Source organism: Candoia aspera, chromosome 3 (genome assembly GCF_035149785.1).
Source record: "Candoia aspera isolate rCanAsp1 chromosome 3, rCanAsp1.hap2, whole genome shotgun sequence".
NCBI lineage: Eukaryota > Metazoa > Chordata > Lepidosauria > Squamata > Boidae > Candoia > Candoia aspera.
Window position 1 is genome coordinate 24,225,371 of NC_086155.1, and position 60,948 is coordinate 24,286,318.

A 60,948-nucleotide genomic window follows, 5' to 3' on the forward strand; every position below is an offset into this window, starting at 1 on the left:
TGGATTTAGCAATGCAGTTTCAAGAAAGGGGTTTCAAAAAAAAAAAAAAAGCAGCTCAAGATTTTCACCAGTGAGAGGAAACAGGCTTTCAGCCATTAGAGGGCCTTGAAGATTGCTTCTAGCAGCAATGTTTTTATAAAGTGCAATTTTTATATATTTACTCTAAAAAAGGGTCCCACTTGATTTCACTGGGACTAGCTCCCCAATAAATAGGACAGGATTGTTGCCAAGGCATTGAGGAAAAAATGTTTTAAACCTTTGGGAATCATATTCTGTATGCCAATCATTTGTATCCATTGTTTTATTTTAGGGGAAATGAAAGGATCAGCATGCTTGCGTAGTATTAAAAATGAGGGTTACAGTTTTTATCTTTTGAACTTTCTCAGCAGTAAGGCTTGGTTTGCACATTGTGCTGAACCAGAAACTTTGGCTTAAAAGCAGAAATGGCTGGGATAGGCTCTTCAATACCTCTCCTGTTTAGTCTAGATCAGTGTTTCTCAGCCTTGGCAATTTTAAGATGTGCAGACTTCAACTCCCAGAATTCCTCAGCCAGCCATGTTAAAGTAGCCAAGGTTGAGAAACACTGGTCTAGATTCAAAACACTGATGATACCTGACTCTATGCCCTAACTAGAATGTTCCCTTCAAGGAGGACCAGAACCCCTGCAAAACAATGCTTCTCACTCTTGATCCTTGGGAGACAGTTAAGTATGATATTGTCATATAGCTCCACACAGGAAAAGAACTACCGTATTTACACACAGATAAGCTGAGAATTTTAGGTGCCAAAATGCACCCCAAAAATCTGGTTCAGCTTATCCGTGGATGGGCTTATTCATGAGTATATACAGTAATACTTTTTTAAAGTACCCATGTTACTCATGGATAAGCCTATCTGTGGATAAGCAGACCCTTAAAATGTTTAACCAAAATACCATGAAAAATGTGGTTCAGCTTATCTGGGGTGGCACATTTTTCATGTTATTTTGGTTAAAAATTTGAGGGTTGGTTTATCCGTGGATGGACTTATACATGGTATAAGAATTGCCTACAGTGATGAGAACTTATGACCTATCAGATGGGCACCCAGTATGATCAATGGTGAAGAACACTTTAGTTTTAGGTTCAGCATTATTTGGGTGGCCACAAGTTTCCCCTCCCTGAGCTTGGGTATATGGTAGACCTATCCCTCCAGTTCTATCCCTCTAAATATGGTGATAATACAGTAATTGGACTTACTGATGTCATGTCCAACACCTGGGGTTTAAAGTTTTGCTCATTTCTCAGTGTAACATACCACATAATTTGTCAACAGTTTCCCAATGTACTATACCACTCCAGTGCACACAGCAGACAGACACAGCTTCAACTGCATCATCACTGCTGTCATCTTGACGTTGTTGACCACATCCTGTGGACCCCCCTGAGCATAATGAATAATAAATTCTTGATTTTTAAAATAAATAATCAGGTGCCAGCAGGAGGACTATACATTCATTTTGAACATGTTCATTCAAAAGTAAGTACTGTTTTATTCAATGAGATTTCATCTTCCTTTAAATGTTTTCAGAAGCTCTAGGAGAAATGACAAAATTGCCATGGAAGACAAACTAGAACGATTTGCAAGCTATAGAGAATAGACACACCTCCAGTATTTTATTTTATTAATTTTTATTTATTTATTTATTTATATTAATCTTTATTTATTTTATTAATCTTTCCTAGACAATTACTTCCTATGTTGTCTCAATTGTATTTTGTGCCAGATGTGCTGAAAGAGTGCACAGTAGTTCTGTTCCTTCCAACAGATTTTCTTGCTGTCAAAAAAAGAAAAAATCTGGGTGTAGCAGAGGGAAAACACAGATTGATTACAGATGTACCTGCTCAGTTCTGGACCCTTCATAAAGTTCTGTGAATGAAGCAGGTTAAAGTAAAAGGTTCCTCCTGCTGCTGCTGAATATTTAACCCCAAAGAGAAAAGATTTCACCACAAGATGGCAATCACTCATCTGTATTTAAACTTGCAGTTCTTTAACCCCATTTGTTCCAGGTTCTCCTTCCATATTCAGATAAATGTGTTCAATATAAAAAAGTATGATACAGACAGACATAGGGTGGGTTCATGCTATGCTATAATATGACTTGTTTGTGGCTTAATGTGTTGTGTGAATTTAACTGGTGATCATATTTTTTGCATGAACTATGGTTGGCTGGATCTTTACATTACGTATGGATCGAACAGAAATATATCAGAAGTGTGTTCACGGAACAAGCTAATATTATAACAAGCTAATATTATAACAGCTCATCCATGGTTTACTGAATAAAAAGTGATTAACTGAGTCACTGCTGCTTGCTAAACTGCAAACTATGGTTTACAAACCATACTGCATTTGAAGAGTAATAAGTGAATTAGACAAAATGTAGACTTTATTAGCTCTGTGAGTAATGGTGCTAATTATGTGAGGAACATAACTAACTCATTCCCCAAAAAACATATTTCTACACTGAATTAGTTTTCAGATTTCTCCTTCGCAAGGATGTCCTTGTTCCATTAATTATATGGGAAGTAATTGTCAGATGAATAATACAATTCAAGTATACAGTTAGGTAGAAGTAAACATTTTTCTACAGCAATCCTAATTCATTACAGTATTACTCAGAAGTCCAAGTCAGTTCAGTTTGATCTACTCTCAAAGAAATGAGCATAGGATTGTAGTTCGACACATCTAAACGTAACCAACCATGAATATCTATCTGAACCCAAAGCTTACCATGTACTTTGTTCTTTCAAATAGCAATTGTAGCAAATCCCAGTTAATATCTTATTGTGATTTCAAAATATATATTACTGATGTTCTGCTTTTGTATATTTTCAGAAATCAGGGATCCATGCTGTCTCCCATGTCTGTGATCCCTTTAAATTTATTCCAATTTTTCCTAAATATGATATAAGGATGGGAGTGTGTCTGTCTGAGTGATCTCTGCATGACATTATCTCTTGTATATCCTCTGATATATTGTCCTAAAAAGATAGAGGACTTCTCTACTGTTAATGGACAAATCTGCTTTTAATTTTCAGATGCCTGTTTTATAACAACCCTGTCCTAACAACCAGGAAACACACTGAGACAATGAACTGGTCTCTAATATTTATTGCTAGTACTTAACAGGAATCCTAACAAACTGAAGAAGCGTGGGAAAAACCCAGACATATAACCCCCAAGGGTTAAGGCGGTCCTGATCTGTGTCTCTTTGAATGGCTGAACAATTCATCAGTGCTACGCATGCGCTTGACAGTCTGGATGGGAGCCCCCTGCTTGCCATCCTTACTCATGACAAACCCCATCTATTTGCATATCCTGAAAATTACATGAGTATATATAAAAGTGTCCCCCTTTTGGGGAGGAAAATGGGCGGTGATAGAAATTTGAAAAATAAATAGGGCATGCTACGGATCCCGTTGGCAAGGGAGTTCCACTTGGCGGGGTCCAGGAGGCGAGCCTTCTCTGCAGTGGCGCCTGCCCTTTGGAACATTCTGCCTCCAGAGGTGAGGCAGGCCCCTTCATTCCCAACCTTCCAGAAGGGTTTGAAGACCTGGTTCTGTCGCCTCACCTGGCGTGGGAAGGGCAACAGTTCTTCCTGGAGGTGGCTGGGGGTGTAGAGTCCTCCCTACCGAATGTAATCTCTCCAACTTGGATTTTATATTTATATCTATTATTTTACTATTTTAGTTGTTTACTTTGTAATTTTATATGTTGATGCTTTTAAAAGGATACTTTTATTGTAAACCGCTCAGAGTCCCCCTTTTTGGGGGGAGATGGGCAGTGATAGAAATTTGAAAAATAAATAAATAAATAAATAAATAAAGGATTGGTGTAGGACAGCCACAGAATAATGCCTATTAGTGGTATCTTGAACAGAACATTCACAGTGAAATACTATATGAGCCAACCATAATGTCAAACAACAAGGTACAGGTGCATGAAGCAACCCATTCCATAAATCTACTCCTTATTTCTGAACAAGCACAAGACCACATTTGGTGGTGATGGATCTAAAATGACTGGTGAGGTGTGTCTTAGTGTATAATTATCTGGATTAACTTCACACTGTCTTCTGATTCTGCCTATTTTTTTCAAAGAGAAAGGCCAAAACAGACAAGGGATACTATCGCAGCTTTCTTCAAGTCTGAACTTGGATTCCCATAATCCCAGACCATCAAGACACATTGGAGAAGGGTAGTTTATCATTTGTTAGATTTATACTTCACCTTTCTTCCCGGAACTTAAGGTGGCTATGTACCATCACCTCCACCAATTTTTTTCACTACAACATCCCTGTGAGAAAATTGGGCTGAGACTCAGTGATTGGCCTGAAGTCTGCCACTGAGTTCTATGGCTAATATTGGGCTTAGACCTAGGTCTTCACAGTCTTAGTCCAATACCTTAACTACATACAACATCGGGCCCCATTTAAACCAAAAGTGTACACTATTGTAGCAAGGATCACATTTGGCTTTTGAATTATCTGCTGAGGGGAACACTCCAAAACGAAAGTGGAGACAGGATTTTAAAAATGGGCAGAAATCACATGAATCAAATACAGCTACTAGGAAGAGAAGATTTACAGTCTGGGAAGTAAACAATAAAACCCAGAAAGCAATAGCACATCATTCTGTACTATTGCCAAGAAAACAATACGGTTGTGTCTATGTAATCACCAAGAGTTGAGCTCAACTCATGGGTATTAATTCCCAAAGTATGTAATATTTTTATGCTTCCAACCAGGACTGACCTATCCATTGGGCACAACAGGCATAGTGCCTAGGGCCTATGAATGTTTTATTTTTAAATCAGAAAGAATAAAAATGAAATAAAAGTTATTTATTTCCATGCCTTTTAATAAATTTATTTTCATGCATTTAACAAAAAAACTGGCAAGAAAGGTACAAACTTTGAACATAAAACCAATGATCTTGTTTGTAACCTATAGGCTATACTAAATATACTATATACTAATACTAATATATACTAAATATATATATACTAATACTACTATATACTAAAATTTAGTAAATTTGATGATATGTGACAGACAGCATAATTCATTACCAATTAGTGATTATTACAAAATAATACATATTTTATTTCCTATTCCCTATTTCTCTGTATAAATACAAAAAATATTGAAAATCATATGAAATATAATTTTAATACTATTATTTTTATGGAGGGACTCACAAAGGCAAAAGTGCCTGGGGTCCACAAAAGTCACAATGTGGCCCTGCTTCCAACTCCTTAAAAACTAGAGTGAACAGGAGTTTGGCCCAGGAGTTCAACTAAGGACAGGAAGATGCATAAGAGAAAGAAGGAAAAAGGAAGAGGGTAGAAATTGCCGGCTGACTGCTGCTGGTTGCTTCCTGAGAGTTGCTGATTGCCCATTGTGTGTGATTGCTGACCTAGTTGAATCAGCTTCAGGAGACAGAAGCTCGTTTCCCAGAAAATGGGCAAACGAGGAGAACGAACAGGTCTTTGGGGGGAAACTTTACTTGTTTATTGTTCATCAGAGGAACATTGTGATAGAGGGAATTGCTGTCTTGACTTGCAAGGAACATGCCATGTTTGTTTTCCTTCTTGAGGGGACCAGACTGCATATGTTTCAAGTGTAAGCTGACTGACTTTTTGGAAGAGAAGGTGAAGGAACTAGAGGCAAAACTGTCCACTTCCCAGCTGATCAGGGAAGGTGGGAACGTCTTGAATCAGACACAAGAAGATTGTGGTAGACAGCACTACCAAAAGGCCTCCCAGAAGATAGAAGAAAGCCAAGCAGAAAGGATTGAGATGGAGAAATGTGACACCAAGACCCAAGCCTGTCACAAACAGTTCTTATACTTTGAAGCTTCAGTATAGATTCCAGGGCTCAACTGTTGGTGATGTTTCCGCATCTCTGGTTGAAGAGCAGCTGCCACAAGCCTCAGGGACTAAGGAAGAATATTCTACAGGCTCTGTGAAGGGAAAGATTCCTGCATCTGGCCTGAAGAGCAAGAAGCAACAGGTTGTGATGATTGGAAACTCCCACTGAGAGGGACTGAAAGACCAGTCTGTTGGCTCGACTGCCTATACTGTATATAGTAGTCTGCTGCCTTTCTAGAGTACACATTCAGGATGTGATGGAAAGATCCCAAGACTCTTTAAGGGTGCTGACAAATATCACTTTCCCCTGATCCATGTAGGAACAAATCACACAGCCAGACAGAGACTTGAGACATTTCAGCTATGAAGCACAGGACAGGAGGGAGAAGGGGCTGGAGACCCAGTTACGGTTTTATTTCCTCCTTCCTGTCAAAGGACATTACCCAGGAAGAGAGAGAAGAAAATTGGAAATGAACAACTGACTACTGTATGTGGATGATACCAACAAGAATGATTTGAATTCTTTGATAATGGGATTCATTTTTACAATGAAGGACTCCTGGCAAGAGATGGGCTGCATCTCACAAGAACTAGCAAGAATGTAAAAATGTGTTTGGAAGGCACCTTGCAAATCTGACCTGTTGAGCTTTAAACTAAATCCTGTGGGGGAGGAAGAAGACAACCCAAATGATAATTGAACACCAAATATTGGGAACAGGACTGGGAGGGATGTGGAAGAGGCACGCAAAAATTACCATGTAATTGCCAGAAGGACCAGGTCAAATTGCATGACCAAAGATTCCAGTGTCTTTATATAAGGGCAAAGAGTATGGGTAACAACAGGAAGAACTAGAAGTCTTAGTATGTGAAGGCCAATATGATTTAGTAGATATTACTGAAACCTGGTGGGATGAAATTCAAGGGTGGAATGTGAATGTTGAAAGTATAACGCATTCAAAAGGAATAAATCTGACAAAAGGAGAGGAGAGTGACATTATGAAGGAAAGATGTGAAAGAAAGACATATTATTGTGGGGTGTCCTATAGATCACCATGTCAGATAAATGATCTGGGGTAATGGCCTCTTGGACCAGATTACAGAACTTTCAGGGAAGAGAGACATAGTGTTAATAGAAGGTTTCAGCTATCCAGACATCTCTTGGAAAACAAACTCAGTCAAAACTGGAAACTTTATTTATTTATTTATTTATTTATTTTCTATCCTGCCTTTATTATTTTTATAAAAAACTCAAAGCGGTGATGACCTCATGTGGAACTGCATCTGTGAACCTAAACTAAGATCCGAGTCATTATATGTCATACATCTTCAGCTTCAAAATATCTTCAATTTGCTATGAGTTACAGCAGAACACAGAAGACTAGACCTGAGTTTTAATGAAGAATTCATTGACTGGTTGACTTATTATGCTAAACCATTATGTTAAATCCCTTTACTATAATGGAAAAAAGAGTAAAGCGTCCCTCAAGTCAAGCTCAGCTCCTGATCGCTCCATGGACACATCCCTGTGATTTTCTTAGCCACGATGTTGAAGTGTTTTGCCATTGCCACCTTCCAGAATTTTTTCTCCTCAACTTCCCTTTCTAACCTACACTCCTGAGATATTCTGATGGTCTCACTCCCAAGTACTAACCAGACCCACCTACTCAGCTTTTCAAGATCAGCCAAGGTTTACTAGGTATTGCTACATCTGTGAAACAATGAAGAAAATCTCAACCTGCCCGGAAACTGGAGGGGAAATAAGTGCCACTCTCATTCAGGTATGTGACACAGTTTCAGCCCACCTACTTAAAATTATACTTTGGTCCCCTGTGGTCTTTCACTCACTGCAAGAAACTTGCAAAATCTGTCTCCCTCAATTTCAATCTCTAAAGAGGTTACATTCCAGAAGTAAAACATTAATTCCTGAAACTGCCTGAAGTCAGCTATAGGAATATAATTCCTATACTCCCACAGCCAGAATGATAGTTGTAGTCACGTATATCTGTAGAACTTCAAATTGAGAAATACTGGACTAAATGTGATAAAAAATCCTAGTTTTTTTAAAAAAAGAAATGGCTGTGTTCAGCTGGCTGCTAATACAGCCTGCTTACAACAGGAAGGGAAATCTTTTCCAGAATCCACAAAGGGGGAAGAATCTTCACAATATATAATGGGGAATCTTCAGATAACTCTTACTTCCTGTCTATATGTATAAGTGTTCCAACGTGCATGTACGAAATAGAGAATGTTCACAAATTGTAAACAAATAGAATATAAATATATCTGTCTTGCACATGCATGTGCACACACAAACACATGATAGAACTACATTTTGACTTTTACTCCAAAAGTACTGTATTGGAAGGAAGAATGGAAGGGAGGGAGGAAGGGAGGGACAGAGGCCCACTTTTTTAGTGTCATTTCAATGCTTTAAGGCCCAATTGTTTCCTTGGAGATTGATCTTTTGATTTTCCTCCTTTTTTTAGCCTTTGTTTTGCCATCAAATACTTCAGTTGGATTGGCTTTGATGACCACATGATTTTTTTATTTTGAGCATATTTGACAGCATTAAATCAAATGTAACACGATGACCTTATTGATAAAATGACATGGATTGGCCCATCCAATACAATCCAAAGACAATCTGAGAGAAAGACAGTGATAATAGGGTGAAGAAGAAAGCAAACTAAGCAGTAGTACAAAGGCAGGGAAAAAAATCCATAAAAATGAGATGGGCTGTTTTGAAAGTTATAAAAAAGAAGATAACACAGTTTGGTTCAGCTCTAAATGTAGAATAATTTGCAGCATGCATTTGGTGTTATCTCCCTGCTTGTCTTAACAACAGATATTGACATGTTATGGGGAGGATGGCATTTGAACAGCTGGGAAGATGCCTGTATGAAGCAACGATTCCCTAGGTGGTTGTTATTGATACTGTCCATGGTCTTGCTCAAATGCCTCTTCCAAATGTGCTGGATTACAACACCCATAATTCATAGCCAGCATTATGGTAATTATGGGGGTTGTGATCCAAAACATCTGGAAGGTATCAAGTTTCAGAAAGCTTATGTAGATAGAGAATTTAGGGCAAAAAAGTGGCAGGAATTTTCCTTATATATCATTATATTCTGATGATATATTATGTCTTATCGATACTTAGAAATACTGTATACCAAATTATCTGTCTGTCTGTCTGTCTGTCTGTCTGTCTGTCTGTCTGTCTGTCTATCTATCTATCTATCTATCTATCTATCTATCTATCTGTTTTATATCCTACCTTTATTATTTTTTATAAATAACTCAAGGTGGCAAACATAGGAAATACTCCTTCTTCCTCCTATTTTCCCCACAACAACCCTGTGAAATGAGGTTGGGCTGAGAAAGAGTGACTGGCCCAAGGTCACTCAGCCAGCTCTCAAATTATAGTACAACAATAAGGTCAACCATCTGGCCATTAAATTAAAGCAAGTCGTATATGTCTCTACTCCTTTTATGATGATGGAGTTTTTTACTTTCCTGATTTTCAATTTTATCACTGGGCATATATTTTGGCTTCTATTTCCTTGTGGAATTCAAACAATCAAGTTCAAAAATCACTATGGGAACAATTAGAAATACTGGTATTGTGGTGGGGCCTCGGTTTTCTTTTTAATCATAATCAGGACGTTAAGCGAATCACCCACGGTCGTTAAGTGCGACAACACATGTCCACCACTTGCGACTTCCTGCCAGCTTCCCCACTGACTTTGCTTGTTGGAAGCCAGCTTTGAAGGTCGCAAACAGTGATCACATGACTGCAGGACACTGAGACCATAGAAAATGCTCGCAGTTGCCAAGCACACAAATGGCAATCATACGACCATGGGGACACTGCAACAGCTGCAAGTTTGAGGTCCAGTCGTAAAGCTACTTTTTTCAGCCTCACTGTAGCTTCGAACAGTCACTGAATGAGGCAGTCAGTAAGCGAGGACCACCTGTAATATATGTTAATATGTTTTTGGGAAGATTAGTAAGTTTGAAGTATATACCAACATTTTGGAAATGATTGATATATGCATTCCTTTGGATTTATTGAGTATGAGGTGTAGCAAAAAAGATGTAAAGGTAGTGCCACTCTGAACTTATAAACTCAGATTATTGATAGGTGTTTGCTATCTGTTTATGAATTGGCTGTCTATTGGTATAATGGAAAGACTAATCAATATTACTCTCTGTTATTTATTTGATTTTTATCTCACTTTTATTTTTGATCAGTTCAAGGTGGCAAACATACCTAATGCTCCCACCTCCTATTTTCCCCACAACAACAACCCTGAAAGGTGGGTTGGTCTGGGAGAGAATGACTGGCTCAAAGTCACCCACCTGGCTTTCATGCCTAAGGCAGGACTAGAATTTGGTGTCTTCTGGTTTGCAGTCCGGCAGCATTGCCACTACACCGACCTAGCTGTCATGCCAGTTCTAAGTTTCAACGCTGTCTTAAAAAACTGAGCTGTTTTCGATATGCCTAATAATATTTTTTCATTTTTTTCTTTATTTTTTTTTATCCTTGCACATGAAGGCATATTTTTAAAAAAAAAATATTGAGGATATAAATTAATAAAGAGCGCCTTCTTGGCTACCACCTAGGGGCTGTCTGGAATTTTGCAGCTCAGCACTAATAGCCCTAATGAATTAAGCACCCAAGAGAGAAAGCAGCACTATTTAAACACAGGAATTAAGATGCCGGTGCAGACTGTTGTAATCTCTGCCATAACCCAGTATTCCTGTTTGGTCAGACACCCCACAGGCAAAACACTACAGGAGTGGGGAATTGGCCTAAATTTAAAGAAGTGGCTGTTGCTGCTACTTTCACTTTGCATTTCTCTTCCTTCTGTGCATGCCAGGCATAGAAGAGATACAGGTAGTCCTCACTTCACAACACTAATTAGGACCAGAAACTTTCTCTGAGCAGCGGAATCATTAAGCGCAATCTCATGTGACTGTGCCACTTAGCAACGGCAGCTCCAACAGTCCTGGTTGCCATTGTTAAGTGAGGGCCTTACGTGACTGTCACTTGCAACTTCCTGGCAGCTTCCCCATTGATTATGCTTGTAAGAAGGTTGCAAATCGTGATCATGTGACCATGGGACACTGCAACCATCGTAAATATGGGCCAGCCGAGAGCTTGAATCGTGACCACGTGATCCCAGAGGCCCTGCAACAGAGCTTCAAGGACTGGTTGTTAAGTCCCACTTGTTCAGCACCACCGTAACTTTGACAGTCACTGAACGAATGGTCATTAAGCAAGGACTACCTGTACTGCAACTGTTCCATAGCAGCTAATACCCTGTCCCACCCCCAGCTTTAGGGAATCCCCATTCAAAGGAGGAGGGATCCTTGAAAGGGATTTTTCAGCCAGTCCCTTGTTTCAGGAGGTGTGATAGAGAGCTATTTTAAACTCAAGAGAGAAGCTGGAGATAGGAGCTGGGCAAACTGTGCTCTTTCATCTCTTGGGTGTTCAGCTGGCTCTTTGAAAAGGGTTCTCAAATTTTTCAGGAGAACCAACAAAGAGGTTTTTTAAAGAGGTGATTCAGCAAAGGGAAAACAAAACAGAAGCTCCAAGTCATTTCCCCCCAAGAATGTAAATTCCCACGCAGGAAAACAAAACCCTGACCAAACTGGGCGGGTCTATTTTTTTTTTCTTAGAAGTGTGATTAATTTCAGAATGCCAAAGTTCATCACATGCTTACTTGGGATCCAAAAAAGCAGGAGATATTTGTCATCATATTTGTCATTTGTTTCCATCATGTCCTGGCAAGGTCAAGTTGGTTTTGAATGCAGTATCTGAATATGAACAAAGGGCAGAAAATAGTTTTACGCTCAGAAGATGCCTGGCTGTAATCTTGCATGCACTCCATCCCAGAATGAGAGCTTTGCTTCTGAATAGATATATCTAGAAGTGTGTTAATGTTGTAGTTAAATTGATCTTTTCCCTAGAAACTTTCAGATAGCAATTAAAACGGTATGTTTCTAATTCAGAATATTATTTTCAACCATATGCAGATATATGAAGATGCAAATGAAAGATGAATTATTTGTATTAAAGCATATACTGTACATAGATTGTTTCTTTAATCATATTGTAGCCTTCCTTTGTAATTCTACAAATTACAGAATATAGCTAATTATCTAAATTCTCCTTAAATACAAATCCTAAATCCTCTGGCTGTATCCACCGATAATTAATGTGATAATTAATTTATTTTTATTAGATGGGGCGCAAGATTCCCAGTTTTCAGGCTTAATATATCCACACTGGTCATGAAGCCCATGATGTACTTGCTTGCAAAAATACAAAGCTTACTCATAGACGTGCATTCTTGAAAATCTTCTGCCCTGACTGAAAAAATCGTTTTTGTTGGTGGCTTCCCCTGAAGTGTTGGGGAGGGGGGTTGATTAGAGATATGAACTTTTCCCATCCAAGGACTACAGAGAGATGTGATGCTTGAGAAAGCTTGGGGAAGCCTAAGCAAAATGCCTGAAGCCCAGGTGGGGAACCTCCATGGGCAACACTGGGCCAGTGTTTTCCCATCCCAGATTAAATAAACTAGGTCAAGAACAGAGGTATCCAAAGTGATCTTTGGATCCCTCAATAATATACTAAATTTCTTATCAGCTCCAGACAACATGGACAGAGAGAAGGAATTCTTGGGTATATAATTGAAGCACATCTGGGGAGGTAAAGTTGAGAAGATCTGGAAAGAATTAATACCCATATTTGCTACCACATCTGGGTAGCAAAAGCTGAGATGAGACCACCACTAGATGGCAACAAAGAGATACAAAAACCTGTACTCTTTGCTACCATCTATGAATTGTACAGGTCGCATGTGACATTCCTACTTAACATAGTCAATCTGTAGGGGCTATTTATTTATTTATTTGTCATATTTCTCTACTGCCCATCTCGCATGCAATGACTCTGGGTGGCTATCAGAGGAAAAGCTATTTTGCCTGGGCCTCAGGCTCAAAGGGACATTCAACTTTAGACACCTCTTAAAGTTATAAAATGTGTGTATTGTATCTCCCTCATTTTTATCCCTTATTATATTTCCATGTGCCATTATTATTATGGCTTAGAACCTAATGCTAGATTAGCATACACTTTCATTTTGACATACAGTTTTGCCTTAACCCAGCCATTTATGGCTTATTTGATGGACCATGGATACACAAACAGTGGTTAAGCAAAGCATGACTTGCTGAGAGGTGTCTGGCTATTCGGTACACTTTGTAAGAGTACTAACTTTCTGGTGTAAAACTCATAGCTAAATATGTACATCATTCTACCTGGCCACAATTCATCATGGCAATAATTAAGAACGAGAGATTTCTAATAGAAGAGGCTGAATCTTGTCTGTTTTAACTTTCCTCATTCTCCTTCAGTATCAGTCTACATTTGTTTAAATTAAACCTTGCATGCCACTTTATTTTAATAAATATTTTTCGACACGTTTTCCTCACTTGTGCTTTGTGAGGAAACCTTCTGAAAGCCATGCCCCCTAACATTTACTTTTGTTTTAAATATGTGAAGTGCATTGCAAAAAAAAAAAAGAATTGCACAACTGAAAGAAAAATTGTATACACATGTAATTTCAGCAGGTGCAAGTTAGGTTGGTTTATATTAAAAAGCAAACTAAATGTCTTCCTAAACACAGGGAGGAAAGAGACACCTTTGCTCTGTTTAATAGGCTGCCACTTGGGCATGGCAGCACATGCCACTGTTTGCACCATCATCTAAAGCAGATCTTCAGGATGGAGCAGTAAAGGGCTGTCATTCCACAGGACTCAGTGACCGCCCTGCCAGTGAGTCAGACAAGGTAAAGAAGACCAAAGCTGGGTGTGCACAAATGTACCATTAACTAAACAGGATGTGCTTGGAAGTTACCCTGAAATGAAATAGCAGGAATGCAGGAAGCACATTGGCACACAGACATTTATTTACAAAGATCCACCCACACGCATGAAGCAATTTATGTTCTTTTGGCCTAAACTCTGAAGGAATGTAGGAGTGATGATAATTTGGAAGACTCTTACAATTTAGGAATACATATAAATGTATTCCTAAATAACTTTCAAAATACATATAAATGTTTCTTACACTGTTTATAGGAAATGTTACTGGTTATAATCAGTGCTCTATTTTGTGAAACTACAGGTAGTCCTCGGTTAATGACTGCCCTGTTTAGTGACCATTCAAAGTTACGATGGTGCTGAAAAAGTAGCGTTATGACCGGTCCTTGAACTTACAACTGTCACAGCATCCCCGTGGTCACATGACTGCCATTCAGGCACTTGGCAACATATGTCTATATATGACGGTCACAGTGTCCCGTGGTCATGTGATCACAATTTGCGCACTTCACAGCTGGCTTCCAATGAGCAAAGTCAATGACTCTGCTTGTCAGAAGCCAGCTATTAAGTGTGGAAATGGAAATTACATGACCATAGGTCCCTGTGACAGTTGTAAACCCCGCCAGTTGCGAAGTGCCCAAATCTTGATCATATGACCACGGGGACATTACAATGGCCATAAATGTGAGGATTGGTCACAAAGCTTTTTTCCCTGTCATAACTTCAAATGGTCACTAAACAAGGCAGTCAGTAAGCGAGGACTACCTGAATATGAAAGAAGCTAGGTTTGTTGCTTGGTTAGTATCCCACAGTAAGCTGTATAGCGAGTTAGTGTTACAGCTGAATGAGTATCTCAATCCAAATTTTGCCCTGCACAATCCCACATCATACACAAAAATACTTCTGTTGATTCTCTTTGCCAGAAAGATACACAACTGAGGCTTTACTATATGTAAGTGTCTGTGATAAATTATATTTAGTGCTCTTACCAGAGCAAGTCATTTGAGAAAGATATCCAAGTCAACAGAATAAAAATAATGGTCCACAAAGAAGGCAGCTGAGAAAGTTTAGTCTTCCGGGGTTATCAATTCGGGGCTGCAAGAACGCGGATGACCACTGGGTGGAGGTGAAGAGCTATAGAAAAGTCTCTTTGCTGCCACCTTGTGGTCGTCCGCATTTGGCACCTCAGATCCGGATTGGGTATTTATAAAGTACTGTACCTATATGCCCCACTGGTAACATCACCCTTTAACTGGATGTGCGCAACACAAAACGAAAATATGGTTTGCCTGGTTATGGCTAATGTCTTGTACAAACCCGGCTGTTGAACTCGGTAAGTAAATCGCTATTTATCTAAGCGGCGCAAACCTAACAGCTCACAAGGCTTTGCTTTGAAGATCTTGGGGTCGTGCGTGGCCCGCGGCGTTCAATCGGGATTATTTTGCCCGGCGGAGCTCCAAAGTCCTGCCTGGATAGCGCGGCCCTTCTCCACGGAGACCTGTACGATGCTTCCCATGCTGCTTCTATGATTTCTGCCCCTTCCTGCCACGCCTGGGGGGCATGCCTTACGAGGACCCCTCCGTTTAATATTCATGCTCCGTTAATTGCAGGGAAAGAAGGAGTGAAAAAGAGGTGGCGAGAAGATCCGCGGAATAATCGATGGGGAAAGCCGGATGAGCAGATACAGTAAAAATCAGCCCGAGAAAAGAAAGAGAAACAAAAAAACAATGTATCAGAAGGGAACATAAAAAAGCCTCCCTTCCGCGTCAGTCGAATGAAGCAACTCATCCCCAAGCCTGTACCGACACCCGAGCGCATGCGTACGGGTCTGATTAGGTCACCCTCTCTTCGGCTTCGACTCCCTCGCCACTTCGTCATTCCGTGTTGCAAGCCGGTGCTGAGTTTCCTGTTTGTCGCGCCCGCCCGTGCCGGGTTTTTCTCTCCCCCTCCCGGCACGGCGAGGCTATTGAGTGAGCCCACCCCTCGGCTTACGTCGGTGCCGTGGCGTCGGTTCGGCAGCCCCCCTCCCCTCCCGGCCGCCTCCACGCAGGAACGAGCCACAGTCCGGGCCTGGGCAGCTGGGTGGTAGGTCGCGTCTCCGGTCCTGCCACCGGGACCTGCTTGCGAAGCTCTCGCTGGAGGAGGTGAGTGCTGGGGATTTGAGAGCGGAGCGGGCTGGAAGCGTCCCAGTTCCGGGCTCTCGTACCTGGGCTTGCTCCAGGTGGGTCCCGCGGCGTGACTCCCACCCAGGAACCCCTCCCCTGAACAACCTGTCATTCCTTCCATGCCCCCTCCTTGCTTTCCAGCTCCGTCTCTCCACCCTCGCGCCCCTTGTTCCCCAGCACCCTTTCCCGCTCCGCGTCAACATATGGTCTCCTCGGAAGCGCCCCTTCTCTGCTCTGACTACGGTTTTCCCCAAAGCACCCCCCCCCGCTTGAACCTTGTTCCCACTCCAACGAGTTGCGCTCTTCCTCTTGACCCCGTCCTCTTCTCTCCCCCCCCCCCCGGTTTCCCATCCTTTCTCCCCACCCCTCTATTCTAGGCTGAATCCCCCCTCGCATCCATCTCCCTTTGTCTTCCAGCCACACTGTCCTCCCCAGCACCACACCGCCTCTTTCTCAGCCACATAGAGATCTTAATTCCTCTCCGGCTTTCCTCTTCCTCCCTCCCGCAGTTCAGCTGGCTTGCTCTTCCCTCTCTGCTACTCTTGTGTGTCCCTCGACTCTCTTTCTCTGGCACTTTATGACTGCCCCCTCTCTCTAGCTGCGATCATCCCCCCCCCCCCCCGCCCTCAGCTGCTTATATACCCAGGCAAGTACATCCCGTAACCCTTGACTTTTAATAACTCCCCTTTCCTTCTTTCCCCTTATTTTCGCCCCCTACTCCATAACTTCTATTCCACTAAAAAGGCATCTCCTTTTCATCTCAATTCTCTAGAAATGGTTTTGACATGGACAGCCTGTCCCCTGTCCTGTGTCACAGGAATTGGCAGGCTGGCTGGGGCGGCTGGAAGTTGTACTGTAGTTCAGTGTCTCTGAAAAGCCACAGGTTCCCCCAACCGCTTTACTAAAAGAATCGGCAAGAAATATTGGCCTTTGCCCACTGCCTGTGGTTAACTTTTTATACTTGAATGGCCCTTAGGAAAGTTCTTCAGTCCTAATATTGGTATTCTTCTTTTCACTTCTGACCCGTTCACCTACATTTTTTATTTTACCCTTGCTCTCATCTTTATTTACAGTCTGATTATTGCTAGAGAGGTTTTGTTGTTTTTGCTGCCTGGGTGTATGCTAAATGGCAGTGTTTCTCAACCTTGGCCACTCTAAGATGTGTGGACTACAACTCCCAGAATTCACCAGCCAGCATGGGGACAAATAGTAAGGACGGATCATACAGGGTTGTTGTAAAAATTTCAGCTGATCAGTACATGGAAAGCAACTGGAACAGTCAAAAGCATTGAAGGTGCCATCCTCCTGATTTTCAAGTTGCTGTCTGGTCTTCTTGCCTCCATCTTTTATCTCCTACTTCTAGCAGCCTTTCTACAGTATTTTGTAGGATTGTGTAAATATTCAGTTTACAGATCTGATTTGAACTATATTTGAATGAATTGTTGAATTAAATTGACTTTCCTAATTGAACTAGAGAGTCAGTTCAAATGGTTAAATTTCATTTGATGCCTCTGAATTCATTTGGATATTTCTACATGTGCAGAAATGGCTGTCAATTTGGAAATCCAGATTGAATCAGTTTGATTTAAAAGTTCCATTCAAGTGCTTAAACTGACTTGATGATTCAAATCAGAATTTAACTGATCATAGTTTTGCCTAGCAAACTGCTGGAAAGCTTTGCAAGCAATTTAGTTTGTCTCTCACAGTGAAAGATAAAGATTTCTATAGAGGGAGCTGTATTAAAATGTTGCAGTGAAACCAATAAAGAATCCTTAATGGCTAAATAAATGTAAGTGGTCTCTTATGGAGTGGAATCCACTTAATCAAATGCATGAACTGACAGCTGACAGGTAAGTGTGGTGTAGAAATGAGTGAGTGAAAAAAATGGTTAAGCATGAAATGAAGTCGTTGTGAAATGCAAAACATAAAGTATATAACAGTTTTTATTTATTTTATTTATTTATCTAATTTATCCCCACCCATCTCCTCCCGTCGGAGGCCTCTGGGCGGTTTACAACAAATGATTAAAACCATCAGAATAATAAAATACGATAAAAATACTATAAATAGAAATAAAAATAAAGAACAAAAATCCAAGCGATGAAATTTTAATTTATACTCTATAGATAATACATGTAGATAGTGTAGGATAAATATTGTTCATCTGCTGAAATGGACTCCAGTCTGTGAACTGCATGCCATAATAAATCTGTTTATCTTGTCACAAGATTCTCTTGGTTTATACTAAGCTTGTGAGCACCTCTTGAGGTTGTGCATTTGGAAATCCCATTGAGAAGAAACTGTAGGCAGGAAAACCTTTGGGCTATTTTCATCTCCATCTGTATTGGCAGGGCTACATCGATTTTTTGGGAAGTATTTTGTTTGCACAAAGTATGTTTTTGAGGCTAAAATACTAGAAGCCTGAACAGGCTGCTTGGAGTTGATGTTCATATTTCATGAGCAACCGGAAGTGAGAATTGTTTGACTGTTTGAAAAATGTTGACACTTTTCCATATTGTGTCCTCACAACCTGACAGAAGAACAGGTGGAATGGTTAAACCTTGCCACAGTAACAATCGTATAGGATACATTAAGAAGTACAGCACAGTCTCAGATCAAAAGCAGCCCTGAAAACCTATATAGCAGGATTTCTCAACCAGGATTCTATGGAACTCTAGGGTTCCATGAGAGGTCAGTAGGGGTTCCCTGGGAGATCACAATTTATTGAAAAATTATTTCAAATTTGGGCAACTTCACATTTAAGAGGTAAGTGTCATTCTTTATTTTTAGTTTAAGAACACTGTTAATGCATATATACAGGCCTACACATGAAATGAGTATGATAATTTTGTAACTTCTGGCCTATATTTGAGCCTGAATGTGGAGGGGTTCCCCGAGGCCTGAAAAATATTTCAAGGGTTCTTCCAGGATCAAAAGATTGAGAAAGGCTGCTATAAAGAAGAGAGAAAAAGGTCAGCAGGAAAGGAGATCTACAGATTTGGGGGTCAGCAGTGAGAAGGATTGCCCTGTGCGCTTTTCAAGAAAGACCCCTGTAGCAGATCTGCAGGAACAGATAGGATTGCCTGAGAAAAGGCTGACCTTCAGATAACTTGGACTCAAGTTGTTTGGGACTTTGATAGTAACACCAACTCATTACCAAATATGTGTCATGGGATGTTACCAAATATGTGTCACAGGTGCTTAAAGTTGCCTCATTCCATGGGGTGGTGCTTGGCCATCATGTTGCTTGTGTGTCAGTTCATAGTGAACCATGTAAGTTGTGCCACTTACAACTCCATGTCTCTGATCAACAGCTAAGAATACCGTCTAATCTGCAAAGTGCGTGTCATTCCACTGAGTTCTAGCATGGTGACTGTGTTGGGTATTTTCATGTAAACACTGATATTTTATCTCAGTTTAAGTACTTTGTTTAACCCAGATGTGTAAAAATAACAGGATTTGTTTTCTTTCAGTTAGTACCTACTGTTAGATTGGAGTAATCCATGCCTCAACACCTTTTGTTTCTGCTGTTTAAACATTCAACCAGTAGAGGCTTTTCTAAAGCTGTGATCAGAACTAACTAAGGATTTTACTAATGTGGCTGTTTCTCCCCTGAGTACCCCATGATGTTTTTGAAATATAAATAAGGGTGGGTTTTTTTTTTTCAGAGTAACCTTGCATATTGGAAAGTTAGGGTTCACATTCCAGTCATTATGACTTACTTTCTGTGACCTCTGGCCACACACATGGCGCATACTGTTACATGTAGATTTCTCTGATGTTTTAAAATTATGTATTGAGACCATACTTGGAATACCATGTATAGCAGGTGTGTCCAACCTGTGGCCCGTGGGCTGCATGCAGCCCTGAACAGCTTGTAATGCAGCCCCAAGGATGAAGCATATGAAGAGTAAAATTAGAATTAAAATTTCTGACGAGCACCTTGAGAACTCACTGAGAATTGCAACCACTTTAATCAAACCAGACACTGATGCATTAGTTTCACAAAAATGAGGTCAAATATCCTACTAGTTTTATGTTGCTCTCTTTTTTAAAATTTTATAATAAAAATATTAAAAAATAAAGTATTACTTATATACATTAACTATATTATATATTTTATGTGTGGCACAAGACAATTCCTCTTCACTCAGTGTGGCCCAGGGAAGCCAAACGGGTGGACACCCATGATGTATAGTTTTGTTCATTAAAAAAATGTTGAGCTGGAAAATGTAGAAAGACGAGCAATCAGAATGATTAATGGGTTAGCTCACCTACAAGGGAGAATATACAACAATTGTGTCTTTTTAACTTAGAGTGAGGGTAGGTAAAGCCATTTTATTGATTCAGTTACACTGTGAAATGTGCTGCCATCAGATGTGATGGCTACCAATTTAGTTTGTTTTAAAAGAGGACTGGCTCCTAGTTTTGATGGCTGTGTGTTATTTCCTGAATCTTAGATAGCATACCTGAAATACCAGGTATGTTTTCCCCTACAACAGTTAAAGCAGCTGGGAATAATTTTGAGTTGGGAAAATGGTTGATGGGGATAAAATAAAATTCTGATCTTCCCTTTTAGTCCTCCTAGTTGTCACGTTATCACTTTAAAATAAAATGTCAGAGAAAAGCTACACACAACAGTATAGGTTTATTTACTAATTTATTACATTTAGATCCTACATGAGTTTTTTTCTACTTTTATTCCCATAACAATAGATATGAGAAATGGATTGGCACAGTCATCCAGCAATCTTGCAGGAGGAATTGTGAACGATTACTAGAATTTTCATTCTAATCTTAAATCTGGGCTTAATATGTTACATATAGAAATGCTGTAATCAAGCTTTGTAAAGGCTTGCATTTATAATGTAAGTAGATAAGATTGTGCTGGACTCCAGGACCACTCTTTTCCATGTAGTTAGCTGCAGAGGGCTTTGGGAACTGGAAATGTTTGAGTGGGATGCCAAAGCCAGATGGAAAGAGCGTGTGTTGGGATCTTGCGTCACTTTTACTTGGAAGGTTAACATTTCTGGGAAATGACTGGTCTGGGATTATCATGTTCTTTAAACACTCCAGGTTTTAGGAAAGGAAAAGATTTTTATTAAAGAATTGAATGCCTTAGGTTCTTCCTGATCTCTTCCCCTTTTGCGCTAAATGTCTTCTTTCTCCCACCCCCAAATGTCTAAACACAGATGTTGGGAATAAATATGGGGTAACCCTTTATTTTTGCAGACTTGATTTTTTTTCCATCTGCAATTTTAATTTCCAATTGATTTACTCAGTGTTTTTTCCATGTCATCATTTGTGTTTTGTTAGCCCCTAACTTAGGATCATAGTGTCCTAAGAAAGTTGGATGGCTAATTCTTCATGGGTATAGAAGAGCCAAAGGTTTCCTCATGAATTGGAACTTCTTACAGTGAATTAATTTCATATATATATATATATATATATATATATATATACACACACACACACACACACACACACACACAGATGAACAAATAGCAATAAAATAGAGCAGTGAGGCAGTGAGAAGTGAATGAAATTGTATTTTACACAGCTTTTATTCCATTAGAAAATTTTTATTTCATCCCTGTTGTTTAATTTGACTGTTAATTTGGCTGATGTTTTGTTATTGTAACCTAGATACTGTAGTATTTTAAAATAATATTTTTCTTTTATAAACAAGTGGGTAATCCTTCTGTGGCCAGTATCTTACCCTGAAGAAAATAAACACAGGATTGAGCCTTGATGCACAAATACATTGTAGGAAGAATATTTGTCATATCTGCATGTTCTTATCATTCACATTGATACTTCCCCAAAGCTATATTCACCTTTACTGATAGAATTTAGAGACATTTCTTTATCAGGTCAGCAGTCAGATGATGTATGTATGAATGTATAGAAGCCAATTTACTGGTTAGGTTTATTGGTTCTTCACCTAACAGTAGTGTTCCAAAACTCAGGTCTTTTTACTGAGTATGCAATTAACAACCTAGTGATATATGTGCGATGTATAGGAACATAGGAAACTGCCTTTAAGTCATCAGACAGTTTGTCTAGCCCTGTATTGTTGATTAACTGGCAAATAAGAAATAGTAGTAGCCTTGCTAACCATCAGAAAAATAAAACAAGTCCTTATTGAGCCAATATCTTTATTAGGTGAACTAGAAATGCTAAGGAACAGCTGCAAACATTCAAGTTTCCATGAATACCTTAGCAAAGAAGTTGATTAAATCCCCAATGTCCCAAGATGTCAATTTGATCTTATGAGATACAGAAGTATTAGCAGGTTGCACTCTCCCAAAACTCTCTGGAGGAAAAAAAAAGAAGCACATGGTTGTTGGTCCTCCACCTAAATTCCAGCTATAAAATTGAAACTCCTTTGTCAGATGGCATAAATCCTTTAGTAGATGAAAAACTGGCAGTGGATCCAGGGTCTCAGAGTTTTTTTCTATTATCTTCATCCAAGTCCTTTTAACTGAAGATGTGAGAAGTCAGTCCTGAGATGCTCTGTGTGCAACCTGGTATAAGGTATGATTCACTGCATGTGCTCAGCTATGGAACTTTGTGTATCTGGAAGTGGCAAGCCATCCAATGATGAGGCAGTGTTAATAATGAGTTGCCCTGAGTAAAAGAATAGCAGGAACTAAATAGGAGATATTGTCATGGGATTGATGGTCTCTTATGGTTTGCCAGAATAGGAAGATCCTGAACTTTGGTAATACCTCCTGGCTCAGACTGCTTCTTCACTCCCCCATACAATGGACACAGTAACGCAGGAAGTTGGCTGTTGATACCTGACTTAATTTTTCAGCTATTCTGTGGCAGGAACTTATTCGCAACATTTCTGTTCAAGGGTAATGTAGTGCAGTGGTTATGCTTCACATAAAGTAGTTCCATTCCTGGCATCTCCCTTTAAGAGAGTCAGATAATAGGGAGACAAAGGACTAAGGCTTAAAGCCTTGTGGATTATTTGAATTCCAATTGATACAAATTAATGCAATTATAATGGAAGCGAAAGAGCAGGCAGGAGGAACAGAGAGAATTAGGTGGTTTGCAGTGGTTTGGATGAGAGGTTTATTTGAGAAGGAACAATAATGTCTCTTAAGCCAAGGGTATTTACATCTTAGCTGCTGAAACAGTGTGTGGAATTAGTAATTGGGTTCACTTGGAGACCAGCACGAGAAGTAATAGTATTTCAAGGTTGTTGGTGTATAGTCAGAAACCATTGATATTATAATAATTCTCTTTGTTTAATAATTCGGAGTATGACTATTGGTTTGTCAAGCACCTGACAGGTGACATATATCACAAGTGGGGCGCATTTGGCTTTGTAAATCTTATGTGGGTTAAAAACCCCACATGTTATATTTTCTTCTATTGGGCAGTACAGAATCCCAGAACCATCTGCATGGTCTAGGGCAGGTTTTTTCAACCATATTCCATAGAACCCTGGGGTTCCACAAGAACGTGATAGGGTTCTGTGAGAGACTTAAGGGAAAAGCAAAAAAAAAAACATTACTTGGAAACAGCCAATGTTCTGTGCTGCTAGAGCTTTGCCTCTTGATGAGATTCTGAGGATTTTTTTAAAAAAACAAATAGGTTCCAAGCCTGAAAAAGTCTGAAAATTCCTGCTCTAGGCTTTTTCTTTAATTGAGGAGATATCCTGGTTCAAAAGTTTTATGCTTTACAAATTCCTTTAAAATCATCTATGCTGAAATTGCTTACGAAATGCAAAGACCATCATTTAAGAGAGCATGAGGTCTGATTCAAGCATGCAGTAGCATTGTGTATGGGGAGGGTAGTATTTAAAACATGTTGAATGGAGCAGATGCATATTTCTGTAAAAGTTCATCTTCTGCACCTCTGGTTATATTTTTCCTGCAACTTCGAATTGGACTTCTGCCTCTTGCTTTTGGTACCATCAAACTTTGGTCTTACCATCAAAAAATTGCTGCACCATGACCCCTTAAACACTAACATAGTTTATTGGTGGATTGTGGCTCCTTTATGAGATTCATCTTTCCAAAAATATAAGCTAACGTACAGTTTTGTAGCATCTTTGCAACATGGTTGACAAGGTAGCCAAGGCATTCTTGGGGGATTGTAGCTTATTATGGCACAAGTGTTTTGAACAAAGATGATCTTCAGGTAGGACTGAAAAGGATCAGGCCTGGAAATCTGAAGGGTCGCTAAGTTACTGGAGAAAAGACAATGCTGGTTTTAGAGGACAGGCATGTAAAAATCAAGTTATTTATCATACTTGACCTCTCATTTGTGTTACTATTTTGTGCTGATTTGAAGAGTTTGAATAGTTTATTAAGCAGCGCCCTCTTTTTACTTTTTTCTTCCTTCCTGAAGCCACACTAGCATATTAATATTCACCTACTGTCTCAGTGTTTGGGGCATTTATTTATAGCAGCAGAACAGGCACTATTAATCTTAAGTTTGGAGAGACTGATTTATTTTTCCTCTTCGATTATTGAATTAACTATATTTTTATAATAAAGAAACACATCGTTTTGATGTGATATTTATCCTTCTACATGCTAGTTTCAGCTACAACTTTAAACCATACTCTTTCAGTATAACAGTGGTGCTCTGCTCATGAATTGTTCCTGGGCACTGTTTTGATTTGTTTTGTTTTAAAAGAACAGTAACTTGTAGCTTATCACCTAAGTTCAAGGAGGTGTGCGCTGAGTATTTGGACTGAAGAATTCTTAAGAAAAGCAAATCACCACAGGAAAACATAGAGACTACATGGAGTGGTTTATTTCCTTCTGAATCAGTGATGACTCAGATGTTCTAGTTCGGTGCACTGCAGTCTTGGTGTGCTAATGTTGAACCATCTGGTTCTTAAGTTCAGAGCTAAGATATTAACCATTTACAGATTTGTTCGCACTTTTATGATAATAGACTTGTCAGTAGTACAGTTGTTTAATTCCTTCCCACTTTGATTTTTTTCCATTTTCTGAGCCGGTTTTTGTAGTTTCAGGATCTTCGTCTTGCAGGCATTCTAGTGTTTCAGAAAGTATGAATATTTGCAGGATTTCAAATTGGTATTTGAACAATTTACCAATGTTAGATTTTTACATACATGTTTAAAAGATATTTTGATGGGGAGCTTCCACTGTTTGTGGGTAAAACCATATGCTCAGGATGAACATGGTGAAACCTATGGCCATTAAATATTAGTTATCAATACAGATTTATTAATGGTATGCTGAATATATCATGCTGGAAAATTCCATGTATTTTGGCCAAAAAGAAGGCTTGAATGCTTCAGGGACATTGCCATAGCAAGAACCATTTTGGACTTGGACTACCTCTGGGGCACCTCAGATCACATTTATTTCTGACAACCACCACATTGTCTCATGAAGGGGAAGTTTGGCATGGTCTGGAGGGGGAATGGAGTGCTCCAGAGTTTTCCAGAATATTCTGTTCTGGAATTGGTGAGTTTGTCCATCCTGTATGTATGTATGTATATATTTTATTTTATTTATCTTACTGCCTCAGTCCACTAGGATTCTAGGTGATGCACAATATCCAGATTAATTTTTAAAAATTAAATAATATATGGTATAACGTGATATAATGCACTTTAATAATAAATACTTTCTGGCACTGGAGACTCCCCAGTGATCAGTCCCCAAAGGTGTTCTGAAGGAGTCACATTTTTACAAGCCTGTTCCAAAAGAGGGAAGCCTCCACAGAGAATATCTACCATTGGGCCCACTCCGGTTGCATCTTTTAATAGGAGAGAACCTTCAGCAAACAGTCCCTGATCATCTGGATTCAGCAGGCAGAATCTACCTGGGAAAGGTGATCTCTTAGATACCTGGGCCCTGAACCATATAGGGCATTATAGGTAATGAACAGGCTCTTAAATTCCACTTGAAGATAGGTAACCGGTACAGTTCCCCCAGCAATGGCAGTACCAAGACTACCTGGTAAGGATATAGGATGCTACATTTTTTATCAGCTTCGGTTTGTTTGTTTGTTTGTTTGTTTGTTTATCAAATTTGTCAACGCCCATCTCTTCCCACTGGAGGGACTCTGGGTGGTTTACAACAAAATACCCAGTAAAACAATAAATATATAAAATGCATTATAAAATTACATATTCTGTAAGTTTCCAGATGTTCTTCCAAGGCATCCCCATGTAGAGCAAATTACAGTAATCCAATCCTGAAATGACAAGGGCATGAGTGATTGTCCTCACTGCATCCTGTGCCAGGTGGGACCGCAACTAGTGCACTGGCTGAAGTTGAGCAAAGGCCTTCATAGCTACAGCTTCTACCTGCTCTTGTAGCAGGAGCTGTGAATTCAGAAAACAAACAAACAAATTTGGGCCAGCTCTCTCCAAGGGAACACAATCCCATCAAGAGTCAAAGTTGGTATTATCCTAGAATTAGTAGTCGTCTGAATTAACAGCCACTCCAACTTGTTTAAGTTCCTCTGGGCCTGCTTCTTCCCATCCAGGCCCAGACAGCTTCCAGGCACTGGGCCAGAAATCTATTCCCCTCCATTTGAACCACTGTGGAGCATGTCGATAATATGTAATCCCGAACCATTGGTTAACCTCTCCCAGCAGCCTCATGTAGATGTTAAATTGGAGATTGGAGAAAAGACCAAATCCTGGGGCACTACAGTGGAGAGCCAAGGCCTGATGTCTCCCCTTCTGTCACCACCAATTGGACCACCCACCAGGTAGAAGCAAAACCATTGCAGTTTCCAACCCACACAGTCTGTCTGGAAGGATCCCTCAGTCAACAGTATTGAAAGCCAGTGAGAGGTCCAATAGAACAAGGATAGCCAAGCTCCCATCACATGAGTTTCTGTCTTCTGCCCAAGCCTGCCATGGGTCTTTATAATTGATCCTTCAGAGCCCTTTGTAATTATCTCCCTACCACTTTCTCAACAACCTTCCTCAAGGATTGGAATAGGATGGTAGCTAACTAGCAGTGTTGGATCTAGTTCTGTCCTTTGAGGAAGGGGCACATCAGGCTCTTTTTGAAAACTTATCTCAAACGAGTTGACTATTACCTAGATCCAACTCCCTTTTCTCTGTCTGGCTGCCTTAACCAACCAGATGGGGCAGTCCAGTCAACATGTGGCAGAGCTAATAGCACAAATTCACTTCCTTGATAATGAGGCTCGGAAACTTCCCAAGTAACATTACAGGATGTTGCCTTTGACATCTCATCAGATTCTGGCCATCTGCCTTCCAGCTTAGAGTGAATATTTTATTTCTTTATTTATTTTCTATCCTGCCTTTATTATTTTTTATAAATAACTCAAGGTGGCAAACATACCTAATACTCCTTCCTCCTCCTATTTTCCCAACAACAACAACCCTGTGAGGTGAGTTGGGCTGAGAGAGAGTGACTGGCCCAAGGTCACCCCGCCAGCTTTCATGCCTAAGGTGGGAGTAGAACTCACAGCCTCCTGGGGGTGAATTTATCCAAAAAAATGCTCAGTCAGCACATCCTTCCCTAATAAGGACACTATAATGCAGTTTGCTGACATTCTGCATATATAATAGGGGCAAAAAAGTAAGCCTGATTTACTGCCCTTGGCACCACAGAGTAGGCTTGAATCTGCACTCTTCCCTGTCTCTGTTTGTACTTGCTTCCCATTTTCTGCCAGCATTGCTTCAACCATCTCTTTATCCATTTCATTTCAGAAAATCAAAGAGCCACCCATGATCAGTGGGTGGGGGGAGGTCTCTTAGGGTCAGTCCTCTCTAGTGTTAGGTCATCTCCATATTCCAGAGGCAAACAAGGTATCCACCAGAATTGTCTTCCAAGTCACTGTGATATTTCCAAAATTGGATATATCTGTTGCTTGGGGCAGGCCATCTTTTTCAGCCCTTCATCCCTGAAGAGGTTGGTGGATCTGGTTAACCAATTCATCCTGTGGGGCTATATCTTAAGCAATCTGGGTTTGTCCTAAAAGAGATACAGAGAATTCAGTTAGAAGTATATTGAATACAATGTATTGTTGCTCAACAGATCAATATACTCATTCTCCACTGAAGGAAGCTGTTGCCTCCACCCCACAGCTTCTGACTCCTGAGCTTTAGCCACCCTTCCTGATCTTCTAAAAGAAATGCTGGCCTGGCAGCTTTGCGTCTTCACTACAGAAGCCCAGACAAATTGGGTGAGGCTGAAACAGACAAGAGTTCTGTCAGTTTTCCCCTTCTCTTCAGTGTAAGCAGTGTAAAGGGCAAGCCTGCTTGGGTTTTAAAAAATGTCTTTCTCTTTTGTTGTGGAAGGGGGATGAAGGAAATGTTATTGCAGAAGCTGTGGGAGCTTGGAAAGGAGCAGTCATTATCATTGCTTGTTCTCAGTGTTCCTGATTTGGCAGAAATGAAGATGATTTGAGGTTATTTGTCTTGCTGATCTGAAGTTTAAGAACTTGTAAGAGTGTAATAGTTAAATTATCTTCCCAGTAATACATTTTATCTAAGTAGTAGAAAGTATGCTAGAACTCACATTTTCCTCCTCAGGGGAATAAGCAGTTTTGGCATAGTGTTACGTGGGTCTATTCTAAGATATTTTGATACTTACCAAATGTGAATGCCTGGACTTGCTTATTTCTTTACCTGAAATTTACTAAGGTTCATTCCAAATTATATGTCAGTTGTATACAATAATTGGGTTCTGTCAATTCATGCCTCCTGGCTTCCTCAAAATAGTCACAAACCACTTGAATACCTCTCTCTCTCTTAAATTTCTAATGTGGAGAAGCTGCTTCAGTGATTCCAGAATTAAATGTATTAAGGTGTAACATAATAACTTCGAAGAAATAAATATGAGATATGTGCAAAACAGGTATACTGAGCCTTGACACTTGGCTTTGCACAGCAGAGACAGTGCGTTCTGCCTTGAAGCATTGATACAGAACTGATCTGCTGAGCTGGCAGGGCCCCAATCCTGAAATAAAGTGGATTGTGCTCATACCTTGTTTAGAAACCATTTTGATCAGTCAAGGGTAAATAGTGCAGTTGCTCCACTACTTCCGTGAGGGGACCCTTCATGGTTTTATATCAAGCTGGTGTTCTGCTTCTTTGATGTTCCAAGGAGGTAAGCAAGTAGGATGTAAGGTGTATTGGTAGGTACCAAATACCTACAACACATTTGGCATAGTCAGAAGTAAGCAGCTTCTTTCTTTGCCATTTGATGCTGCACTTTAGTTTTTTGCCTTTCCAGAGTCCATGGAGGCATAACATCATTGGAATGGGTAAAGTCATATATTTGCCATGAATTTGGGGTGTGTATATGTATTAAAGAGGGATTAAAAAGTCAAAATGGGTCTTGGAGCTTCAGAAGATCATTTTGATACTAACCTCTACCAAGATGGGAAAATTGGCCCCATTTCTATGAATTGCCTTTTCTACAAATTTTCCACTACTTTCTGTAGCCACTCTTGCATGTAACCCAAACACCTTTAGTAAGGCTGTAGTTATCTACTGTTGCCTAGGCTTCTGGATATAATAAAACACATCTCTGTGCATAGCCAAAAATATTTGGTATTAACTTTAAGAAACCTGATCTAAAGCTAGATGGTTGATGAGAATTCAGACTAGGGTTAGGGTGCCTGTGGAGAAGATTACAAGACTTAGGGTTAGGGTTAGGGAAAGCAAAAGCAGTGTTTATTGTCCAGATGTACTTAAAACCTTTCAAGGGTACCTTCTGCCCAAACTGATTTGTGCTTGGAAGTTGCCTTTTCCCTGCTGAACCAGTTACTGTGTTGTCTTTTAACCTGGGTGCCAGATTTACAAGGTGACTCACAAAATGAAGGAATAACAACTAAAATGAAGTAACATAGGCAAGCACAGTGACTTCTAGTTCTTGAAACAGAATGATCAAATGAGAATTAGAGGTAAAATCAGCAGTAAAGTAGCAAGTAAATTATCATTTATACTATTGAGAATTATTTAAATACAAGTATCTGAGAGTCCCACTTGAAGATATGGAAGGTTGGGGAAAATGGAACTATTCAGAATTCTCCAATTCTTCCTAAATTTTCCATTTTTCCCTTGTGCCTTATGACTTTAAACCTTGTGAGCTTCTTTTCTAAGGGAACTTTATGTGACAGACCCTCATCCTTGTACAAGTCTGTTTGGTTTCAGAGGGGTGGAACATTGGAAGGGATGTCTCATAAGCTCATTGTTAATGAGGTTCACATGGCAGAAAATAATAATGTGAAAAAAAATGACACTTAAAAAAAAGCTAGGAAGCTCAGCTGAAATATTTCAAGTATTGAAATTCTTTTCCCTGTACTTAAAATGTGTATCTATTTTGGCTAAATAGACCCTTCATAGCTGTTGTGTATTCACAACAGTAGACATATCTGCTTTAAAGCTACAGTGCAGACAAGTACTACACTATGTGCATTTCTTAATCTTTTTGTTGGAATTGATTAGAAGTATTGCATGGCCCTAATATCTATATTCTCTGTCATGCATAGGGGTTTGTTGTTTTGCTTTTGCAGGAAGATTTGCTTAATGGAATATAACTCTGGAGCTGAATATTAATTTGAAAAAAAAATCAGAATGTTCAGTTTTCCTGGGAAAGATCTCTTGATATCTGTTTGTCTAGAGATATGCATCATTCCTCTTTTCAGCAGAAATGCCACTATTGATTCCAAGAAAAGTCAAGATTCTCGTCAATATAAAGTTTATGGTTTCCCCTCTTCCCATTTTTCCCTGTTTTAATTAGAGCAATAATAGCATTTTGTTGAATATGAATATATATATATATATATATATAGTTTCATACAGGAAGAAATGTCTCATACAAAAAGTCTGCTATGATGCTTGAATGAAAAACACAAAAAATCTGCTTCTTACTTTAAGATTGTACAGAATTAATAAGTACTTTGATTAAACACATATGATCGATTAAAATGTCTATAAACAGATTATAGCCCAAATGGTCAAGATCTGTGCTGTATACTCTAGTTCCTTTGCCATGTTGATCTGTCTGAGATGTCTCTAAGTACTAAAAGCCAGTGTGTAGGGTAAGACCAAACAAACAGGCAATGATAGAACAAAACTAAATTTGATTGAAATTTAATGTCACATTAAAAATTACAATTTGGAAGAAAGAAAAATTACAATTTGGAATGGTACTAGAGGCTTAAGTTCTGTATTTCTGTCCAAGAGAGGCAAAACAAACAGGATTGTAGAATCACAGAATGTAAGGGCTGGAAGGGATCGTTCAAGTCCAACTTCCTGTTCACTGCAGAAATCCACTATTACAGTATCCCTGAGAGATGGCCACCCTGCCTCTCGTTAAACTTCTCTAACAAAGGAGAGTCCACGACCCTCCCAAAGTGGTTGGTTTACACTTTCTATTTGGAAAAAAATTCCTGATGCCTGACCAAAACCTCCTTCTGTGAACTTAAGCACATTGTTTCTGATCCCATCTTCTCTAACAACTTAGACCAATTTTACCCTTCTTTATATAAGAACCCTTCAGATGCTTGAAGGCAGCTATTATATCTCCCTTTACTTTTCTCCAGATTAAAGTATGCAAAGCCTTCAATAATTCCTCATAATTTTTTCCTTCCACACCCCTTGTCTTCTTGGTTGATGTCTTTGGGACATGTTCCTTTTTCTCCATAGCCTTCTTAAGACACTGGACCCAGAACTGGATTCAATGTTAAGTGTGGTCTCTCCAATACAGAATAGAGATGAATTATGAATCCTCTTGATCTAGGAAAAGAATGGAAGGTGGTGCATGAAACTTGGGCAGCTTTAGCCAAGAGAAGCATTTCATGAGATGTGGGGTGAATAATTATGTTAGAAAACAAGGGTGGAAATTGAGAAAGATGTTCAAAAAGGACAGTGAGTGGAGAAAATGGGCAGAGAGGGAGAACTGCAGCAATTATTTTGATTTGAAATAATCAGCCAGATTGTTGACTGCAAGCCTCTAGTCTGCTCTTAGCTGCCCAACACCACGTGCAGAATTAGATTTAACAATAAGCAGTGCAGAAGAACTTTCAGAGAATTATATGCTGCGGAAGAACTTTTACACAGGCTTTTTACAGTAAGACCCACCTGTCCAGCATTTTTTTTTATAGCTTACTCTTTTATTACGCATTAAATTTTTCCTGGCAAACTCTTGGTAACTCTGTAGATCAAGGTCTTTGTTGTTCAGAACTGGGTTCCTTCCAGAGTTATGTTGAAATCTTAATCACTGTAGAGAAAAATCCTTTTTTAGCATTTTTTTTAAATTGAACTTTAGGTAAAAGTTTAAAATAGTTTGGCCTCCTTCTGTGTCCTATCTTCATTTCTGAGTTAATATGGAATTATGAGTATGGCTGTCTTCTGAATAAATCGCCAGTCGTAGTATCCCTTCCATCCCTGTGGCTTTCAGATGTGCTGAATTTCATCTTCCAGAATCTCCAACTAGATTGACCAACACATCTGACTGGGAGTGCCTGAGTGAATCCAGAAACCTGCCTATACAGGGCTTGCTGTGACATCACAAACCAGATTCTGCTGTTATAGTTACCAAATAGCATTGGAATCCTGAATAAATATTGTAGAAGTGATTTTCAAGTCTGGGCTTAGTTGGAGGATACAGGAATAATGCTACTGTTGCTGTTTCTACAGAGGTCTAAAGTAAGGGAGTGTTTTGCTCTTGAAGTATTGGAGAAGATAACACTGATCAAGTAAAAAGGGGCTAAGTAATATGTAAGCTACTGAAATACACTTTGCAGAAGTGAAAGATCTAAGTTCTTTATGGTATAGTAATTGTTACACAGTCTTTTTTGTAACTGTGCAACGTTTGGTAGATTTAAGCACAACAAAGAAATTCTGAATAGCTCTTTAAAAAATTCCTACATATCATGATTATTGAACTGGGATTTAACCTTTGATCTTTCTATTGTTATCTCCATTTTATTGGGTTCCACAGCAACACTGCAGAGGAAGTAAGATTGAGCTGAATTAGGAATTGAGCTTACTCTGTGTATGCATATAAAAGGGAGAGAGAGAGAGAAAAGCTTTATTTTTCTTGCAATTTATATTGTGTAACAACTCATGTGTTCATTATCATTTATAACAATCATTTAAGCTCTCTACTATATGATACCCTCTCACCAGAATCCACATTTCAATTTTTTTTTCTTAAATATTTCACTGTAGTTTTACAGTATTTTTATTCATTATTTCTGGAAAACTGCATATTATTGCTTTTTAGCTTTTCTGTTCACCTTACATGCTTCTTAAATTATTAAACTATTTCTTGAATGGATCTTATTAGAATATACATTCAAAATAGTATGTTAATAGTTACAATGTTAAGAATAATTACAAAAATCCATTGGATTTTTGTTGAGTATTTTGAGAATCTAAACTTTCTGAAAGTTGCACCAGATGTTACAGCTGCTGCAGAAACTGCTGTTTGACGTACATGCATTGCGTGTGTGTGTGTATACAAGTATAAGTATACACATCTTTAAACAGCAAGAGTTTAGTCTCTTAGTAGGTCAGAGCTCCCAAGGCCACCAGTAAAGTTATAATTATTATTTACTGGTATACTTTCACTGTTTCTAGCTGGGATCATAATGTTGACTGTCTAGAGAGCAGATCCAAACGTAATTTGGGGATTTATGTGCGCTTTGGCCACATCTTGCTACCTGTAGTTGAGGTCAGACTTGGATGATCAGTTAATGCTCTTCCATGTGGTTGGCAGGGCAATATGTAATAAGAACCTGCAAGTTTTTGGTTTCTTACGATTAACTATATGGGTTTTTCCAGGGAGAAATTTTTTACTATGGCTGTTTTGCACACACTGCTCCTTCTCAGAATATATCCTACAATTATGCACTTCAGTAGTTAGTCAGTGGCATTGTCTGGTTGTGCGCTGTTAGTGACATCACTAAATAACTATTTCTTGAAAAGTTTTGTTGTTCAGCGTGATTTAAGAGTTCTTTAATTTTACAGTCTATGTAAAACGTAAGTCCCGAGAGCAGGGTGATTTATTATGACTGCAGTTTGTGCTTGATGACTAGAATGGAGTTGCATGAAAAAGTATTGACTGCTTTCAGATTTTCTGAGCTTTTGCATACCTTTACTACTGAACGTTATCAAAGCTTCATGTGGTTTCTACTGACACATAAAGGGAGCTTGAGGGAAGAAACAGCACTAGTGTCTGGTGCTTGTTTCATTTATTTCATAAAGAAAGTCATCCAACATGTGATATGACAATGCAAAAAATTTATATCTCCTGGTTGTTCCCCCTCTAGTTTTAATAAACATTATCACTTAAATTTTACAAAAAAATAAGAAGTCAAAATAGAAGCCTAATAATGAAACTGAAAGCCTAGAAAGCCTATGGATATGTGATCCCATGACAGAAGGAAGAATATTAATGTAATGTATGAACCTGGAGTGATCTCTGCCAACCAGTGAAAATCAGAATATACATACACACATCTGTCTATTTCTGTTCATTTGAATTCATTTTATTTTAGTGATTTCTAAGTAGTTGGATCTATTCTAAAGCCTTTGACTGTGTGGACCATAACAAATTGTGGCAAGTTCTTAGTGGTATGGGGATACCAAGTCATCTTGTCTGCCTCCTGAAGAATCTGTATAACAACCAAGTAGCAACAGTAAGAACAGACCACAGAACAAAGGACTGGTTTAAGATTGGGAAAGGAGTACGGCAGGGCTGTATCCTCTCACCCTACTTATTCAACTTGTACACAGAACACATCATGCGACATGCTGGGCTTGAGGAATCCAAGGCTGGAGTTTAAATCGCTGGAGGAAACATTAACAATCTCAGATATGCAGATGATACCACTTTGATGGCTGAAAGCGAAGAGGAACTGAGGAGCCTTATGATGAAGGTGAAAGAAGAAAGTGCCAAAGCTGGCTTGCAGCTAAACCTCAAAAAAACCAAGATTATGGCAACCAGCTTGATTGAGAACTGGCAAATAGAGGGAGAAAATGTAGAAGCAGTGGAAGACTTTGTATTTCTAGGTGCGAAGATTACTGCAGATGCTGACTGCAGTCAGGAAATCAGAAGACGCTTAATCCTTGGGAGAAGAGCAATGACAAATCTCGATAAAATAGTTAAGAGCAGAGACATCACACTGACAACAAAGGTCCACATAGTTAAAGCAATGGTGTTCCCCGTAGGAACATATGGCTGCGAGAGCTGGACCATAAGGAAGGCTGAGAGAAGGAAGATAGATGCTTTGGAACTGTGGTGTTGGAGGAAAATTCTGAGTGCCTTGGACTGCAAGAAGATCCAACCAGTGCATCCTCCAGGAAATAAAGCCAGACTGCTCACTTGAGGGAATGATATTAAAGGCAAAACTGAAATACTTTGGCCACATAATGAGAAGACAGGACACCCTGGAGAAGATGCTGATGCTAGGGAGAGTGGAGGGCAAAAGGAAGAGGGGCCGACCAAGGGTAAGGTGGATGGATGATATTCTTGAGGTGACCGACTCGTCCCTGGGGGAGCTGGGGGTGTTGACGACTGACAGGAAGCTCTGGCATGGTCTGGTCCATGAAGTCACGAAGAGTCGGAAGCAACTAAACAAATAAACAACAACAACAAGCCAAATGGTACATTATGGTTGTGGGGAACAATTCAGAAAATCATTGCCATGAATGCAGATTATGAACGAAAGCAATCAGCCAGATACTCAACTGACTCCTGTCGTGAGATAACTATCATTCCACCTTGCCCCAATATTCCAATTTTGTTTAAACAAAGTCACTTTTCCCAAATCAAGGCTAAATAATTATTTGTGAGTGGCAGCTCAGTACCTGAGTTGGGGCTCACCATCAACCTTAACAGTCATTTTAATCATCTATTCTGTTAAAAGTCTGTCCTAAGCCCTGTAAAGTTACTTGCAACACTTGAAAATATTGGCTCAGTAATGACTTCAAACAGCAAATTAATACATTTTGTGCAAATAATGAAGAAAAGTTTATCACAAATATAAAATGGCTCTAACTAAAAAAATGGAGTATAAAATTCAGGTTGAAGGGTTTTTAAAGCTATAGTATTTAGAAATACTGTTGCTAAGATTTTTTTTTTTAATGTGTATCTTTTTCTTAGAAAATAAACCTCTAATACATTTCAATAATGGTTGGTGGGCAACTTAATCCTAGCAACTTATGTACAGGGTTTTGCAATTATATGTACAATAGGATCAGAATTTATCTATCAACTGGTAAGAATACATTGATCTCATTAAATTAAGAAGAAAGGGGGCAAAATTGCAACATAGCATTTCACCCCATCATAGCTGAGGACTACGCGAGGCATGGACTTTTAGAAAACTGACCCAAGCATTTTATGAATTTTTACCAGTGCTGTCAAAGAATATTGAGCTCTATTTGTCAACAAAGAATTAATCATACATGTGTGCAGGCATGCATATATACACACAGACAGCGGGTGGATCTATTGCAAATATTTCACAATTAAGTCTACATTTGAGAACCCACATACTAAATTCAATATTTATGCTTCAAAAAAAAATACTCAGTAACTCCAAGACCATGACAAATTTTTCACTTGGGGAATGTTTAGTTCAGTGTTCTAAGACCCAACTGCAAGAGAAAAAGAGGAAGAGGAGGAAAGTGGGGTAAAGATAACCTTAAACATTTTTAATAAATGCAAATGTTAACAGCAAATCTCACAGATAAAAATACATAAATTAAGGGCTAATTTGTGAAGTTAGCATTACTCTCCTATGTTATTTCTTATTCCATTTCCTACTGTCATACTACCACACAATTTTCTTCTTCAAAATCTGTCTCTAGTTTAAGATTTTTTGCAGTTCTCCTTAGTAAGTGGTTTTGCTTAGCAAACAAAAGAAAAAGAATAATATGCAGTATTTCATAGAATTCTTGTATTTAAAAAGGACAGATTTGAGATGAAAGGCTATCTTTCTTTGGTACACCTTTTTGAAAATTAAGTGAATCCAACTACTTGTTGCTGTTTATTCATTTAGTCGCTTCCGACTCTTCGTGACTTCATGGACCAGACCACGCCAGAGCTTCCTGTCAGTCGTCAACACCCCCAGCTCCCCCAGGGACGAGTCCATCACCTCTAGAATATCATCCATCCATCTTGCCCTTGGTCGGCCCCTCTTCCTTTTGCCCTCCACTCTCCCTAGCATCAGCATCTTCTCCAGGGTGTCCTGTCTTCTCATTATGTGGCCAAAGTATTTCAGTTTTGCCTTTAATATCATTCCCTCAAGTGAGCAGTCTGGCTTTATTTCCTGGAGGATGCACTGGTTGGATCTTCTTGCAGTCCAAGGCACTCTCAGAATTTTCCTCCAACACCACAGTTCCAAAGCATCTATCTTCCTTCTCTCAGCCTTCCTTATGGTCCAGCTCTCGCAGCCATATGTTCCTACGGGGAACACCATTGCTTTAACTATGCGGACCTTTGTTGTCAGTGTGATGTCTCTGCTCTTAACTATTTTATCGAGATTTGTCATTGCTCTTCTCCCAAGGATTAAGCGTCTTCTGATTTCCTGACTGCAGTCAGCATCCGCAGTAATCTTCGCACCTAGAAATACAAAGTCTTCCACTGCTTCTACATTTTCTCCCTCTATTTGCCAGTTCTCAATCAAGCTGGTTGCCATAATCTTGGTTTTTTTGAGGTTTAGCTGCAAGCCAGCTTTGGCACTTTCTTCTTTCACCTTCATCATAAGGCTCCTCAGTTCTTCTTCGCTTTCAGCCATCAAAGTGGTATCATCTGCATATCTGAGATTGTTAATGTTTCTTCCAGCGATTTTAACTCCAGCCTTGGATTCCTCAAGCCCAGCATGTCGCATGATGTGTTCTGCATACAAGTTGAATAGGTAGGGTGAGAGTATACAGCCCTGCCGTACTCCTTTCCCAATCTTAATCCAGTCCGTTGTTCCGTGGTCTGTTCTTACTGTTGCTACTTGGTCGTTATACAGATTCTTCAGGAGGCAGACAAGATGACTTGGTATCCCCATACCACTAAGAACTTGCCACAATTTGTTATGGTCCACACAGTCAAAGGCTTTAGAATAGTCAATAAAACAGAAATAGATCTTTTTCTGAAACTCCCTGGCTTTTTCCATTATCCATCGGATATTGGCAATTTGGTCCCTAGTTCCTCTGCCTTTTCTAAACCCAGCTTGTACATCTGGCAATTCTCGCTCCATGAATTGCTGAAGTCTACCTTGCAGGATCTTGAGCATTACCTTACTGGCATGTGAAATGAGTGCCACTGTTTGATAGTTTGAACATTCTTTAGTGTTTCCCTTTTTTGGTATGGGGATATAAGCTGATTTTTTCCAATCTGATGGCCATTCTTATGTTTTCCAAATTTGCTGGCATATAGCATGCATTACCTTGACAGCATCATCTTGCAAGATTTTGAACAGTTCAGCTGGGATGCCGTCGTCTCCTGCTGCCTTGTTATTAGCAATGCTTCTTAAGGCCCATTCAACCTCACTCTTCAGGATGTCTGGCTCTAGCTCACTGACCACACCATCAAAGCTATCCCCGATATGGTTATCCTTCCTATACAGGTCTTCTGTATATTCTTGCCACCTTTTCTTGATCTCTTCTTCTTCTGTTAGGTCCTTGCCATCTTTGTTTTTGATCATACCCATTTTGGCCTGGAATTTACCTCCGATGGTTCTAATTTTCTGGAAGAGGTCTCTTGTCCTTCCTATTCTATTGTCTTCTTCGACTTCCGCGCATTGCTTGTTTAAAAATAATTCCTTATCTCTTCTGGCTAACCTCTGGAATTTTGCATTTAATTGGGCATATCTCCCCCTATCACTGTTGCCTTTTGCTTTCCTTCTTTCTTGGGCTACTTCTAGTGTCTCAGCAGACAGCCATTTTGCCTTCTTGGTTTTCTCTTTCTTTGGGATGTATTTTGTTGCCGCCTCCTGAACAATGTTGCGAACTTCTGTCCAGAGTTCTTCCGGGACCCTATCTAGTAAGTCCAGTCCCATAAATCGATTCTTCACCTCCACTGCATATTCCTTAGGAATATTAGTGAGCTCATATCTAGCTGATCTGTGGGTCTTCCCTAATCTCTTTAGTCTGATCCTAAATTGTGCAAGAAGAAGTTTGTGATCTGAACTACAGTCAGCTCCAGGTCTTGTTTTTACCGACTGTATAGATGTCCGCCACTTTGGCTGCAAAGGATGTAGTCAATCTGATTTCGGTGTTGTCCATCTGGTGAAGTCCATGTATAAAGCCGTCTCTTAGGTTGTTGGAAGAGAGTGTTTGTTCTGCAGAGTGAGTTGTCTTGGCAAAATTCTATCAGCCTATGTCCTGCTTCGTTTTGTTCTCCCAGGCCATGCTTACCTGTAATTCCAGGCATCATTTGACTGCCCACCTTAGCATTCCAGTCTCCTGTGATGAAAATAACATCTCTTTTAGGTGTGTTGTCCAGTAGGTGCTGCAGATCCTCATAGAACTGCTCTACTTCAGCTTCTGCAGCATCTGTGATTGGGGCGTATATTTGGATCACTGTGATGTTAGATGGTTTGCCCTGAATTTGAATTGAGATCATTCTGTCGTTTTTTGGATTGTATCCAAGCACTGCTTTAGCCACTTGACTATTAATTATGAAGGCTACTCCATTTCTTCTGTGGTCCTCTTGTCTACAGTAGTAGATCTGGTGGTCATTTGATGTGAAGTGGCCCATTCCAGTCCATTTCAGTTCACTGACGCCCAGAATGTCTATCTTTAATCTTGACATCTCACCAATAACCACATCCAATTTTCCTGGCTCATAGATCTTACATTCCAGGTTCCAATGGTGTGTTGATCCTTAGAACATCGGATTCGCCCTTCACCACCAGCACCGTCGGCTGCTAACCGTCCTTTCGGCTTTGAGCTAGCTGCGTCATCACGTCTGGGGCTAGTTGAACTCATCCTCTGTTCCTCCCCAGTAGCATTTTGACCATCTTCCGACCTGGGGGTCTCATCTTCCGTTGGTATACCGACATATCTCTGGTTGTACTGATCCATTTAGTTTTCACGGCAAGAATACTGGGGTGGGTTGCCATTACCTTCCCCAGGGATCGCATTTAGTCTGACCTCTCTGTCATGACCTTCCCATCTTGGGTGGCCCTTCACGGTTTAGCTCATGGCCTCATTGAGGTGCTCAAGCTCCAGCACCACGACAAGGTAACGATCCTTTGCTGAAGACCATTTGGCTTACCACTGCAAAATGTTTTTTAAGTATGGCTGGAAAAATGGCAAATGTTAGTTTGCAGTTCTGTCAAAGACTTCAGACACATTTACAATATAACCTGAGTTCATTTCATGAACACCCTTGAAAACTGAAAGTTGAAAAGCACATTTTATATGCAGTACATACACACTATTTATAGATATACTAGGAAACGTACTAGATATCTAGCAAGCTGGTGGACATGGCTGGAATTTTATTTAGGCCAAAGCAGATTTAGTGATATCCAAGCATCCACAGCTGGTTGAAATATGGCTTAAAATATAATTTCATTTTATTGTGATCACCTTGCATTTATGCTAGACTTTTCTGAATGTTTCAAAATTGGTACATACGTTATTTCTATAATCCTTACAAAATATAAACTAAAAGAGTTTTATTTTTTTCTACAGACCATTTCATTTTTGCCCTGCTTCTTTTCCAAGTATGCAGCCGTTGCAATGAGACTGTGCATAGCATATTTGAGGTGTCGTTAATGGCAGACATGCAATTTTTACCGGACACCAAATTCCTGTTTCAGTGTGTAACACTACAGCACCAGTCACCTATCGAGGGATCTACTTTTCAGTTCCATGAATTTCCCCCTACTTTGTTGTTGTAATATTGCAAAGGAATTTGATAGAGAAATTAGCACAAACAGAAATCTTACCTGATGTATAAACAGTATGTTACCAGGCTTAGAATAAACAAAAGAGAGTTTGTTGTAAATCTTACCTTATTCTTTTCATTGTTTTATTTCTATAGGACATTTATATATAAGGCCTTTCCTATTGTTGTATATTTTGTCTTACCAAAAGTGGCATATTTTGTTTTAAACTTGCTGTTGCTTATTGTTCACTTCCAAAACGTTGCCCAAATGATAGGCACTAATCCAAAAACCGGACTGTTGTGCTCTTATGTAATGGGCTTATTCTTGCATTAATTTTCTTGGAAAGTGTCTGCTAGTAGTGGCTAGTAAGCAATATTTTCTATTTTATGTTGAGTTGGTGAAAAACATTTGACAAAGTTCTTCACTAAAGGCTTCTATAAACATCACAGTTGTGACTTAAGAGAATAGAATCTGGCATAAGGGACTGGCAAATGTGTAGGTTTTGGGCGATCTCTACCAATTATTTAAAAGTGGCTTAAATTTCAGTAGTTCCCAAATATTGCACAAGTTTCATTGACCTCACTGAGAGCCTATGTGAGCATGTCTTGCAATGTCTAGTTGAGAACCCTCATAAGACTTTTTTTTTTTTTTAAATCCTAATGGGAGGCTGAATTTAGGGTGCAATAGATGCCCTTTATTCTGAGAATACTCTGTTGCGAATTGCTTCTCTGATTGTAATTAATTTAGAATAGGAATAAATGTATAGTTTACAAACAGAATGAAGGATGGGAATTTGCAAGGATCTGTACTGGTATTCTTGTTTCTTTAAGTATGTTTATAATTGATCTGGACTTTAGAGTCAGATCAAAGGGAATCAAGTTTTCAAATGACAGCAAATTATACAGGCTTAGCATATTTAAGAGTTCCGGAACTGAGTCACTGGATGATAATATGCCAGGTATAATTAATAGAAATAAATGTAAAGAGATGGGCGTTGGGACATTTTCTGCTAACTTCGCGTAGAAGCTGAGCTGTTGGTAACTAACCAAGAAAACATTTCTGGAGCCAAGATGGATAACTTCATTACAGATCCAAGGAAAGGTAAATTCCATGGGACTGAAAAATAAAATGGCCATTATCATAAAGTTTGCTAAAGTCTCCCCACATCAAAAGAGATTTTGAAGTATAAGAAAGATGATCAAAAGGCTAGAGCAGATCCCCTGAAAGGAAAGGTTACATCACTGGGGCTTTTTACTTAGAATGAAAATAACGACCAGCTAGAACATTTAACGCTGTGACAGAGGGCTCAATATCGTTGTTCCTCCTTCTCGTGTTCTTTGCATTGCCCTGCTGCTGCTGCCATCCTTTTCCAGCAGAGAGATGGGCAGGGCATTTGAACTGTATTGGCTCAAGCTGGGGCAGTCTTCTGGAATACAGCCAACTCAGCATGAGTTGTCTTTATTTACATGGGCCTGTTTTAATGTTCCTCTGTGTTATATTACACTGTAATATATGCTAGTTCACTTGTTTTATTTAAGTGTACATGCTTTATAATAAAATCCTTTTTCCTTCTCTACCGAAATTCAAGCATTACCTAATTGGTAAGTTAATGCTAATTCTAAGCCTCTTTGGGTAGAGCTTGCTATAGAAAAGCAGCATATAAATAAGCTAATTAAATAAATGTAAGTTTATAAAAGGGTAAAAAATCACCAGCCACAATATCCCTCCTTTCCCTTTCTTATGCTAGTCCAAAATCATGGCTGCCTATTATCTTCTATTAATGGAAGTTGAAATATTCCAGTGAAACTGATTGGTTAAGACATTCAATACAGTCTTGAAAAGCATTTCCTTACACAGGCTGTTAGTATCATAAAGAGTTCACTGACCCAAGATGACCAGTACCAAACACCTTTGGATGTTTTAAAGAGGTTTCAGTTGCATTCATGGAGAAGGCTGGCCATATATCCATGTTCAGAAACAATGCAGCTGTAATGGCATGCGGGAATGACCTTGCGAGTCAGCATGAAGAGATGCTGCCTAGGGAATGGTCAGTTAAGAGAGAGCATAGCCTGCAGCTGCATAGTGGGCAGAGCAAGAGGCTCAGAAGGGAGCCTCCCTAAGTTCTCGGGCTGTAAAGGTGATGGCGGGAGAATTGTACTTTCAGACTTGCAAGATTCTGTTAATGCAGCTTTACAGTAAACTAGAATTAGCTCATTTAGTCGTGTTTCCTGTCTGGTCTACCTGATAAGGCTGACAGTAGCTTTGAATATTGGGTATGAGGGAGCAGTAAGTTTATGTGGGAATTTCATAATGTCTTCCTTATACCTTAATTAGGAAACTATAGGTATGGCAAGGACTATGGAGTGAGCCTCCATTCCAGTTGTTTGGGTGTGGAAGATGTCCCCTCTTTGCCTCTCCTGTCCACAGCCGCAAACTGGCCCAGGGACAATCTCAAAACAGCATGCTGTCTTCTGATAGTCTGCCAGAATGTCAATGGATGGTTCATGTTTGGTGGACTAGTCTTTGTCCAAGAAAACTGCCATAAGCCCATGGAGTTTCTGTTGAGCTCCCCAGATCATTTCTAATGACTCTCAGACATTTTCACTTGCTGTTGAAGGTCTTTTCATTCCTAATGTCATGTTCCTCTTCTCAACCCCTCTTTTCTGTGAAATGTTTTTTTTTTTCCTAGTGGACTTTGGTTTTTAAATTGTTAGAGTTAGAAATTGTAGTTTAACTCTATAGGAAATGCTCTCAATGAATACATATTGCTCAACGATCTACAGCAGAAATGTATGCATGTTAAAAGGAATGAAATTATTGTGACCTGCTTCCTCTGCATTTTCATCATCAGGAAATGTTTTACCTTTATACATACTGTTTTAATATTTAGCCTCAAGCATGTAGAAGAAGAAACTGAGTTTTTAAAAAGTATTGTTTGGAGAATAGAAAGCATTAACTTGCTATTTTAAAAGGAAAAATTAGCACACAATGCAAAATAAAAAAGCTGCACATTTATAGCTACAGGCCTATAATATTTTTATTTTTATTTTTTTTGCTGTGTGAGCTTCTCTAAACAATTTCTTGGCTAGTTGATTGTGGTATTTGGAACTTTAGTAAGCAAATAACATGAGCAGCAGCTGGCTTGTAGCATTTAAATAATTGATGCATATCCACTTTATTCCCCCTCGCCCCCACCCCAAGTGCTCTCTAATATCTAGTCACTGGATTGAAATCAAGCTCGAGCATTCACTGGTGCTCTTTCTGATTATCACACCTTGGTGATGTGAGAAAGGATGACTGGCACTTTTGTATCGTGCTTGGAACTCTCCAAGTGAAATTGGCTGGCTGCTCTTGGAGTTAGAATGTATTGGATCTTGGTCTGAATGGTCAAAACAGCTGCTTCAGCTTATTTTTAACTCACCTGATAGCCATAGATCACCAAAATAGAGAGAGAAGAATTTCATACAGGTAGGCTGGGAGAAGATGCTCAGACATTTCATCTTCTCTCTGCTTGTCTGGCATTTGGTAAAATTTGTGCAAGGTCACAGGAGAGGAGGAAGGTGCTTTTGTGCATGCCACATGGCTGGCTGGGAACTCTGGGAGTTGAAGTCCACACATCTTAATGTGGCCAAGGTTGAGAAACTCTGGTATAAAGTATCAAGATGATAAGAATTCAACAGAGACCCTATGGGGCCTCTCTTCTGCATTAACTGCTGTTGCACCCATGCTTGGTTGTCACTTGCAAGTTCTTCTTTCCATATATGCTTTGGAAAATAACCCTCATTTCCCATAGTTTGGGAATAGGGTAGGGAGGAAAAACCTAATAACAAGATGATGCAGAAAATGGGAAGGGAAGGAGGGGAAAGGAAGAAAGGAATAGATAAAGATAAAAGAAAAGGTAGCATCTAGGTAAGCAATGCAAAAAAGGCAAAAATAAAAGGTAAGTGCTTTACTGGATTACTAGCCTGTTCTAAACTTATCTTTATTTTTTTTTTCCTCTGATGGTTCTTTTCTCTTCCCTCATGAATTCCCAGTTAGGAAGAAATGCTCTGTTAAATTTCTAGAAAAGTTATTTGTGCACTTCAAAATATCCTGTAGGTATTTTGTTCTTCAAGGAGCTGTAAAAATGCTAGTGCCAAGGGTGTGCCTGATTTCAAATAGGAATGGGAGAGAAAATAATTTGGTTCACATTTCAGTTTGGATTTATCTAACTATTACTGTCTCAGTCAATTCGTGAACTAAAATACAAGTAAACTTTTGGTATTCTGATCTTTCTGAATTTTAAGACAATGTTTTCAGAGCAAAGAATATGTGTATAAAAGTATATACATTATATCTATCTATCTATCTATCTATCTATCTATATATATATATATATATATATATATCAGGGAAAGGTATATATTAAGTGTGCAGTAGAAAAAGTACATTAAAAGAAAGCTTGCATCAAAATACATAGTATAAAAATGATTAACACAAATATGATTGTGAGGAGAAATGTTTGAGTCTTTGTACTGATTTTGCCATGTTTTTAAAAACTGATACAGAAATACAATGAAACATTTGTCAAAAGGGGGGGCAAACCAAATGAATATTAAATTGGCAATTATCGATTTCAAACATATACAGCAAACCCTGGTGCTTTATTTTAACTATAAATAAAAATAAAGAAATGGTTATTTGCTTTTGAATTAGTAATTTCTATATCAACATGAAGTTTCTTAATGTTTTCAGGGCTGAATTTGGAATGCAGCTGACAAAATACGGAAGATCTTATGATGCCTAAAAGGGAAAAAGAGAATTTGAAAAGTGTTCGGCTGAGGAATCATTGATCTTTCAGGTATCAAAATTTTCTTGTTATTTTTTTTTAATTTGATACTTTTGTTCTCATCCTTAATATGGTCGTCATAACTTTGTGATATAAAAATCTGTATATGACACATAATTAATATATTTCAGCTTTTATTTGTGGATTTTTAAAAACGTTATATTTCATTATACGTATTTTTTAAAAATGGTAATTGGAGAAGCTCCCTTATTTCTCCCTTTTCTTCCGCTCGTAGTTAACTGGTTGAAACGTTATTATACTGATATTCCTGATGTCAATTTAGTCACTATTGTTACTATGGGGGGAAGGTCTATTTAAGTAGGTGACATCTGTTTTTCTGTTCTCCTGAGCAAAGTTAGCTCTTCCTCTCCTTTTAAAACCAAACTAGTGTGAAAGCAGCTTCAGAGGGCTTTGTCAGTGGTGCAACCACAATTTTAGACTAATCTTCCTGGTGAAGTCCAACATAATTCTTCTCATAAGACAGCATTTAAAAATACTTTTCTTTCAACATCAGCAAGTGTTTTAGCACTGAGGCTACACTCCTGCACATATTCATCTGAGAGAAAATTGCACTGAACTAAATAAAACATATTTCTGGATAAGAAGATGGTGCATCCTTGGTGCTCTCTGTTTTGGAAGGGACCATCGTTTATTCTTGGCCCGGAAGCTTTTCATCGTTTGTAGACTTTATTTCAATTATTTAAAGCATATTTTTAAGATTAAAACCAAGGTGGTATGTGAAAAGCCTTAAATTACAAAACTTAATAAAGACAATGGCAAAATCCAGAGCAGCAGTTAAAGCAGAGGGCAGCAGATACTCAGGGGACCCAGGAGAATCTTCACTCCATTGTAGGCCAAGAGTAAATAGGACTGAAATGATAGGGCACCTGGCCAGTGTCACTTGGGATAGACACTGGTGTAGACTGATTTCTCTTCAGGTAGGCTTGTGTTGCTCTTGCTCCTTATGTGTATTGCTAAACAAAATGATGCCTCTCTCTTCATGCCAATTATATAGTCCTATGAAAATCCCAATGTTGGCATTGTTCAGTGCTTTGCCAACAAGCTGGCACAACTGTGACTGAAATTACTTAGTGTGGTTTTCTTGCTACTTTGCTCTAAACCGAGCATTTCACTGGCTGAATGACCACAATATACAGTATATATTATATATATATATATTATTTAGAGCAGAAAAATCTCCATCACCAAGTTGTGAGTTTACTTACTTGCACACAAACATTCATAGGTTCAGTCACAGGTATGTCTGTTAAAGCCTTGTCTAAATCTCTGGAAAGTCATTATTAGTGTGCACAGTGCAGAGTGATATGATGATATAATGTCTGGCTTGGTAAAGCAGCTTCCTATTTATGAAAAAAAATTCTTAAAGACCATCAATAGTACCTGTTTCAGAATTCTGTGAGTTAAGCAGCTGAACCCAAATGTCATTATTCAAGCAATTGGGATGGGGGGTGTTCTTCTAGATGACTTGTTTCTCAGTTGTGGCAACTTTAAGATGTGGGTTAAAGTCCACACATATTAAGGTTGCCAAGGTTGAGAGACACTGTTCTAGAGAAAATGTGCTGCATTAGCTTCAAATACTAATTTAATACTCCATGTGTATTACTTTAATATACATTAAAATACTTTAGTACTCCATGTGTCTTATTCTGAGGCCAGGATTCTGAGAGATGTTTTGCTTTGCCATCATTCTTGTTACAATTTGAGATAGGGATGAGTAACTTAGCTGCAACAGGGTGGAGCAGTAATGTGATGATGTCATTAGGAAGTGGAAGGTTTTTAGCCCTTTTTTCTCTTTTGAAGGATTTTTTAAAAAGCTTTAGAGGTGTAGCAAACCTTTGTTAAACAAGTTGGTAGCACTTAGTTTGACTTTCACTGAACTGCCAAAAGAAAATTACTTCTCTGTTGTTTCCAAGAAAATTATACATATGTGTCCATATAGTCATCAGCAACTGAATTTAACTTTAAGAAGACTTTACCAAACCCTTAAATTAAAATAACTTTTTGCTTAAAATTAATTAGCCCCAATTTTCCTTAGATTTTTCAGCAAAAATTAAATGAGCTCCAAGTGGAGAATCCCACTTAGATTTTCTGCCTTTTAAAAAAGATATATCCAGATTAAGAGAACTCAGATGCTTGGGCATATCTGCCTTCCCCTGACAAACTGTCCCTCATTGGCAACCTTATCTTGCTATTATATTATATTTTATTGTTGCTTGTCTAATAAATTATGTGAACCCAGCCAGCTTTGGCTTATTCAGTGAACTATGGCATAGCACAGTGTGTGAATCAGCCATTGATAGTGGCAATGCAAGAAGTGAAGAACTTGGTAAGTTTGTTGTTTAGCTATTTCTTATTTTCTTTTATTCATATATAACCAGACTCCATATGGACTCATTGTTGAGTTTAGTTAAGAGGACTATAAGTGGCCCTTTGAGAAAGAGTATCTTAGATGAGCAAGTTCTGATTACTGACTTGAACATTTATCTGTTCAAGTGCATCTTCTGGGTGCCTTTTACCATTTGGAGACCCCCATTTAGATGCATTCTAACATAAGAGGGGGTACAGAGGGAAAGTCATAAAAAAGAAACAAACTAGGAAAAGACTAATTTTTAAGATCTTGAACAAATCAGGAAGCTAATGATTGAGACATCCAAGTGATAACTTCTGAGTTTCACATGCTGAAGAAAAATAGCCTAGTCCTGATCATCTTTCTTCTCCTTAGGTTTCAGTAACCAAAAGTGAAGTATCTTTCTTATAAACGCTGGCACTGCATGGTCTTTATTTTTGCTGATAGTAATGGAGAAAAACCCAGCTTTTCCTAATTTGGCTCTCTCCAAGCTTCCTGAGGATTGTGAAGGGTGTAATCCCATAATATCTGGAGACTCTAGGTTAGGAAGGACTGAAATTACCCAATTGCTACAAGTTATTAAATCCCAGGAATGTTATGACAGCACATTAGCAGGAATGAGTTTTCTGATCCCACTGGAGATCAGAATCCATCCTGTCAGAACTGTTAAAATGTGAAGTCTTTGTGACTACCTCAATGTGTCCATGTTGTTTTCTTGGCAGAAATGATTTTTTTCCCTCATTCCTGCCAATACTTGAGGGAAACTGTGGTTTCTACAGCATACTTATCATTCACAAATCAGGAAGCATCAAGTCCACAAATGATAGATTTCCTTTCTGCCTTATTCTTCGAAAAACAAATTGGGGTTTTGTCATTAACCTCTGCTCACTTCCTTTGTGAAATTTATACCTGTTGCTTGACTTGACCTCCCTTGCCTTTCTGAATCTTGGCTCTAGAAATATTGCCAAAAGTAGAAAGAAAATCTTTTGTTAAAACCCTGCCAACTCTTTTCTCAACGTGGTACAGTTTGTTCTGTTATAAGAATGAGCCAGTTCAGTGATTCAATGAACACATAGCTGTAAACCTGCAGATTCAGAAAAGTTGCAGAGAAAAAACTTGATAAAAGTCTCTAGGGAAAGTGGGGAGGAAAGTCACCTGTATTTGCCAGCTGGATGTTTTTCTCATGTTGGGTTTGACACACTTTCAACTCACTGCGGCATAAAGGAATTGCAAATCATGTGTATATTCAAAATCAAGTTCAAAGTACATTAATAGGTCACAAACTAAACTTGCAGTGTGGATGTTTTGCACAGTTTAATATGTATTGATGGGCCCTCTTGGAGGGGATAATCCTGGCTGAAATAACCCTCAGATTGTATTCCAGAGAAAGATAACATCATTTTAGAACTGGCTCAATCAAACATATTCACAAAAATAACTGTAGGGAAGTGACTCTCAAGTAGTTGGGAGGCATGAGGCCTGATACAACTGAGCTTTAGAGACAAAATACGCTGCTGAAGATTTCTTTTAAATTGACCTAGACAAAATGACAATTTGAGAGCCAGTCTGGTGTATTGGTTAAGGCACCAGGCTAGAAACTGGCAGACCATGAGTTCTAGTCCTGCCTTAGGCACAAGCCAACTGGATGACCTTGGGCCAATCCCCCTCTCTCAGCCCTAGGAAGGAGGCAAAGGCAAACCACTTCTGAAATCTTGCCAAGAAAACTGCAGGGACTTGTCCAGGCAGTTGCCAGGAGTCAACACTGACTTGAAGGCATGCCCCCCCCCCTCAAATATTCAGCATTAGTTTGAAAAATAAATGTGAATACTGTATCCACTCAGCTTCTCTTTGCACATAAGCCAATTAGGAATTTTAAAAACTGGATGCCATCTACAAAGCACAACTGAATGATAAGTGAGTCTTTGTTGATAGCAATGTCAACCTGAAATTGATTCAGAGCCAGAGTTTGCACAATGAGGTCACATGTAATCACATTTTTTCTCTTTTTTTAGTGGTTGTTGATTGTTAGAATAGGCCTGCTGATTTTAAGCTGGATTTCATAGAAATTTCATAGAAATGTTTCTTCAGTGCTCTAAACTATTTCATTCTGGTTAATAACATCTTCATGATAACCCTCATATTTGTTAGACTAGACTTGCCATTATCCCATGATGACTAGAAGTGATGAGAAGGGTATTCCAATCCATTGACAAGTATGTCAGGTTCAGGATTGCTGCTGTAAGGAATAGTACTGTTACCATCACCTATTACAAATGAAGGTAGGAGGCTGAGAAAGCTGTAGCCTGGACTAAGTGGGCTTGCCAGTCAACACAACCAATGATGTATGCAGTAAAATATCAGCATAATGAAATATGCATTCTCTCCCCTGAAATGTCATAGAGAAATATATAAAGTGTAATCTCAGTTTGGAGTTCCTAATTGTTTTTCTTTTTCTTTCTCTTTTGGTGGTGGGGGGAGGGGAGCCAGTTTGGTATACTGGTTAAGGCACCAGGCTGGAAACCAGGAGACCGTGAGTTCTACTCCCACCATACACAAAGCCAGCTGGGTGACCTTGGGCCAGTCACTCCCTCTCAGCCCTAGGAAGGAAGCAATGGCAAACTACTTCTGAAAAACCTGCCAAGAAACTGCAAGGACTTGTCCAGGCAGTCTCCGAGAATTGGACATGATTGAACGGATTAAAAAAAAAATTTTTTTTTTAAAGGGGGAAAAAATGGCTATACTTCTCTGAATTGTTCCCTATTTGAAAGACAAATGAAGAAAATCAAGAGCAATGAATAAAACTTAACACAAATCTCCACATGGGTTAAATGAAATATTTTCTAAAACAGGAGCTTAGGAGACATGCTAATTAATTTTTTCTTGCAAATTAAAATTGAGTGAAATCAAAACCAACTGCTTAATCCTTGTACTGTTGGCATCCCAATGAATTTAATTCATGGAATGTTGTATTCCCTTGAATAAATCTGTTAATTTGATTTGACATTAACTCCTAATTTTTTATTCTTTGCTTTAGGAAAGGGCTTAAGCCCCTCTATAATAGAAATAGAGATAGAAATACTAAAACATGAATACTGTCTTTAACATTTACTAAAGAGAAGTACCATTAGATGGAATTTTAATGAAACTTCCAATTAAAAAATTACATAGCTTGAAATAAGCCTAAGTGGTATGTGTCTTATATGGAGAATTGCATGGCATGCAAAATGGCACAAAGAGGGTGAGGAGGAGTTTTGCATAGTTGTGTTTATTTGGCACAGATGTGTATACTAGAGGATTAAAGAGCCTCATCAATTATGTTATTTAAAATATTTAAAGCTGTCTTCTTAGCAGCCAAGGCAGCGTACAAGAATACAAAATCAAGCAAATAATAATAATTCAATAAAAAATAGTATACATGCAGCCCAAGCCACCCACTGTCCTAACAGCCAGGAACCACGCTGAGACAAGGAACAGGTCTCTAGTGTTTTATTGCTGCTACATAACAGGAAAATCCTAACAAACTGAAGAAGCGTGGGAAAAACCCAGACATATAAACCCCAAAGGTTAAGGCGGGCCCGATCTGTGTCTCTTGGAATGGCTACCTAATTCCTCAGTGCTACGCACGCGCTTTACAGCCTGGATGGGAGCCCCCTGCTCGCCATCCTTACTCATGACACCCACTGAGTTTCATGGCTGAGTGGGATTTGAACCTGGCTCTTGAGCAATTCTTGTCCAACACTCTAATCACTATACTAAGAGGATGGGCAGTGTTGTAAATGGCCTCTTCCAGCCCTATGATCCTCAGATTCATCACACTAAAGTTAGATAAACCAGTAGTTTCCTTTGTTGTAGAGCAGCTTCATGTTGTCATGTTAGAGGGAATCAGTCCTACGTTTTAGTAACTGTAGTCTGTTGTGCTGTGAAACAGTAATATTGCTTTCAATTCCTTAGTTCTCTTGCAACTGCAAATTCAGAAGCTCCATCTGCCTGGTAATCAAAAACATTCAGTGATGATTGGTCTGATCAGGACACAACTCAAGTTGCAGATGCAAGGCTGCGCCAGGTTTTTGACTATGATTATATAAGTGTTCCAGGGGAAACAGAAATGTACAAACAGTCCTTTTGATTATACTTTGTCTGGTGTGTTGTCCCTGTGCTTCAATTCAAGCTAACTTTACATGCAAGGGCCAAGCAAATATTAACTCTGAGGGAATAAGGTCAGGCTGTTAAAAAAATTCAAATTAAATGTGCCCTCTTTCAGTAATTTAACTGCATCAGACTTGAATTTCCCTTGTGCTTTGTCTATAGATGACACACTACTCATTACTTTTAATTGTGGGAGTCCAGCTTCTGTGAGAAGACTAATGAAATTAAGGAATGTTCATTAAAGTGGTAATCCCAGTTTACCAGATATATAATTTAGGCTTTTTTCTTTAAATGCCTTCCTGTTGGCATTTTAGGGCTCTTAAATGGTACATTAGACTGCCCCACTGAGAAATTGTATCTTTTATATGGATGGATGGATGGATGGATGGAGAGGGAGAAAGAGAGATGGTAGGCAGGCAGGCATGCTGATTCTTAGTTGGAAGACTCCCAAAGTGGTTTGGGAGTTGGATGGCCTATAAATTAAATAAATAAATGGTCTGCCAGCTATAAAGAGTAGATCCCATTGAAGTTTAGCCATGTGCCATTTGGTTTCTGGGTTCATTCCAAGTTAAGGGAGCTTAATAAGTAAGGCTAAGAAAGACTCTGTCTTAAATCTGGGAAAGCCAGATGATGGCTGATGTTTTGATCTGATTCTGAACAAAACACATGTTGGATCTGAATATTGTATGTCCAAGTCAAATGGAAATTTTTTATGGCAAAGCAGCGGCACACTGGTAGAACAGCATTTGAAGCAGAGATATACAGTCTGTGGCCTCTACAAAGCTTGCCTCTGAATTGCCATTTATGATGTGACAGGAAGGGCAAAATTAAATAGATGGTGAGTAATCATATTCCTTTCCATTTTAATTGGAACAAAAATAGCTTTATTTTTTCCTTGTTCACTTTTTTCTTTCTCCTGCTCCCACTCATTTTTGTATACTGCAGTTTACAGTTCCCCCCTCACTAATTGTGCATCACTAAACAAACAGTTGTTAGCCTTCCCTGCCAGAAGCCCTCTGGGTCAGCATTGGTTCTACTTCGTGCCTTGTAGTAACTTTGTAGTTATTGCTGCTACCACATATTTTCTGGGGGGGTGCTTTTGCCTGGCATCCTTCCCCTAATCCTGGTATTTGAAGTAGATCAGACACTAACAGCCTAGGCATTTTACCTTAGCCTTACTGGCAAGGGAAGAAAAAACTTGACAAAAATGAAATAATTTCTGTAGTGCCACCTTCTGGCCCTGTGGCATGAGGAAATCACCCTGCCTTCTTTTATGAGCAATCTCAAAGTATAAAGAAAATTAGCTATATTTTTTTAAAGAAGAGGAAAACAGAAAGGTAAACATTCCTTTTTAACTTCAGTCATGTGAAAAGCAATCAGGCATGGAGGAGATAAAAATAGAGGGCAGTGAGAATCATAGACAGGGTCTCAAGAGAATCTCCAGTGGAAAAACCTACAATTCTGGGCAGACTATAATATGGTATTGGTCTGTTACCTAAGACACACAATCGCTGAGCATCCATGGGGAAAATATGTATGTATCATGGACAATAGATAGCAGATACTATAAAATTTACTCATATATGTTCCAAAATAAAATTAATCTTATGCAATATTTCTAGCTCAAACTTAACACCTATTCCTTGGAAATAAAGAGATCGTTAGAGCAAACATTTCTTGCTTGCCTTTCTGGACCTTTCATATTTCTTGTAGACTGAACTTTAATGAGAGGCTCAGGAGCAATGTTCCATAGTTCCATTCCTAGCCCTGGCACATTGCTTCTTTCCTATAGAGGTAAAAGGTTTTCCTCTACAGAAGGGGAAGGGCTGGAGGAATCTCCTTCTGCTATGCACTAAGGTAAGCATCCTTCCTTAGGAGGATCCTGCTTGAGGCAGAGGAATGTGCTTTGAGGAAGTCTGTGGACTGTGTGACATGCATCTGGTAGTCTGGACTGCTTCAAAACAGGGCTCCACACAGAAGGGCTAAAGTAAGCCTATAGTATAAACCTTTTCCAAACTAGAGTAACATTCTAACTCTTCTCTTTATAAAGGTAACATACTGGCTCATGCTTCGTTTACTAAAGTGTAGCATGGGTAGAAATCCATTTATTTTATTTATTTATTTTATTTATCAAATGTGTCACTGCCCATCTCCGAGCGGAGGAGCTCTGGGAGCTTTACAATATAAAACAATAAATATATAATAAAATTTCAATGTAAAACACATTATAAAACAATTTCACAGAGCTACCAAATATAATAAAATCCAGATGGCTATGGATTCAGTCATTGTATAGGAGGGGCACTTCAAGGCACTAGCCAGCCCCAAGTATGACTATTCTCCTCCCTGCCCCAAGCCCGGTGGCAGAGCCAGGTCTTCAACTTCCTCCGGAAGGCTAGGAGCGATGGGGCTAATCTCACCTCTGGGGGAAAGATGTTCCAGAGGGCAGGTGCTACTGCAGAAAAGGCCTGCTCCTGGACCCCACCATATGGAATTCTCTTATCGACGGGGTCCGTAGCATGCCCTCTCTGCATGATCGGGTGGGGCGGGCTGATGAAACGGGGAAGAGGCGATCCCTTAGCCTGGTCCCATGCCATGTAGGGCTTTATTTCCCTTCAGATGTTGAATTACCACTGATCATGCTGGCTGGGCCTGATGAGAACTGAAGATCAACAAAGTCTGGAAGATTATTGAATGCTGATGTACAAACAATGCCTGCAAACTGGAGTATTGCTCATGGAGGATTCTAGTGCATCATCATTTGCACTTGTTTTGGCATTATTTTGCCCTTGGTTCTAATTTGAATTCTAGAAAAACGAAGTTGATTCTGTATCTTCATATATGATTGAGAAATAAAAGCTATGTGATTGTGCTGGTATAAGGATTTAGTGGTCTTTGGTTAATATACTGTTCCTTTGTTTTCTTAGATTCAATGGCAGACTCAAGTGGTTGTTCCAGTTCTTGACATACATTTGTCTGGGCATCATGGATTTGCTCAAATTTACTCTGCACACTGTTCTTAAAAAATAATATTTGCCTCCTAAGCTTTGATTATATTAACTGGTTGCAATAATGGCCAGCAAAAGGAAATCCACAACACCTTGCATGATACCAGCCAAAATGTTGGCCCCACAGAAATCAGTATCAGCTTCTGTTGGAGTAAATCATGAAGGAACTCATCAAGCAGTTGTTCCCATCACTCTGCCTGATTGTGATACCGCTGTTAATAATCACGGTAGTGGGGCCTTGTCCAATGGACATAATGGAATTATAGAGAGCACTTCTTATAGATGTACATGTTGCAATTTCAGCACTCAAGAACTTAATCAATTCCTGAGTCACATTGATTCTGAGCACATAGACTTTAGTAAAGACCCCTCCTTTTTGTGTGTGAAATGCAGTTTCTTGGTAAAGAGCCACAGTGATCTTTCTCGTCACAATGCAGAGCACCATGTTGGAGAAACAAATTTAAGCTGGAATGTTGTGAAACAAGCTAACCACATGATTGTGGAGCAGACTACTGGAACCACCAGTGGTAGTCAGGACCACTTGGGGGATACCCCTGCGGAAGGTCAGGATAGTCAAGCTGAAATTATTATTACCAAAACACCCATTATGAAGATAATGAAAACAAAACCAGAAATTAAAAAAATCCACACATTGAAAGAAAATGTATCTAGTACATCAGTCAAGGATGTAGCGACAAAAGGGGAACTGTCATTCACCAATGGATCGGTGCCGGTTAGCCAATCTGTCAAATCAACCCCTGTTGTCAATGGTTCAGTAGTTGGAAATGTACCTGTTCTGCAAGCAGGCATAACCCAACTTGTGCAACTGCAACAGCAAGCACAAGTTCACCAGCACCTACCAACATCAAAATCCCTTCCTAAGGTAATGATTCCCTTGAGTAGTATTCCAACTTATAATGCAGCAATGGATTCTAACAGTTTTCTTAAAAACTCTTTTCATAAGTTTCCCTACCCTACCAAAGCTGAACTTTGCTATTTGACTGTTGTGACCAAGTATCCAGAAGAGCAGCTGAAAATTTGGTTTACAGCCCAGAGGTTGAAACAGGGTATCAGCTGGTCACCTGAGGAGATAGAAGATGCACGGAAGAAAATGTTTAACACTGTGATTCAGTCTGTTCCCCAGTCCACTATTACGGTATTGAATACACCTTTAGTTGCAAGTCCTAGTAGCGTTCAGCATCTCATTCAGGCCAGTTTGCCTGGCCATTCAGTTGGAAAACCTGAAGGAGCAAGTGGTATGCTGGTCACCCAACCAATAATAACAGATGGACTTCAGGGAACAACCTCATCTCGTGCAATAGCTGTAACGTCCATTCCAAAGACCCAGATAGCTAAGCCACCAACCACTGTGTCAGTTTCCAGCATTGCATCGACTGTGAATGTAGTTAGTGCTGCTCAGTCACAACTTTCTGCTTGCCCAAACATCTCTTCACAAGCATTCTTAGATCCTAACTTATTCAAAAATAAGAAGTCTTATGAACAGTTGTCTGCACTGAAAGATAGTTTCTGTAGGAATCAGTTCCCTGGCCAAACTGAAGTTGAGCATCTGACAAAAATCACGGGACTTAGCACCAGAGATGTTCGAAAGTGGTTTAGTGATAGGAGATACCACTGTAGAAATGTAAGAGGCAGCAAACCTGTGGTTGGTGGGGATAGTACAATAATAATAGATTCTGTACCTGAAATCACCTTTACCACTTCACCAAAAACAACCCTGGAGTTAACTTCCACATCAGCAGCAACACCTGTTCACACACCAGCACGTCGGCAATCCTGGCATCAGGCCCCTGATTTCTCCACTACAAAATATAAGGAGAGGGCCCCAGAACAACTCAGAGCTTTGGAGAGCAGTTTTGCACAAAATCCCTTCCCTTTAGAGGAGGAAGTAGACCGTCTGAGAAGTGAAACTAAAATGACAAGGAGAGAGATTGACAGCTGGTTCTCAGAGCAGAGGAAAAGACAAGTGGTCAAAGAAACAAAACCAGCAGATGAAGATGCTGAGGATGAGTCTATAGAAGAGGAAGATGATTTGGATGACTTGAGAATGTCAAGTGAAAATGGTTCCTTGGATGGAGCTGGGAGCTCTCAAATTCCAGGTGAACGTAAAGTGACCCCAATAAAAATCAACCTTAGGAACTTTAAGGTGACAGAATCAAATGGGAAAAGTGAGTTGGCAGCTTTGGGTGCCCATGCAGCAAGAGAGAATTCTCTTAGCAGGGCACAGAAACCCAGGCTAAGCTTTAAAAAGACTGCTCAGCAGAGGCATTTACTTAAACAGCTCTTTGTAAAGACACAACGTCCTACTAATGAACACTATGACCAAATATGTTGTCAGACTGGACTTCCCAGGGTTGAAGTAATTCGCTGGTTTGGAGATAGCCGCTATGGCTTAAAAAATGGAAATCTAAGGTGGTATGAAAACTACAAGAAAGGTATTTTTCCTAAAGGCCTCTCAGTTTCCAGTGAGGTCAGCCAGGAGATCCTCCAAGACTATTTTCAAAAGAACAAGGTTCTATATGAAGATGATCTCCTGGATCTCTGTGAAAGAACTCAGATGACCACTTCGCAGGTTAGATTGTGGTTTGCTGAAAGGTTAGGGGAAGAAGGCAAGGCAGTATCTGATGCAGGTAGCGATGGTCAGTCCTCAAGTGTTGGTGACCCAGCCAACAGTCAGAAAGGAACTTTTGATACTTTTTCTGAAGTTTCTGAGAACAGTGAATCTTGGGAACCTGGAGGCCAAGATGGAAGCTCAGAATTTGGAGATACAGATAGTCATCTGCCGGCAATACATTCTGGTGAGTGGTTTTGCATTTTTCACTAACGTTTTTGTTAACTTGGCCCTATTTTTGTTAAGCTACTGTATCAGAAATGTATTTAAACAGAACAGTGGGGAAAAAAGAACAAAAATCATAATATTAGGCAATTTGCTTTTTTTTAAAGGAACAATGAGAAAGAGGAATGAGAAAGGGATCTTGACCTGAGGTGTCTTAATGCGTTCCTTCCTTTGCATGGTTTGCAATTGTTTTTGGTCATGCTGAGTGGAGAGAAATGGAAGTTATCCCTTTTCCTATAAGGGTGTCATGGTCATTTGTGTTCCATTGGGATTATTTAAAATCCTAATTTTTGGCTGATTATAGTTTGGATGGAAATCTAAAGAGCAATTTCTACTGTTTGTTTACCCATTGCTTCCTTGATAGCGATTTAGAGTTCTGTTGGGCCACCCTTTTTCATATTTAACAATTGCACTGGCCCAGCCATCCCTTCATCCTAGCTCCAAGTGTGTTGGGTAAGGCAACATTTGTAGATAGGGTCCTGTTAACGTATATGCAAATTATCTCAGTGATGCAGAAGTGTGAAAATCAGGCTTCAACACAAGGAAGAAGAACTTCGCATGAGAGACAGCATCTTCCTTTGTGCCTATACTCATTTCCTTTTAGCACTCATTAGACCCTCTGCCCCACTCTATTTTTACATTTTTAAAAAAGATTATTTTAATTTTTTAAGAAAAAGTAAAGAGAAAGCTGACATGCTGCAAAGCAAACCACCAGCCTCTAGGATCATTTTTATTTCCAAGAATGCCCTTGGCTTCCATTAAGCTTTCTTAAAAAATAAAAATGCTTGGTGAGAACAGCCCAGCACTTGGAAGTGTGCCAACCCCTCCACCAAAAAGACAAAAGCAAACTTTGAGTATCCTGAGGAAGGGAAGAATAGATGTCAGGGAACAAACTCATCAGTTGGTCTTCTGAAAAGATGTGGTCTGTAACTGGTCACATCCCCTGCGACAGGCAGTTTGAGAGCCCATAATATGCTTTCAACATGTCAAATGTGCCTACTGGCCCCCAAAGCGTGGAGAATCCCATTCTATAGATGCTTCTTTTCTCTCCTTGAATGGTTTTTGGGAGGGTCAGGGAAACCCTGGAGTTTAGTGGTCAGAGGTTCAGTCTATCTTTCCATATGATTGTTAATGTGACAGGAATGTCTGAATAGAGACTATAAATCAGTAAATTCTGCCCATAGACCAGTGTTTCTCAACCATGGGAACTTTAAGATGTGTGGACTTTGACTCCCAGAATTCTCCAGCCAGCTATGCTGGCTGGAGAATTCTGGGAGTCGAAGTCCACACATCTTAAAGTTCCCAAGGTTGAGAAACATAGCCATAGACCATTTGATCCTTAATCCTTAATTTGTATATTACAGTTTATAATAGCATTTTCTGACAACAATTGAACTTTCAACCAAAGGGGAGAGAGTAAAGAGGGAAGAAAAAAAGAGAATCTGGGGTGACATGAATATGGGTGGCTAAACAGAGAATTCGGCTAGAGATGTAATGGCAATGGTGGATTTTAAAATAAATCTTAGTGGATAGAGGGAGGACTATATAGGGTTCAGGAGCTGAATTCAAAATGAGCAAATTAGAAATGGTTCAGTAGTTAGGAGAAGTGCAGATTTTCAGGGTCTGGAGATGGAAAAGTGAGAAGCAAAAATCAAAATCAGGGATTAACACATACGCAAAAGTTCAGAAAGACAGTTGAGAAAAAGCAACTTTTTAGCCAGCCCCTCCATAATATGAGGCCTTGTTTTAAAGCACAATTTTCCATAAACCCTCTCCTTTTTCTCAGAGCAGTTGAGGTCACAGTGACTTTTTTTTTTCAGTTGTCTCTCTTGGCCCCTTTGCTTGCTAATTCATCCAGTACTGTAGAACACATTGTGACACATGTATATGTTGCTTTCAGAAATGGATTGAACCACCACTGCCTTCGCTTGAACAGTCGGCTAACTTTGTAAGAACCTAGCAGCTGTGAGTCGGTCTGCATCTTTGTTGAAGATTGTGAGGCCACGCTTGTCATAATGCCAAGATCTTCTTTTCATGAAGCACAATTTGAATATGGGGGTTGCAGGGAAGACATCAATCAAGAAAACCTTAAGGTTCAGGTTGGGGGGAGTCTAGTATTCTTTTTTATGATTTAGCAGAGTGTTGGCCAGATATTCTCCTTCAGGCTCCAACCTAGCGGACACTGTCTTTCGAACTTCATATCCATACGGAACCAGCTTGTTGATACCAGCAACTAGCCTCTCTCTGCATTCGATCATGAATCTGAAGCATTGTGCTAAACATTCTTTTTTTCATAGAAATGAGCTATCATTTGTACAATATATTTTAAACATTTTCAGTGTTTGTTCTCTGAACGCTCCATCTTTGCATATACTGTATCCTCTTTACATTTTAATTGCTAGATTTTCCAGATTTTGAAAGTACAGTAAAACCTTGATTTAACAGACCATTTGAGGGGAAACAGTGGCTGTTGATACCTGAGCTGATGTCATTTGCATCAATTTAGGTAATTTGCAGAGTACTGGATTTGAAGTAAATGCAGTCATCTGCAGCAAAACCACCATTTTGAAGGAATGAAACCATTTTTCACTGTATCTAAAGCCTATTAAACTGAGAGCCATTGAATTGAGGATTTGCTGTACAGGTTGCAATCTATGCTTACTTCCCCAAGAGTAAGTCCCAACAAAATCAGTGGGGCTTCCTTACACACAGTGGAGTTATATATGTCATAGGGAAGGGTCTAGTGAACAGTATTTCCAGTTTCATGCATAAAATTTGGTAACCATAATAATCCTCACTAAATTGGGTAACCATAATAATCCTCACATAAATTGAGCAACCATAATAATCCTCACTAAATTTCATGTGCACAGAAGCAAATGAATGCTTTTTTTAATGCACTCCACAAGCTAGAAGGGTTGAAATTTAGGTGG

At 39.3% G+C, this 60,948-nt stretch overlaps 1 protein-coding gene across 2 annotated transcripts; it reads left to right on the plus strand.

The window, feature by feature from the left end:
• The first annotated feature begins 15,707 nt into the window (after positions 1–15,707).
• On the plus strand, positions 15,708–60,643 carry ZHX3 (zinc fingers and homeoboxes 3). Of its 2 annotated transcripts, XM_063297166.1 has the most exons (4): positions 15,708–15,950; positions 45,546–45,651; positions 55,081–57,977; positions 59,916–60,643. In XM_063297166.1, exons 3-4 carry the CDS (start codon positions 55,226–55,228, stop codon positions 59,924–59,926), a joined length of 2,763 nt encoding a protein of 920 aa, XP_063153236.1. In that variant the 5' UTR covers positions 15,708–15,950; positions 45,546–45,651; positions 55,081–55,225; the 3' UTR covers positions 59,927–60,643. The 2 variants fall into 2 exon arrangements, with proteins under 2 accessions (XP_063153236.1, XP_063153237.1); XM_063297167.1 differs by lacking the exons at positions 15,708–15,950; positions 45,546–45,651 and adding an exon at positions 47,900–47,986.
• The last annotated feature ends 305 nt before the right edge of the window (positions 60,644–60,948 follow it).

Coding starts and splice junctions, on each gene's coding strand:
- ZHX3 (XM_063297166.1), top strand. CDS start 55,226: ATGGCCAGCAAAAGGAAATCCACAACACCTTGCATGATACCAGCCAAA.